Consider the following 72,089-nt stretch of genomic DNA (forward strand, 5'->3'; position numbering starts at 1 on the left):
GAGGTGTCAATTACAAGTCAACTCTCTTCATTTCTTCTTGGGCTTGGGCCTTGGGCCGACAATTTGGAGGGAAAAAGGGAAAATTTGGGCTTTAATGCCCACAAGACCATGTGTATATTAAGTTGGATGAGTTTTAACCCAAAAAAATATAATATGATTTTTACACTTTGTTGGGCTAGTTTAGGTTAATCACGGTTCCAAATTTTGAATTTATTTCATTCTAGGCCCAATATAGCCCAAAATGTTGAAATAAATAGATGTGGGTCCAATTAGCGCCCATTTAAGGGTTCTAAGCCCATGATAGTCAAATTGGAAGCTTATTGGTCCATTTAGGTCCAATAAGGAAGTCCTAGTCCAAAATGGACCTAATCAAGAACTTCTAGGGTTTCCAATTGCTTGATGTAGTGAATTGGGGTTTAGTTTTCCATTGAGTAAGCATCATACATGCTTTTGAGTTTTTGAATTCAACATTTACTTGAGTATAGTGATTACAAGACACAAAATTTCTAGTTGTGACAGTTTTGGCGGTATGGAATCAAGATTTTTGTTCGATCTATTGTTCATGGCGTTTTATGAATTTTGATTCTTTTTCATCATGGTAATTTCGGATCCAATTCTCTTTCAATTCATTATTTTTGTTGGGTTGGTCTGATTCGAGCCCTATTATCAATACCAAATTCATTATGTTACTGTTCATGGTATTATTAAATCATTATTCCTGATTCATTTATCTCTTTCTTTTGATCCAGAGCTTGTTTTTCTTTAATTTCTTGAAATTGATTATCATATCCAGATCGTATTTTCTTTCAAATCTCTTAGGCTCAATCGATTTCAAGATCCCGATTCCATCGAGAATATCAGTTCCAGTTGGAATCTTGTTTTTAGATTCAAATCGAAATCACGTTCTATTTTTTTCAGTCAACTTTGCCATTCAAATTCATATGATCGATTTGATTTTATATTCCATTATTCTTGATTTTTTCTGTTTTTTCTGGATCGATTTATTTTTTCAATTCATTGCATATTGATGTGATGATTCGTGTTATACTTGATTGAATCGTTTTGGAGATACTATGAAAGTCAACGATTGTCGATTTGGAGATCTGTGATTAAATGATTTCAAGATGTTTGTATTGATTTTCGATTGAATGGGATGTTTGATATGGAAATCGATCTATTTTGACCGGAAATTGTGTTGAGAAAATCGAACCTTGTTGATTGGCGTTACCTGGTGTCGACAGTCAAGGCAAAAAGTCAAAATTGTATTGTGAATCCTTTGGTACGAACTGTGTCACATGAGAATGGTTGGGGCTTAACCACCTGCAAATGGAATCGATCTCATATGGACGAACTGTTGGTCAAAATTGTTGTGAACCTCTCTTACCTGGAATGTTCGGCTCGCACCCGTTATTGCTCAAAACGAACCTGTAAATGAGTTTGTGTTATTATGCTTGGAATGAAAGAGGAGAGGACCGAAAGCGAACCTATGATTGGGTTCGTTTGTTTTTCCTGGAACGAAACATCAGAAAAAGCGAACCTGGGCTCGGACCAAACCGAACATGGTTTCGGTTCAATGAACTTGGAACGAACTTGATTCGGTTGCGTGTGGTTGAAACGAAAGTGCACTAAAGTGGTGGTATTCAAAGTTACAAGACGTTCCAGTAGGCACGAACATCAGGAATAGAACGAAAGGGTCGATCGTTGTTATTAGTTGATTGGAATCGGGCTTGAGGTTTCGTATGCGAACAATAATTTGAATCACCGTTCTAGTGGCTCTATTTAATCAGACGTCTTATTGGGGATGAAGATATCAAGTTAAGTTTTTGGTCCCTGAAACCTCAATGATTTGACACTTTGGATCTTTGTTGTTTTCAAAGTTTGGCATTTTTAGACCATTTCAGATTTTGTTACAAATAAAGGGAATATGGTGCAGAAATATTAATTTTGTCCCCTGAATTTCAGCAAAGTGACAGTTTCAGCCCATTTTTCGAATAGTTTACAAATTTGAGGGCCGGTGAACAGTTTTGGATTTTTAACGCACATATTTTTTCATGAACAGCAAAATAGTGATTCCATCAAGTCTTGGCGGTTCGGAAAGTCATCTTTCGTGATAACGCCAAATTTTTCATGACTTTTTCGGGTCTTATACTTCATTGTGTATATCATTTTGTCGCGGGGGAGCTTAGTAAATTTTTTATCCATTTAAGATCATTCTCATGACCATTTGAAGGCTTTATAATCATGTTTTTTATTATAAATCGGGGGAGAATTTGGTATGGTCATTTGAAATTGGATTTTTAACTTTTCAAATTTGAAGATTTTTGATGAAGCTTGTGGTAGAATTATGAAGGTAGCTTTTACAGCGGAATTTCTTCATCGAGCTCTGCTAAAGCTTTTACAGAGAAGTATCCTTTACAGCGGAAGTTCTTTATCGAGCTCTGCTAAGGACTTGTTATATCTCCAACTTCTTGTATTTTCTCGATCAAGTGGCGTTACGAATCATAAAGTTTGGGTTGTTACATGATATTTTTTGATGGCTTATATCATTAGCTTATTTGAAGATCTTTGTGACTTGGAGGGGGAGCTCTTCAAAGACAATAAGTGATTCAGTTTCTTTGTTCTGAAATGGGTTTTTATGGCGGGTTTGGTTTTCATGAAGATTCTTTGGGATTACATTCGAAAATGAAGTTTAAAGACATTACTTCAGTGTTTGATTTATATATCCTAGAGCCCGTGTTTGAAGACTATTGAAGAATCAAGATTCGTGGATTACTTCATATATTCCTCATTGCAGATCTTTTTATTTGCTAGATGCTTGTTTTGGAAGTTAAAGCATTGTCATCCATTCCATACTTTGAGGGGGAGATTGTAGGGTTTCAAAGCACTCCATGGATGATGGCAATGGGCCCCTTTGATGAATTCTAGGTTAAAAGCCCAAGACTTGTCTTTTCCCTATAAATAGTCATGTATTATTCATTATTAGGGTTAAGAGTGAGGCAAAATGTAGCCGCCACGTTGTGAGGTTTCTTGTAGAGTTAGATTCTTATTTTCTTAAGTGTAATTTGTTCCTCACAATTCAATAAATCAAGTGATCATTCGACCTAATCTTCCTATTTGTGTTGTTCTTATTTTCCGCATCTTGTTCATCAAATCACAATTAGGGTTTTAATCCCAACAATTATCTTGATCAATGAAAGTCAGACTCGTTTCTGTTATCGCTTTATTGTACTCAGAGTCAGTTTGAGAGTCTATAAGCCTAGTACACTTAAGAGTTGGATGTTGAGAAGTGTTAGCTTAGGATTAGAGGAATGCAATCAAACCAGAAAACTCTTCAAAGGGTGTTCATGGCCACAAACTTGGTTCACGGCCGTGAACACATGATTGGGTCGTGAACCCCTATATATATATATATATATATATATATATATATATATATATATATATATATATACATGTTTCCTTCATTTTTCCTCATTTCTTCCCTCCTTGGCCGAAAACTCCTTAAGACTCTCCCAAGACTCATCCAACAAAAGCTCTCTTTTCACCCTACAAACGTAAGTAATTCATCCCTTTTCACTTGTTATTCATCTTATTCATGTAAAGAGCTTCCATTGATTCATCATTTTCATCACCATCTTTATGATCATGAAGAGTTCACGACCGTGAACCCTTCATAGGGCCATAAACCCTTCATAGACGGGCTGTAAACCCTTCATGTGTACTGGGCCATGAACACATCTTTGGCCATAAACCCTCATGTGTTAACGGGACTTGAACACATCTTACGCCGTGAACCCATGGTAGTTTGGCCGTGAACTCCTTTTTATCCCTCATTCTTGGTTCTAACACTTCATTGTAAGTGTTTCCTACATCCTAAGGGTGTTTCCTATACTTGTTGGTGATTTTAGACACTATTTTTAGGCCTATACATGTTAATATGTGCTTAATAGGACCGTATTGTGCTCGGGACATTACTTAGCATACCAAGCAATTTATCTTTGTCATTCATACAAGTCATTCACAATCAGGTGAGTTCATACCCCCATATTTTACAAGCTTTTTATGTTTTAAAAGGGGGGGGGGGGAGGGGGGATACAAGTAAAAGCATGAGTAATCTTGTGTTTAAAAATATAATTTGGTTTATTATATTTTCCTATTTTCCTATCATTAGCACGCATTGAACGTAGAAACTCCTAAAGATGATAAACATAGTCACTACTAGATTTGCAGGCAGTTTTGTAAACATGTTAAGATACAAACTTTGCAAACACAATTTTTCAAACAGGGAAACAAACTTATGAATTATGAAATAAAAGTTACTATTTTATAAGAATTCATGTTAATAACAAAAAGGGGTTTTCATAGTATTATTCGTGGATTTGTTGAGAAAACTACAATGTGAGACACGTCTTCTGGGAAGTCTACCCCTTATAACCAGAGTCTCCTAGAGGGTGAGCGTGAGTTTGTGTATAGATCTATACGGGAGTGACAATACCACACCTTGAATATTAGCTACAGTCAACCTAAGGTGACAAACGTCATTCAGTTGACGACATCTGAATTACGTCGTAATGTTTATCGTCCATAGTATGGTTATAAGAATTCACTTGGGGAAACAACGACTCGTTCGCATAATAATGTACTTAACAATCAGTCATCGGGGTTAATAACTAGGGGATTTCTTAGTATATACATCAGGGTGATACAAAATTAACCTCTGATATGCAGTTGGATGTGTAACTTCCGCCTCATTACCTGTTCCTTGTTTGGTTGTGTGTTTAGGGCAGAATCACCCAATCGATTGTCCGTTCGATCTCGATTTCTATAAGTCGTATGTACTAAGTGATCACATGAGGGTATTAACAGCAATTTCAGTATATAAAACAATAAGTTTTCAACTAGTTTTATTTATGTAATAAGACTACTATACATTACTGGTGGTCGCAAGGGTTTTGAAATAGAATGATGCTTAAACAACATAAGTATGGTAGATACTTGTACTCTTTGATTGGGAACAAATAATTCAATAACTTACACTTAAGGAAAATATATGATTTTCTAAGATAAACACTAGTACTTTACAGACAATGGGATTATTATTCAATTAACGAATGTTCATTATTAATTCTACAAATCCTTAGTCTATTCAGCCGAGTTGCGTATGAAGAATATCCGATAGGTTGTGGAATGTGTAGATTCTGCCTCATTCCCTGTTCCTTGTTTAGTTGTGGGTGTAGGGCATATCCAAACAATTAAATGTTTGTTTGATATTGGTTTACACATAACTAGTATGGACTAAGTAGTTATAGAAGGAATGGATTTAATCAAGCTTTTCATAAGAAAATATTAGATTTTCTTGAGGAACAATATCAACAGATATCAAAGGATCGATATAGTTAAATATATAAGTATCTAGTGAATACTTCAAGTTTATATACTTGAAGATCCGACTTGCAGTGGGATGTGTGACTCCGCCTCATTTCCTGTCCCTTGTTTGGTTGTGGGGTTGAGGCATAACCACACAATCGATTGTTTGTCCGATTTGGATTATATATGATTTGTATACACTAAGTAGTCAGAGGAGGAACTAGTAAGAATCATTTGTTTTACTTAACATTCATTACATAAGAAAATATAAGGTTTTCTAGAGAAACACAACACACTTTTCGAAAGAACATAAAACAGTTTTCTAAAACAAAATGCTTATGAACTCACCAGCTTAATGTTGATGCTCTTTCAAAACCTACTTGTATTCTCAGGACATGAGTAGACAGGTACATGCACCGGGTTCAAGAAGATGAAGCATAATAGCTTCGAGTCTTTACTTCTTATTTACTTTTGGAGTCAGTTGTTTATGTTTCGAAAACAATGTAAACATTATACTATTAATACAATGGTTGTTGTTGATTGGATTACTATTATTCAATTGTTGTAATACTATACATGATGTCATCCGCCACCGAACGTTTCTACCTTTCAGGTTTGGGGGTGTGACAAGTTAGGTACTTGATTGCACTTCAGCACAACGTTTCATCCACAGACTAATGGATAGAGTGAGTGGACTATTTAGACTCTCAAGGATATGCTTCAGGCATGTGGGCTCGATTTTGGTGGAAGCCGAGATACGTTTCTCCCATTGCCTGAGTTTTCTTACAACAACATATATTACACCAGTATCGATCGACCTCCTTTTGAGATGCTCTATCATACCCCTATTTGTTGGGGCGATGTTGGTCATCAAGTCATGGGGTAGCACAGGGGTGGTGCTCCGGACTATCGAGTTGATTCAACAGGTGCACGGGAGATTGCAGACTACATAGAGTCGATAGAAGAGCTATGCGGATCGGCGACGATCCAATCCCAAGTTTTAGGTTGGTGACATGTGATGTGCACAAAAGTACCCACTAATTTTAATATTTATAACTTAACAAACTTAGACTAACTATGCACTTATAGGCAGTGTACCTAGTCAGATTACAGTATAGCTTAGGTAAGTCGGGTGTCAATCACAAGGAACGGTGTTCTAATTAATTTACTTACTATTAAATTAACCTAATTTATTAACAAGTTTAATAAGGGTTTTTATCTGGTTTTACAAGATCAAATGAACTTAAGTCAAATTCAATAAATAAAAACACTCTCTTGCTTATTTTGAATCCACTTCTCCCTTATGGCTAGCTAATGATCACAGATTATTAAGTTGGGTTTTTAGTTATATTAGTAATTTAATTCTATCTTACCAATAAGTAACTAATTCATGTCAAACCATGTATGTTCACACATAATTAAACACAGAACTAATTATGAATGTAAGTATGCTATGTAAGATTTGTTGTATAAATGCAGTTATGGTCACAATTCACGTTCTCTAGAACAACTAAGATTTATTTAGTCTAATTACTAACTAAGATTGGTCAATCCTAGATCTAACAATTCAATGTTCACTAAATTATTAGGTAAACAGGTTCATGCAGTTTCATGGTCACTAAGTTACACAGAACATGCAATCAAGCAATTAGATAAACAAATAATAACATGCTAGGTCATACAAATCAAACACAAGCAATTTTTACCAACTCAAATTAATCCATAAACATATAACTATTCATAAGTTCAAAGCTTCATCTAGCTAAGCAAGAGTAGCTAGATTCAGCTGCTCATCATAGTAATTAAACTAACACAGCTAAAACTAATGAAAGACATGTTCATAATTAACTAAAATATAAACCTTTACTTCTTTTGGTGTTGAAATCCCTCTTCCAGAACCTTTCTTTTGCTCTGAAACGTCTCCTGGAACTCTCTTTCTTCTGCCAAAAAAGTCTCGTTTCGTAATAATCAGGAGGACTTTATAATCCTTAAAAACCCGCGCCACGTCGTGGCCAGAGGAGTGCCACATCGTGGGCTTCAAGCAATACGTATCCTCCAAGAAAATCCTCCGCGTCGCGATGTTTATCTACCGGAACACCCATGCCACATCGTGGGCTTCATCGCCACGTTGTGAATTGAGCGCTTATCGTAAATTTATTATTTTCTTGTCTTTCAAGCCTCCCATGTTCCCCATTTTGTCACCTTTGGTCCCTATCTTCGAAAATCCTTTATATTGACTGGAAATAACAATTTAAACTCATAAGTATCATTATTCTAAACATATTATCAATTTATTAATAAAAATGCACTTAAATATCTCCCAAAAATAAGTATAAATATGGCAATATCAAAATACCCCACACTTAGGCTTTGCTTGCCCTCAAGCAAATTCAAACTTAATTCTTAATTACTAATACCACACAGAACAATCCGACTCTAGTTCAGCCATTATACCGAGACCTCAACGCATGCATTTGTGTCTAAAATTTACCTAATACCCCCCATACTTTAAATACTCATAATCTTCATAAACACTCGCCCACTTTTCCGAACAATGCTCATTTTATGCAACCCTTCGAATCCATCCGCATAAAACCTCCTTATCCTCAAGGTATTTTTAGTTGAGCAACCTAAGCATACATAATCTAGAATTACAATCATTGATACCACTATGGAGCTGTCACACCCCAAAACCGGAACGGCGGAAACATTCTGGGGTGGATGACGCCATGTCAAGTATCACAACATATGCATTATAGTAATCAAAGTACAACAAAACATTGCATTAATAGTAATAGTTTTACATGGTTACATTACAACAATTTAAGGTAATACAAGTAATTGAATAAATACAGCGAGGTACTAAGCCATCTTCATCAACAACTCCGGGGGTGTACCTGTCTAATTGCTGACCTGAGAATACAAGTTATTTGAAAAGCGAGTATCAGCATTTTTACAAATGCTGGTGAGTTCATAAGTATTTAGTGTCATTTAGTCAAATAACTTTATAAAGTAGTAGTTTATGTGTTTTCTGTGTATTAGTGTTCTTTCTAGAAAATCCTATATTTTCTTTAATAAAAGCAGCCTTCTACCAAGACTAGTCAGTGTAACGTGGTAAAAAGATGTTTCTCTTGATTTCTATTATTATCAAAAATACTGAATTTGATTATTAAAGAAAGCAAGAGACATCAGGGAATAACATATACCTCAGCAGTGAGGACTGCTGACTAAGGCAAAAGAATCATAGACTCCAGGAGAGTATCGAACTAACGACAAGCCTGGTTCAGTCTAACAAATGGAGACACAGACCCCAGAAGGTACCAAATGAAAGGTACAGCTGGTAAGGTCTAAGACAGTGAACGCAGGTCGAAGATGATACCAAATGAAAGGTACATCTTGCAAGGTCAAAACATTGAAGACAGACCGCAGACGATACCAAATGAAAGGTACATCTCGCAAGGTCAAAACAGTGAAGACAGACCGCAGACGATACCCAATGAAAGGTACATCTCGCAAGGTCAAAACAGTGAAGACAGACCGCAGACGATACCAAATGAAAGGTACATCTCGCAAGGTCAAAACAGTTTGACTCCGAAAAAGGTGACATCAGCATACAGTGTAAATTGCTGACGCAATACCGTTACCTTAAAGCCATGAATTATAAGGCAACTCAGGATACTCGTAACCATATTGACTAGAGTTCCAGACGCCCTACAAGCATCTATATAATGTGACATTTGTCACCCCTTGTCTTGGTAGGCCGTGGACTGTAGCTAGCAGTCAGGGTGCGGGGTTGTCAATCCTGTATAGGCCTATACACACAATGTCCGCTCTCCCTGCAGGAGACTCTGGTTACCAACTAGACGGTGAAGAAGGCCGCGTCCCTAAGATGCATCCCAAATAGAGGATAGTGTGTTACTAGGAGGGAGTGGGTTTCTAATGTAAGTATAGACTAGAGGTAGAGACTCTTAACTGAACTGACTAGAGGATTTCCTGTATGTCCATACTCATATACATAGTATATAACTAATGAACCAAACGACCTTCGGACGGCCACCCGATCCCACCAGACCACATCTCAACGAAGAAAAGGAAATAGGGTGGATGAGCCTTCCTAAGTCTTTCAATCATTATTTATGTGTATCTATATAAGCACAGACGTACATATAACTACGACTGAGTGTGTAATAATTGAAGACATATCATCGTGGTGTAAATTCATACAGTGTGGAACAACAGAATCGGAAAGTATAAGTGTATCATGTATAAGTGATTCTTGTGAAGTAGGAGTGTCTAACGAGTGAAGTAGGAGCGGTCGCAAATGAAGTAGAAGTGTCGAACAAGTATAAGCGTATCACGAAGTAGAGGCGACAATAAGTGAAGTAAAAGCGTATCAAGTATAAGTGAAGTTGAGTCGTTATCAAGTATAAGTGAAGTAGAGTCGTTATCAAGTATAAGTGAAGAAGAAATCGTATCACTACGTAAGAGCGTGAATAAGTATAAGCGTCATCAGGTATACGCGACTACAAATATAAGTGAAAGCGTTACTGATTAGGAGTATAAAATAAGTATAAGCGAAGCAGCAGTATTTAACAAGTAAACGTATACGTCTAAAAAGGAAATCTTTAATGAAAAGCCTTTACGTATAGAGAAAATCCCAAATTGTATTCTTTTGTAAAATATGTTTAAAAACCTTAGAGGATCTTTCATAAACCAATTTAGAAATGAATATGGATAAATCAGTATAAGTAAAAGTTATGAAATAAGTAAAAGTCATTATAGTGTCCCACTCGGTAAAACAGTGTAAAGTGGTAAAATTTTGCGCATGCGGGTTATCAATCACTTGTGATTGATATGATAACTGGCATGTTTAACTTGTATTCCCCCCTATAAAACATTTAAAATCATTTAAAAGGTTCATTCAGGGGTATGAACTCACCTGGTGTAAGTAGGTCCGACGAGAGTGCTGTTTGGGCGTTCGGTGCCACATAAGTACTCGAACACACTCAATGACCTAATTAACATATGATAACATATGTTCACATACAATTAGTATATTTAATGCTAATTACAAAAATATACGTGCTCAAAGGAGCGGGAAACACTTTTGGTTAAGTGTTTGGGGTGCCGGGTAGCGTTTAAGGGTGCTAAGGGTCTCCTATGAGTTGTGGAACTTTGCTAAACTCAAATATCAAGTGTGTGAATGGGTTTAAAGCATTAACATGGACCAATTTGGAGTTTACGGCCTAACTCAAGGGAGTTTACGACCGTAAACTCCCAAGGTCATATTCTTGGGTGTTTTATGCTTCTAGCTTGCTCATTGATTTATTCTAAGCACTTTTCCCAAAAGGCATGAGTGGGTTTGAGGCCTCTAAGGGCATGATCTATGAGTTTACGGCCAAGGGACCACTCCTAAAGGAGTTTACGGCCGTAAACTCTAATCCTTAGAGTTTTGGGAAGTTTAAAGCCCCTAATGCCTTTCTAGCAATTTATAATGAAGTGTGATGCCATTTTGGGGGATTAAAACTACCATTTGAGTGTGTTTTGGGGAGTTTACGGCCTAGACAATTTCTTGGGCCGTAAACTCCTTTTAATCCCTCAATTCCTTGTGTTTAAGCCCTTAAATCCTTCCTAGCATTTTATAGAAATAGTCTAAGGTCATTTGGGGGACAAAAACCAACATTTTGGCTTGGTTTGGGGAGTTTACGGCCTTGGCATAGACTTGGGCCGTAAACTCCTTTTTATCCTTCATTTTGATGTGTTTAGTTGATCCAAACCCCAAATACTAAGTCCCTAAATTATGTATGAAGACCTAGGATGAGTTTGGAGTGCATTTGGGACCATGACTTGGGGAGTTTACGGCCTAAGCATGTGCTTGGGCTGTAAACTCTTCTTTGAGTCCTAAATCCATGCATTTTAGTGTTTAAACACCCCTAGGCTATATCCCCTGATAGTTTCTAAGCTTATGGTCAAGTTTAAAGGCATGATTGGCACCATTTTAGGGGTTTACGGCCCTAGAATGTTCCTAGGCCGTAAACTCCTTATCATATGCCTTCTTGGATGGTTTTTGGGGCTATAACATGAATCCATATGTTTAGAATAAGCTAGGGTAAGCGGACTTACAATTTGGAAGCGTTTGGTTGCAGATTCGGGGCGAAAACGGGTCTAGAGAGAGAGTATAGAGAGAGAGTGTAAAAAGTCTCCATTAGACTCCACTCACCCTTATATAGGGTTTTGAGTCGGGGCTCAGTGGTATTTTACCCGATACTGCCGTCAAACGAGGCTTTTGGTCGCACCCGATTTAGTGGTCGTAACTATAAAACTTGACATTTTCCAATTTAATGGAAATGTGTGTCATGTGTTTTTATTTCCTTTTATCACAACTTAACGGCATATAAACATAAACAATTGAAATATTTATTAACTTTGATGACTTCTCATTAATGGAACTTTTGAACAGTGGAATATTCCGTTGACGGTAACGGGGAAATGTAACGGAACAACTTGGGTTGTCACAGGAGCTCTTTAGGAATTCTTCACTTTCATAACAATTTTGATCTTTGATTTCTTTGAATTCACCACCTTATTCGATTTGATTTCTTGGTATCTTCAACTTTTGAATTTCTTGGAATTTTGATCTTTTGATCTTCACTTTATTTGCTCCAAAATTCTTCATACTTTACTCGTAATTCTCTCTCTTTTTTTATTACATGTACCTCACTTTTTTCACTCAAAACCTACATGCTTAAGTAGAGGTGCTCAACTTCAACCTTTATTGGTTAATGATAATAATTTTCCTGGATACATTTCAGGTTTAGGCTGTTAAACATATTGCATCCCTCAAACCGAGTGGGGTTATGTTTTTGTTCCATGATTTCACTAAAATAAGGGAGGCCACAAATGCACTATAACGTATTTTGGATCAACTAAACATTTGAACTTTCATCGGATCATCCCACATAACACTAGCAATTAACTCAAATTATTATTACTAGATTCCAATTATTAAAAATTTCAATTTCTATGACTATCTAGCAATTTACTTTTTCTACCCCTACCCCACACTTATTTCATACAATGCCCTCATTGTATGCATAAAAATAAATCAAAATTAAAGAAAAGGGAGAAAAAGGAACAGACTCCCTTGGGATAGTGGCGTGAGCATCTCCAAAAGCGTGGAAAAGGTGCAATTGGACGTCCAAAAATAGAAACTTGGTGTAGAACTGGTTGAATACGTAAATAAACCACGAACATGACTCGAAACTTCAATGCTTAAAAGTAGGTATTTGTAAGGGAAAATGTGGGCAATGATAAACTGGGTCACGTCGTGGCATATTACTGTCCACGTCGTGATATGGAATGACAATGCTGAATTTCATCTAACTGCAAGAATGCCACGACGTGGCGCGAAGGAGTCCACGTCGTGGAAACTGTGAAGCAGCAGAAAATGACTTATTTGTTTTATTTACTCTAGCAGCATTGACCAATGGCTAACTGGTTTCCGATGCTCCTATGCAAATATATTTCCCAACTATAACCTCTCTCCTAAAATACCCCACACTTATCTTGACTTGTGGGTTCCGACTCACGACTCTTAGCTTCCTTGACTAGACAAACACGACTCGAAAGTTACTCTTCTATGCTCCTTAGAATTCCAATGCTAGTCTGAAAAATGGAACAACCCAAAAGAAAGAAAAAGTAACATCATAATTTTAATAATGTTTTACACACCAAATTCAAACAAACTAAAAACTACTCAATAAAAAGAAATAAAATCAATCATCATCTAGATCTTGTGCTCCACTTGGCCCTGCCCTGTCATTCTGCGGACGCCATAGCTCCTCCCATGTCGGAAAATAGGGATACTGTAGTGGCATAGAAGGTGGTCGGGTCACACCCAAATGCGAATAAATACCCTCCGTAAGTTGGGTATGGTAAATGGCATGACCCCGTAGATTATCCAAATACGTTCCCACCCGACTCTGAAAAGGGTCAGTGGGCACTCCCTGCACATACTACGAAGCAGCACGCTCTCGCTCGACTTCACCTCTAGCCCGCACATTCCGACGCCTCGGTCTGGCTGGTGGTTGCTGTCCGGGTTGCACCTCCTCTTCCTCGTCATCTATTGGTGGTATCACAAAACGACCCCTGATATTCACCACCGCTCGCATAACACCCAAGACTTGAATGGTCAAGTCTGTATCCGGGAACCGAGTAAGATTCCTCACAAAGTCATGGGTTAAAATATGATATGACCTAGCCAGGCGAGTAACCAAATGTCCCCCAGTAATCGGGCTCCCGGGCCTAGAATTGGCCGCTTTCTTCCCTATAAACCTCGCCAACATATAAGGTAAATCACAGCAAACCCCCGGGGTAATAAGAGTCCATAAATAAAACAGATTCTGAATGGGGACCTTATCACCATGATGCTAGTGATTTACTGAAAAAGTAATAAGGCGGTGTAAAAATCGGAAAACAGGATTCCGAATTTGTGACTCACTCGAGTCACGAGTGTTGTACTCATGATTAGAAATGCCCCGCCAAAACTGCACATCCATAAAACCTGGAGCAAAATCCCGAACGCATCCGAGCAAGACCGATATGAAAAACGGAGATTGCGTCTCCACTTCGGTATAGAGGCCCATACGCCAAGCAAATTCCCGAAGACTACACTCTCTATAAATACCACCCAAATGAAACACAAGTGCCCGGTTGTAGGTGAAATCAAGGGTGCGTTCCTCGAAGCATACGGTAGAGAAAAACTCCACCGACAATTCCCGGTATACGGGTTCTTGAATAGCAAATAAATTCCTCCACCCGTGACAAGTGAAAGAAAATTGATCTCCAACATATGTCTTTGACCAATATCGTTCCAACTCAGCTACCATTCCCACTCCACCAAGCCATCCCCAATCGATAATTGGGGCTATTGCAAATTCCCTATTGTAGAGCCATCCAAGCCGATTCTTGTAGGTAGTTAGCAACGGTCGGGGAATGTTTTGAGGAAACTGGTATAACGGATGTATACTTGCTACATCTATCGGGTTTTCCTCTTGTGGAACAGCTCATCGTGGTCCCATTTCTGCATACAAAAGCAAACCAAAGAAGCAAACAACCAACACATTAAAACATATTAAATGGGTCTGCCAAAAGTCACGACGTGGCCAGGCTATGCCACGTCGTGGGCCGCATCGCGAAAAACTTATGGATCGGTCTTTTTACAAGCGATTTCTACCACAATTAGTGCTTGGGGTTTGTTCCTATGGACATTTAAATGACATTCAATCTAAAATCAACCACTAGATTCAACCAATTTCGTGAATCATACAAACCCTAACCATGAAAACTTGAAATTGGAAGAATTACTACAAAATAATGAGTAAAACACGTACCAAGTAGATTAATTGGCAAGATCTTGCAAGGAAATTGGAACTAGAATAAGAAATTGGCTGTGGGGTTATAATGTTTCCGTTCGTGCAGCAGTCTCCAAGTGGGGAATGAAAATTATCGGTCAAAGGGTTTTAAGGAAATGGTCCCCCCCTTGATTTTTAAAGGCCACGACGTGTCTGGCTATGCCCACGTCGTGGACCTTAAGTCTGCTTTATAATCTTGTGTTTTTATTTTGGTCCACCACGTGGCTTGCTATGCCCACGTCGTGGAAACTGCTAAATGCAAAATTTTAATAAAGTCTAACATATTAACTAATTTCCTTGCATTTCATTCATTATTTAAAAGTCCCTATAGCTAATTACTTACTAATTACCAGTTATTAAATGATGAGTTGAGGTTTTTCCTAATTAAAAAGAAAATAATTAAAAGAAAAGAAAATGCAAACCAAACTCGGGTTGCCTCCCGAGAAGCACTTCTTTTTCTTGGAATCTTGAGCCGGACTCCGTGCCTTCTACGTTGAATCTTCTGAAGAATCACCCGTTAAGATCTTTTGTTCCTTGAACCGCCGCTTGTAAGCTTGAACTTGCCTTTTATATGCTTTCTTTGAATTCTCCTTTTTAACTTTTCCCTCTTCTCCAAGCTTGCGTTTTGTGCCCTTAGTTTGTTCCTTGCACTCTGTAGCATCCTCCTCTTGTTTCACCACTGGCTTTGTTACTCTTGAAGTAATCTCTTCTTCAACACTTGTCATTTCCTCGTCCTCTTTGCTCTCCCAAGAAGGCGGACTCTTGTAAGCTATGACTTCAATCAAATATGGAACAGATGCCCTCGGTTTTGTTCTTTTGACTTGATGAACTGTCTCTATCTCTTCTTCCATAAGCTTTTCCAGTTCTTCTAGTTCATTCTCTCTATTAATTGTGAACACCTCTTCTTTATCTTCTTTATCTTCTTGAAAGTCATCTTTTATCCCAAAAACTTCTTGTTCATTTCCAACCCTCAAAGTGAGCTTAGAATCGCGAATGTCAACAAGAGCTCCGGCAGTGCTAAGCAATGGACGCCCAAGGATTAATGGAACATCTAGGTCTTCTTTCATATCCAAGACTACAAAGTCTATTGGAAAAACAAATTTTCCAATTTTTACCATAATATCCTCCACGATGCCCAGGGGTTGTGTCACCGAACGATTTGCCATGTGAATCTTCATTTTTGTAGCCTTCATCTTCTGAATTTCCAATTTTTTATAAAATGAAAAAGGCATCAAATTAATGCTAGCCCCAGAATCGGCTAAAGCATTAACCTTCATTTTATTCCCGAATTCACATGGAAGCGTGAGGCGTCCAGGATCCCCCATCTTTTCTGGTGTTTCTCCCAACACAGCTTTTGAAGTTTGTTCACTTAGAACCACTGTATATTGCTTCTTTAATTGCCTTCGAGTGTCGATCAAGTCTTGCAGTAATTTCTGGTTCTCGGGAGCTTTGGATAAGGACTCGACAAAGGGAGTATTAATTGGAAGCCCTTTCACATGCTCCACAAACTCTAATTGGTCCTTCTCCAGTTGACTAAGTGCTGCTCGGGTGGGATATGGCAAAGGTGGATGATAAGCTGGAATAGGCTCAAGGGATTTTTGTTCAGACTTGCGCCACGTCGTGGCCAAAGGAGTGCCACATCGTGGCGATCCTGGTTCCACATTTTTTTCATTTTCGATCCTTAATTTCTTGGGCTGCTGCAGTTCTTCTTCCAATGCCTCCAGGAACTCAGAGATTGCTTCTTCTTCAATATCAATGGCCATTACATGAGATTGGGTCGTTACTTCGGGATTCTTTGGGGACAATTGTTCTTGAACTAGAGTAGCTAGTTGACCAAATTGTACTTCAAGGTTATGGATGGAGGCTTGCTGATTCTTTATCAAAGTTTGTTGTTCCAAAATGGCGGAATCAGTGGCATTGTGTCTCTTTTCCGAAGCCTCCATAAACTTCATCAAAATGGTCTCTAGGTCGGGTTTCTTCTCGGCTGGTGGCTGATCCTTTTGATAAAGGCCTCGACCTGTCTGCCTATACTTCTCTTCTTTTTGCTTCTTATACTCTTCATATGGCAGCCACTCCTTCTTCGGTTTCCTCCAGTCCTCATCAAACTTATCCCCACTAGAGTAGCACACTTGAGCTTTTCTGTTCCCAAACTCATCCACATTGCAGTCCTTGGTCAAGTGTGGACCACTGCATCGCTCGCACCCCACTCTTATGGCATGTGTCGACTGGTCCATTTGTGTTATCCTGTGATCTGTGTTATTCAGCATGGCCATTACAGCTGCAATTTCTTCAGTTTGGGCTCCTCCACTGCCTTTGATTCCATCTTGCCTAGGGTTGTGGTATTCGCGAGAATGCTTCGCGAATTCTTCAATCAACTCCTTGACCTCCCTTGGATTTTTCTTTGTTAATGGTCCTTGAGAGTCAAGGAGTTGTCTCGTCATAACGTTGACCCCATCATAGAAAATTGAGATCTCTTGTTGCACATTTAGATCATGTTGAAGGCAATTTCTGAGCAAGCCCTTGTACCGCCCCCATGCTTCGTATAATGACTCCCCCATCTGTTGCTCAAAGTTGGCTATTGCCTTCTTGAGTTTAGATATCTTGGATGGCGGGCAAAACTGGTCCAGGAATTGCTCATGCATTTGAGCCCAAGTGGTGATTGTACCCGGTGGAAGTGATTTTAACCACTCCTTAGCAGCTCCTTTGAAAGTAACGGGAAGCATCCTAAACAAGACTATGTTTCTGTTGACATTTGGGACGTTGAAGTAATCCGCAATGTCGTTGACTTCATCTAGATGCTTAAAAGCATCCTCATGATGTTTCCCAAAAAATGGGATATCCTTCAGTGCGGTCAATATGTGTCCCTTCAACTCGAATGTAGCAGTGGCAGGTATTGCGGGTTGGACTAAACCGGGACCCACATCTTCTCGGATCCGCTTCTTGTAAGCTCCCATGGACATCTGTTCGATTGCTTCCATCTAGTTCATTGGCTCGTTCTCGGGTTCGCTCGTATGTTCTTCAAATTCCGGCTCGGTACCGCTTTCGGACTCGGTTTGGATAGGCGTATGATCCAAATGCTCAAGATTGCTCTTGTGCCTCGTAGATGAACTTGACTCTCCTGTCTTCTTTCCCGCCTTCCTAGAAAAGGCTGACTTCAATTCTTGTAAGGGCGTCTTCTTCTTGCGAAGTGCAGACTCAAGATCTTCAAGTGGTGGCACCAAGTGTGTGTTTGAGCTTCTGGTCATGAACTCCTGCAACTTGCTAAACTTTAAAAACATAAAACTGAACTAAAATAAGAAAAACTAACTACAAACTAAAATTTAAAAAAAAAAATTAACTATCCACGTCTTGGCAAGTATATGGCCACGTCGTGGATTCTGTGACTAACAGAAAATTTTTATTTTGCTGAAAAATTAACTTTTTGTGGTTTTGACCCCACAAGAAGGATCGATTAATTTAATGCAAATAAATAAGCTAAAAACTAAGCCGTTCCCCGGCAGCGGCGCCAAAAACTTGATGTGCACAAAAGTACCCACTAATTTTAATATTTATAACCTAACAAACTTAGACTAACTATGCACTTATAGGCAGTGTACCTAGTCAGATTACAGTATAGCTTAGGTAAGTCGGGTGTCGATCACAGGGAACGGTGTTCTAATTAATTTACTTACTATTAAATTAACCTAATTTATTAACAAGTTTAATAAGGGTTTTTATCTGGTTTTACAAGATCAGATGAACTTAAGTCAAATTCAATAAATAAAAACACTCTCTTGCTTAGTTTGAATCCACTTCTCCCTTATGGCTAGCTAATGATCACAAATTATTAAGTTGGTTTTTTAGTTATATTAGTAATTTAATTCTATCTTACCAATAAGTAACTAATTCATGTCAAACCATGTATGTTCACACATAATTAAACACAGAACTAATTATGAATGTAAATATGCTATGTAAGATTTGTTGTATAAATGCAATTATGGTCACAATTCACGTTCTCTAGCACAGCTAAGATTTATTTAGTCTAATTACTAACTAAGATTGGTCAATCCTAGCTCTAACAATTCAATGTTCACTAAATTATTAGGTAAACAGGTTCATGCAGTTTCATGGTCACTAAGCTACACAGAACATGCAATCAAGCAATTAGATAAACAAATAATAACATGCTAGGTCATACAAATCAAACACAAGCAATTTTTACCAACTCAAATTAATCCATAAACATATAACTATTCGTAAGTTCAAAGCTTCATCTAGCTAAGCAAGAGTAGCTAGATTCAGCTGCTCATCATAGTAATTAAACTAACACAGCTAAAACTAATGAAAGACATGTTCATAATTAACTAAAATATAAACCTTTACTTCTTTTGGTGTTGAAATCCCTCTTCCAGAACCTTTCTTTTGCTCTGAAACGTCTCCTGGAACTCACATTCTTCTGCCAAAAAACTCTCCTTTCGTAATAATCAGGAGGACTTATATAATCCTTAAAAACCCGCGCCACGTCATGGCCAGAGGAGTGCCATGTCGTGGGCTTCAAGCAGTACGTATCCTCCAAGAAAATCCTCCGTGTCGCGATGTTTATCTACTGGAACACCCGTGCCACATTGTGGGTTTCATCGCCACGTCGTGAATTGAGCGCTTATCGTAAATTTATTATTTTCTTGTCTTTCAAGCCTCCCATGTTCCCCATTTTGTCACCTTTGGTCCCTATCTTCGAAAATCCTTTATATTGACTGAAAATAACAACTTAAACTCATAAGTATCATTATTCTAAACATATTATCAATTTATTAATAAAAATGTACTTAAATATCGCCCAAAAATAAGTATAAATATGGCAATATCAACATGGTACTTTAGAAGGTGTCACCTTGGAAAGGTATCATTTGGTTTAGGAAGTCGGCAAAGTGGGGACCCATATATATTCATCAATTTAGGGTTATTGCCTGGGTGGGCAAGGTTTCATATCATTTGCATCTACCCAAGAAGCTTAGTTAGAATCACAATGTAACATCCCGAGATATTGCAGGTATTTCTGAACCCTCTTCTATCATTACTTTGTTGATTATAGCCGTTGGGATTTAGAATGTAGATCCAAGACAAGTTTAAGGGCCAAGTTTGCAATTTGGACCAAAAGGTAGGGTACGCTGCACGTGCATAGGAGTACACTAAGCGTATAAGGGTCCGCCTTAGTACACTTGGTGTACTAGCGTCAAGGATGAAAACCCTAATATTTAGGGTTTGGGGCCTATAAAAGAAACATGATGTGCACCCACACCTCTTTTACATCATCCTCCACAGATCAACTTGTCTCTCTCAAACCCTAGCCTCCCCTTTGTGTGTTAAGCTCATTTTGGTGTGTTCTTGAGTGCCTTAGGAGGAAACCATTGCATCAAAGAGTTGAAGAAAGAGACTAAGCTTGTAGATTTGAAATTAGCTTGTGCTCAAGAAGCTCTAGAAGCTATAAAATTCGAAACTTTATGCTTATATGATTAAATCTCTCCATTTTGCTTTAAAAGATCCATTTCTTGTCCCAAAAACCATAAAGTGGTGCATGTTGTGTTTTGAATGACAATGACTGTCCGTTTGGACTCTTAAAGGGATCTTGAGTGAAAAATGAGGTCCCATTAGCTGATTGAGTCCCATGCATGGAGGAATAAGGTCTTAATGGATTAAGACCAAGCATTTAGAACTTTATGGACGTCCAAAGTGATAAAGTTCATGACTTTATGGATCCTAGACATGTTAGGTCTCTGGATCTGAAGTTTGGGCTTAAGTGCTTAAGCCATTAATAACTTAACGAGATTTTGGCAAATCGTCCAGTACGTCCTGCGTAAATCCAATACACCCAGCGTACTGGGTCAACCACCCCAATAGTGGTCAATGTTGGATGAGTACGCCCTGCACACTAGAGGAGTACGCCCCGCGTACGTCCTCTATTTGGGTGTTGTCAACTGGGTTTTGGGTTTTGGGATTGGTAAATTAAGTAATTTGGGTTAGGTAGTGATAGTGTATCATGGGGTTGGGCCCAATTAGGAGGTTGGGCCTAATTTGGTAAATTGGGCTGATAATGGGCTTTTATATGGACTTTCAAGTCAAGGATTGGGTATTTGGGCCTTGGCGCAGTAACGTAAATGGACTTAATGAATGGTGTGGACTCTTAGTCAAGAAGATTATTTTGGGTAATAATTTTGGGTGTTTATTGTTTAATAGTTTGGGATTCCCGATGATACGGTAGTCGGAGATTTGCAGTATTTCAGCACTACTAGAAAGGTGTGTTATCCTCACTATATCAATAGGGTCTAAAGCACCAAGGCCAGCCCTTTATGGATTTGTATTCGGATTATGGCATGATATGTTTGTTGATTACACCTTGGTAGTTAGGATGGTGATGTGCTTTTGCTTAGTGACCTGGTTAGGTTAGTGACCGGTTAGGTCTGTATCCCGGTTATTAGGATGTTGCAATGATTAGTGATTTGTTAGATCGGTTTGACTATTACATGAAATGAGTTAGCATTTGATATTTATGTGTACATGTTTGTTTGATTGGGGGTTGTGTTGAGGCGGTCCTGATTCGTGCTGTAGGCCAACATGCCTAATGAGCGGTCTGGATAGGTTGTAGGCCCTGCGAGGTGCTCCAGTCATGCCGAAGGCTCAAGAGCGATCCAGATAGGCTGTTGTCCCTGTGAGGCGGTCCAGTCAAGCTGAAGGCTAATTATGCATGTTGTTCTGTATTGGTTATATGTTATGATTATATTGGTATGGCGTTGGTAGTTTGCGGTAGCTCACTAAGCTTTCGGGTTTAAAGTTTCAGTTTGTTGTTTCAGGTACTTCTGGTGATTGAGGGAAGGCATAGGCTTGATTGTACCGCTCCTCCTGCTATTATGATTTTTATGATTTCATATTGGGATACTCTGATAATTGTTATTCTGAAAACAAACTATGTAATCTTAAATGGTATTTAGTGTTTTGAAAAAGTTGAAATTTTTCTTAAATTTTATGGGTGTTACAAGTTGGTATCAGAGCCTTGGTTTGAGTGAATTGGAGGAGCATTCGTGTGAATCCAGTCTCAAATCGAGGAAGGTTTTCAAAGCAATTTAAAAAAATGGTTTTCAAAATAAGTAAAAGAGGATGCAGAAAGTACAATTAGCCAGAGCCAATAAGTAAACCCAAAAATACGATACAGTTATTTGACTATGCGATATGTTAGAACAACATGCTAGTACTAGGATAGGGATTCTCAGGAATTGCATGATAAGAATTGCCTGATTATATGATGCCTGATAGCCTAGGGTTTCCTTATATGAGATTGCCATCATTACTATAGTTGCTTGTGTATGCGTTATGGCTGTTCATAATTAAGATCTTATAGCCTGAGAATATTTGATTTGGCCTTATGTTCAATTCTTATTGATTAGGGATTAGGGTAGGATTTGATATTCAAAAGTCTATAGGCTCCAACATTATGTATGGTTAGCATACACTAGTGCTATGGGGGTTGGTGGAAGTCTCATGGATGAGTGAGGTCGAGCGACCACCATATGCATGTATAGTGTTAGGGTGTTGTGATGATACTTGAGACAAATATAGGTAGGTGTGGAAGGTAGTATGGGCCCGTACTACTAGAAGCACAGGACCCATACGCGTAGCAAGGAAGTCACAACCCCTAGGGTTTAATCGGGAGTTAGGTCCCAGTTATTTTGCGGATTGTCTGATATCTTCCTGTTAAATTTTCTGTATGGTGGTTACGAGGCGCTTTGTAACTGGATCCGGATCAGGATCAGGTCAGGGCGATCAGGAGGCCCCGATGGTGCCTGAGGTTATTGGCCAGGAGGGGACAGTGTTGTCAGAGGAATCGCATCAAGGAGATCATCAACGAGGAGGTGGTCGAGATTATCCGGGGTCAGATTCTGGAGTTGTTTAGGTCTATCAAGACCGCTATGATAGAGTACTTCGATGAGAGATACGCAGCCCTTGCGTAGATGGCTGCCACTGCAGCTACATCGGCTGTATCAACGGCAGGGGGAGGAGTAGAAGCCACTTGGGGCTTCTAGTACAGGGACTTCGATAACACGAAGCCCCCTACTTTTGATGAGACCCAGGACCCCATCAAGGCTATGAGGTGGATTTCGGATGTGGAGGGATGTTTCTTTACTTGCTCGTGTCCTACTGACCATAAGGTCAGGTGTGCTCTAAACCTGCTTATGTCCGGGGCCAAGGACTGGTGGAGATTGACGATCGGGTCGTACACTGATGATCAGAGAGCTGATGTTACTTGGGAGTAGTTCAAGGATATGTTCCGTGCCCGATACATCCCACAGGTTGAGCGAGAACGATTGTCATAAGGGTTTTTGAGTTTGAGATAGGATGGGGAGTTGGTGTCGACCGAGAGGGCGATGTTCTGCCCAGAGTTTTCTTTTGAGCAGGCTCAGATGAATCATTATCTGAGCATGCTCAATACGGACATCTGTTAGTTTGTTGCCACGTAGCGATTTGATACTCTTCTGGATCTATAGGAGGCTACTAGGCGGCGTGAGTTGGAGATTGAGCTGCAATTGAAGGAGCAACATCAGGCCCCGACACAGCCTCAGCCGACATCGAAGTGGTATAAGACCACTGATTCTAGGACAGGGGGTCAGCAGATCCGGGAAAGTGCGGTAAGAGTCATTATAGAGCTTGTCGAGCGGGTAGTGGGTGCCACAAGTTTGGCAAGGTGGGGCACTATGATAGGGACTGTCGCCAGTGCGACCCTGTATCGGATATGAGGATATGTTATCATTGTCATTAGGTTGGTCATGTAAAGACCAACTGTCTATAGCTCGCAGCTAGACTAGCGCATGCTCCAGCGCAGACTACATTGAGGATTGCAGATGGGAGGCTAGTTAAGGTCGAGCCTCCGAAGGCTCAGGGGCATGCCTTCCAGCTTACGGTAGAGGAGGCCAAGGCATCACCGAATGTGGTTGTTGGTATGTTTCTGTCTTTTATCTCATTTATTATATATGTTATGCTTATCTGTTGTACATGTGTTTAGGTATGTTTTTAGTGAACTTATTGCCTGCATTGGTTTTATTTGAATCGGGGGCGAGTCGGTCTTACGTATCTTAGACTTTTAGTAGGGAGTTTGGTGTGCCAATGGGCGAGCTAGAGTGTCCGTTGTGAGTCTCTATCACCAACGAACATGGAGTTTCTGTTTCTTCGGTCTACCGAGGATGCGAGTTGGAGATCTTTAGAGTTTCCTTTCTGATAGATTTGATCCTAATTCCCATGGGAGAAGTATGCGTGATTGTGGGAATGGACTCGCTTAGTTGATTTGGTGCCATGATAGTTTGTGAGGGCTAGCGAGTGCTAATTCGAACCCCAAGTAGGGGAGAACTGATTGTATATGGCGAGGGCACTAGAGTGGGATCCGGGTTTTGTTTAGCTGCCAGGGTTTGACAGTATATTCAGCACGGGTGTGCGGGTTTTCTAGCGTATGTGGTGGACACATGAGTTAGGGATCAAATTTTAGTTTCAGAGGTTCCATTAGTTAGGGAGTTTGTAGATGTGATTCTGGAGGAGTTGCCAGGGATACCTCTAGAGAGGCAGGTCGAGTTTCGAATCGACCGGGTGCCTGGTGTGGCCCCTATCGCCAAGGCACCGTACCGGTTGGTGCCACCCAAGATGCAGTAGTTGTCATCACAGCTGTTGGAACTACTGGGCAAGCAGTTCATTAGACCTAGAAGTTCCCCATGGGGAGCACCGGTCCTCTTCGTCGGGAAGAAGGTGTAATGACCAAAAATTTCAACATAATTTAAACTTTTCAAAACAATTCATTTTAATAACATTATTACAAAAAGGTTTTCAATACATTATTTATCAGAATATTCCCAGGTCCATTTCATAAAACATAAACGCGAGGAACGGTACGATCACGCCTTTGCCTTGCCACAGTCTCCTGAAGAACCTGAAAAACATTAAACCACAACTGTAAGCCCGAAAGCTTAGTGAGATACCCCCAAAATACCAACCACGTATACGCCCTTCCAGGCCACGACCTTCCGGTCCAAAACATATTGCCTTCCGGCCCATAACATATTGCCTTCCGGCCCATAACATATTGCCTTCTGGCCCATAACATAAAAAGCATACATAACATAACAGAACATAGAATAGCCACGCATATCGGATCAAACTCCAGTCTAAACAACCCTGTGCACATAACATTCAATCATATGACAGTTCGCAGTCAACAAATCGATCAAGCAGATCACATAACATATCATTACCCTAACCAGGATACCGACCTAGCCGATCACGAGCATATATCACCCTACGTCTCAGTCTAAATACTACTTACACACATACGCCTTTCCAGGCCATGACCTTCGGTCCACACAACGTAGAATGCCTTCCGGCCCAAATCATAATGCCTTCCGGCCCACATCATAATGCCTTCCGACCCACATCATAATGCCTTCCGGCACATATCAAGCAATACCATAACAGACAACTATCCGGATTTCCATCTGGTAAAGGGTCGGCCTTGGTGCCGTAGACCGTGTCGATATAGTGAGGATAACTCACCTCGAAATTGTCGACTGAAGGATAAGATCCCACTGCTCCGAACTCCAACACGAACTCCTCCACTGAACACCAAAACACTCAACTCAATATATACCCTTAATTACCAAAATACCCCCGGAAAACAACTGGTCAACCTTGGACAAGGTCAAAGTCAAGCCCTGACTGACTCTACTCGCCGAGTCAACCCGATGACTCGCCGAGTCCCCAAGCTCAGAACTTCCCTCAACCCGTGACCTAACTCGCCGATTCACCCCGAGACTCGCCGAGTCCAACAACTCTAAGTCCACTCGAACCCAACTCACCGAGTCATCCCTTGACTCACCGATTCTCGACTCAACCAACAAATATTGGGATTCTTCGACAAGACTCGCCGAGTCCAAGAACAGACTCACCGAGTCTAAGGCTATCTTCAACCTACTCGCCAAGTTGTTCATCTAACTCTTCGAGTTCCAGCTTATCTTCAAGCAACTCGTCGAGTCCACCCTTGTAACTCGCCGAGTACAACCGGGCTGAATCCAAACAAAAGTATTCCAGGCCATGCAATTGATCCAAAACATAGATCTAGCCTCCTACAACCCATCCATCACGTAAAGTGGCAAACTTTACATGAATCCAAAGAGATCTAGCCCTTTTTACTCTAGAGTTTGGATTTGGGACAAGATAGCTCCATCAACAACACAAGAATAGGGACTCTAATGCTCTTCAGACCTTCTCCACTCTAGATCTGAGGTAGCAACCTTAGATCTATCCTTCAAACTCAATATGCCACAAATCTAAGCTTCCCACACAACCCAACAATGAAGAATCTAGAAGAACACAACCCAAGAACGAGATATTACCTCAAAAGAATGCCCCAACTGCAATAAAACTCGAATCCAAGCAAAGCCCTATGATCCAAGCCTCGTCTCCTTCAAGATTTCTTCAACAAACACCTCCCCAAGCTCCAAATGCACTCCAATCTGTCACACACACGATTTCTAGGGTTTCTGGACTTCAAGGGGGATCAAAGAGGCTGGGGAGGGGACATAATGTTCTTTAAATAGGGCTCATTCCCCGGATTTAGGGTTTTCTCCAATCAGCACCTACTCGCCGAGTCCATCTTTGGACTTGCCGAGTAGGCCACTTGACTCGCTACCAAAGTCGCGACCCTACTCGCCGAGTCCATCCATGGACTCGCCGAGTTACCCTTCAAACTTTACACTTTTAGTCCTTAAACTCTACTCTTGTTATTCCGGGATGTTACAATTCTCCCCCACTTAAATTAGGCTTCGTCCTCGAAGCCTACGACAATTCATCTCCAAAAATACTCCCACAACACGCCACCTGGCCTTAACCGAACCAGGTCCTTCAAGGTATACCCATCGAAACTCGAACTCACCTTCTCCTACCTTGCGGTGTCCTGACCACCATCTCAAACCGGGCACCGGCTTTACCCTATGATAATCACACACAACAACTGGGCACCACTCATGATGCAACACTGCTCCAAATCACAACTATTACTTGACCCATAAGAGCTATAAATAACTATGCACCACCCGATTCCCGATCCGAGTCCAACTCTATCCATTCCATGCTGACAGAAAGACACACTTTTTAGAGCAACTCCCATGAGTTCTCTTCTTGCAATCGAATGCACATGTTGAACTAGCTCTAGCACCCCCGGGTTAGGAAACCCATCACTCTGACGATCCTCAAAACATCCCTCAGGATGAACCACTGATACCCAAATCCTTTACCGAAATCAAACTGGGAACCCAAAACTCCACATCTGCATCCCTTACGAGCCTCTTGACTCTACACCCGCGGAATCCCTTCCACGTCCTCAGCAGACACCCCATCATGATGTCATTCCATACCACCACCGCAATCATGCTGCTCAGTGACCACCGTCGAACCACTCCGATCATAACTCTACACTGCCGCTTTCACCTCCGTGAATTTGCACTCCCCTTCGGAATTACATTCCTCCCTCTTTCCTTACCAAGGAAAACCACTTGACTGCCTCGTCACCATGACAAGAGCCACGGTGCTCACTTAACGCTACACCACCTCTTTATAGCATAACTGCTATCCATGCAACACATATGCCCTGAATCTACTCGCAAGGACTCTCGAGTCTGTGCACCATCTCCACTAATCATGGTCAAAACCCTGGGGCTAGACCTTCTGATTCCCACACATCGCAACATACTCAATTCATTACCTCGCACCAATCTAACGACACCCACAGAGTCTTCAGCATGACTGGACCGCCTTACCAGGCCTTCAGTCAAACTGGACCACACTCATGACCTTCAGCAGACCTGGACCTCCCTCCAGGGTCTTCAGTCTAGCTGGACCGTTCACCGAGCCTTCGGCCTGACCGGTACGCCCATTGGCCTTCAGTCTATCCGGACCGATCAACTAGCAATCAACATTCTGAGTTACCTCTCCGGGAAAACCTCACATGCATACTGTTCTAGCCCCTTAGGGGTTCCGAACTCTATCTCCATCATACATACTCGAACTCGGCCTGATCCCAGGCCCTGCACAATCAAGCTCTTGGTCTGTATCCCGCCTCGCACGCCTGCCAATTACTCAAACCAACCAATGCCCTTGACTGACCGAGACACTACTGAATTCCATGCAGGTAAACAACCTTTGATACTGGTCGATCCTCCGGAGAACTTTCCAATCCCCCCTCCCCCCCACTTAAGACACTGACTACCAACCCCCGGTCGCTACACCGACCTCCCAAGATAACCTTGCACAAAACCCACCATTACACTCGAACCGATTCCCACTAGCACTAGCAACCTTCGCCAAAAACACATTTCCACACCGATCGTCCCGCTCGAAAGGAACCCAATCTTCAAGTATCCATATCCTCAGACTGCAGATGCTACTCGACATTTAAACCAAAGCCGCATCCACCAATAACCTTCACAAAAGATAACCAGTGAAAATCCGAAATACGAACCCATACCCATGCCAAACCCTCAAGGAACAACAGATACCAAAACAAAACCCGAATCACAAATCCATAATCATGCCAAACCCTCAAGGAGCAACGGATACCAAAACGAAAACCATCCAACGAGACTAGCGAATAAACGATACTCCACAATAATCATAATAACAAGACAACAAGAAAGAAACATACCCGCAGCTGCATCCGGCACTGCTCGACCCTCCTCCGGTACAAGCTAAAAAGCACGACCCTAAGCCCTTGGGGGCTCCGCTCCACCCCGTCCTCCACCTGTGATCCTCAACATGGCCGGTGCTGGAGCTTGCACCGGTCCTGCAGCAAGTTGTGGACAGCTGACCCTCAAGTGTCCAATCTGATGATAATGATAACATATCCTCAAATCCCGAACCGGCACTGACTGCCAACAATCCCTCGCATAGTGTCCCTCCTTTCCGCACTTGCGACATGCACCACTGGACCAACAAACTCCGGCGTGACCCTTCCCACACTTTCCACAAACGTGGCTGCCCTGATCTCCCATCCTGGAATCAACGGTCTTAGACCGTTTCGTCGCTGGCTGCGACTGAACCGGAGCTTGCCTTAGCTCATGCAACTGCAACTCAATCTCTATCTCACGCCGCCTGGCAGCTTCCTGCAATTCCATCAAGATCTCGCACCTCTGCGCGGACACAAACTGCCTGATGTCCCTCTTTAGCATACTCAGGTATCGGGACATCTGAGCCTGCTCCGAAGCGAACTCAGGGCAAAACATCTCCCTCTCAGTACACATCCTGGTGATTTCCGTCACCGACTCCGTATCCTGCTTCAGCTCAAGGAACTCCTGAGCCAACCTCTCCCTCTCGACCTGCGGAACATAGCGAGTGCTGAACATCTCTCTGAAGTGATCCCATGAAATTGCAGCCCTCTGCGCATCCGAGTATGACCCCGTGGTCAATCTCCACCAATCCTTTGCCCCGAGCCTTAACAGGTTCAGAGCACACCTCACCCTCTGATCAGCAGGGCATGAACACGTGAAGAAACACCCCTCCACGTCTGATAACCATCTTATAGCAACGACCGGATCCCGAACTCCATTAAAGGTGGGAGGCTCCATATTATCGAAGTCCCGATACTGAAAAACCCTACTAGTTCCTCCCCGTGCCGCTGCTACAGCCGTTGTAGCCGCCGCAGCAGCCGTCTCCGTGAGAGCTGCATAACGCTCATCAAAGTACTCCACCATAGCGGTCTTGATCGACCCAAACTGTTCCGGCAGCTCGGCCAGGAACAATGCAACAACCTCATCATGCAGGATCTCATGAATCCTCGCATCCAACTTGTGCGTACTCATCTGACCGATAACCTCGGGCGGTACTGACCCGTCCGCAACTCCTTCTCCTGCACCCGATCTTGACTCGGATCTACTCACAGCATGCCTCGAAATCTCCACACTGAAAATAAACCACAAAACCTCAGACACTTCCCACTATCCCGGGAACCAACTCTCCACCCAACCCTAGAGGTCATGGTTTCCCTGATACGCATATGGGTCCTCTACTTTCAGTAGTACGGGCCCATACTACCTTCCACACCTACCCATATTTGTATGAAGTACTACCACAACACCCTAGTGACAAATATACATAGCAAGCGCTCGATCCTCACACCTAGAGGAACACTGGAAATCTCAACAGAGGAAGACCCTAGGCCAGCAGGCATCACAAAACAGGCAACATTATCATGAAATCCTGAAGATCCCTAACCTAACACTAGCTCAATAAAACAAATGTCATGAATGGTAATTTGGGGTTACTTACTGGCTCTGGCTGATCGTACCTCCGCGTCCTCCTTTTACTTCATTTGAAAACCATTTTAATTTCTCTCTTTTTAAAACCCTCCTCGATTTGAGACTGGAGTCACACAAGTGTTCCTCCAATTTACTCAAACCAAGGCTCTGATACCAACTTGTAACGACCAAAAATTTCAACATAATTTAAACTTTTCAAACAATTCATTTTAATAACATTATTACAAAAAGGTTTTCAATACATTATTTATCAGAATATTCCCAGGTCCATTTCATAAAACATAAAATGCGAGGAACGGTACAATCACGCCTTTGCCTTGCCACAGTCTCCTGAAGAACCTGAAAAACATTAAACCACAACTGTAAGCCCGAAAGCTTAGTGAGATACCCCCAAAATACCAACCACGTATACGCCCTTCCATGCCACGACCTTCCGGTCCAAAACATATTGCCTTCCGGCCCATAACATATTTCCTTCCGGCCCATAACATAAAAAACATACATAACATAACAAAACATAGAACAGCCATGCATATCAGATCAAACTCCAGTCTAAACAACCCTGTGCACATAACATTCAATCATATGACAGTTCGCAGTCAACAAATCGATCCAGCAGATCACATAACATATCATTACCCTAACCAGGATACCGACCTAGCCGATCACGAGCATATATCACCCTACGTCTCAGTCTAAATACTACTTACACACATACGCCTTTCCAGGCCATGACCTTCCGGTCCACATAACGTAGAATGCCTTCCGGCCCATATCATAATGCCTTCCGGCCCACATCATAATGCCTTCCGGCCCATATCAAGCAATACCATAACAGACAACTATTCGGATTTCCATCCGGTAAAGGGTCGGCCTTGGTGCCGTAGACCGTGTCGATATAGTGAGGATAACTCACCTCGAAACTGCCGGCTAAAAGGATAAGATCCCGCTACTCCGAACTCCAACACGAACTCCTCCACTGAACATCAAAACACTCAACTCAATATATACCCTTAATTACCAAAATACCCCCAGAAAACAACTGGTCAACCTTGGACAAGGTCAAAGTCAACCCCTGACTGACTTTACTCGCCGAGTCAACCCGATGACTCGCCGAGTCCCCAAGCTCAGAACTTCCCTCAACCCGCGACCTAACTCGCCGAGTCACCCCGAGACTCGCCGAGTCCAACAACTCTGAGTCCACTCGCACCCAACTCACCGAGTCATCCCTTGACTCACCGATTCTCGACTCAACCAGAAAATATTGGGACTCTTCGACAAGACTCGCCGAGTCCAAGAACAGACTCGCCGAGTCTAAGGCTATCTTCAACCTACTCGCTGAGTTGTTCATCCAAATCGTCGAGTTCCAGCTTATCTTCAAGCAACTCGTCGAGTCCACCCTTGCGACTCGCCGAGTACAACCGGTTTGAATCCAAACAGAAGTATTCCAGGCCATGCAATTGATCCAAAACATAGATCTAGCCTCCTACAACCCATCCATCACGTAAAGTGGCAAACTTTACGTGAATCCAAAGAGATCTAGCCCTTTTTACTCTAGAGTTTGGGGTTTGGGACAACATAGCTCCATCAACAACACAAGAATAGGGACTTTAATGCTCTTAAGACCTTCTCCACTCCAGATCTAAGGTAGCAACCTCAGATCTATCCTTCAAACTCAAGATGCCACAAATCTAAGCTTCCCACACAACCCAACAATGAAGAATCTAGAAGAACACAGCCCAAGAACGAGATATTACCTCAAAAGAATGCCCCAACTACAATAAAACTCGAATCCAAGCAAACCCCTATGATCCAAGCCTCTTTTCCTTCAAGATTTATTCAACAAACACCTCCCCAAGCTCCAAATGCACTCCAATCTTTCACACACACAATTTCTGGGGTTTCTGGACTTCAAGGGGGATCAAAGAGGCTGGGGAGGGGACATAATGTTCTTTAAATAGGGCTCATTCCCCGGATTTAGGGTTTTCTCCACTCAGCACCTACTCGCCGAGTAGGCCACTTGACTCGCGACCAAAGTCGCGACCCTACTCACCGAGTCCATCCATGGACTCGCTGAGTTGCCCTTCAAACTTTACACTTTTAGTCCTTCAACTCTACTCTTGTTATTCCGGGATGTTACAGAAGGATGGATTGCATCGGATGTGCATTGATTATAGGGAGCTGAACAAGTTCACGGTGAAGAACCGTTATCCACTCTTGAGGATATATGATATCTTTGATTAGTTGCAGGGTGTATCTTGGTTTTCCAAGATAAACTTGAGGTTGGGATATCATCAGGTACGAGTCAGAGAAGAGGACGTTGAGAAGATCGCATTTTGGACTCATTATGGTCATTACAAGTTCGTGGTGATGCCATTTGGGCTTACCAACGCGCCAACAGTATTTATGGACCTGATGAATCGAGTCTGTAGACCGATGTTTGATCGCTCGGTTATAGTGTTTATTGATGATATCTTGGTATATTCCAAGACCCGAGAACCGCACGAGGAGCACTTTAGGAAGTTGTTGGGAGTTACGAGACGAGAGCAGTTGTATGCTAAGTTCTCAAAGTGTGAGCTTTGGTTGCGAGAGGTCCAGTTCCTAGGACACCTCGTTAATCAGGAAGGGATTTTGGTCGACCCGGCCAAGATCGAGGCAGTCATGCAGTGGGAGGTGCCGAGATCTCCTTTGGATATCAAGAGTTTTCTGGGATTAGCAGGGTACTACCAGAGATTTATTCAGAATTTCTCCAAGATTGCAGTACCCCTCACTATTCTGACGAGGAAGGTGGTGGATTTCCAGTGGGGCCCTGAGCAGCAAAGGGCGTTTGGGACCCTCTGGCAATGATTATGTGAGGCCCCAGTTTTGATTCTTCCGGACGGAGTTGAGGATTTTTTGGTGTTCTGTGATGCTTCCATCACAGGCTTGGGGGCGGTCCTCATGCAGAAAGTACGGGTGATAGCCTATGCATCGCGGCAGCTGAAGTCGGATGAGACGAGATATCCTACTCATGATTTAGAGCTGGGAGCGGTGGTGTTCGCTGTCAAGATATGGAGAAATTACCTATACGGGGCCCGTTGTACCATATACATGGATCACAAGAGCTTGAGACACATCATGGATCAGCCAAACCTGAATATGAGGCAGCGTAGGTAGCTGGATGTAGTCAAGGACTATGATTGTGAGATCCTTTACAATCCTGGTAAATCGAATGTGGTGGCAGACACCTTGAGTTGCAAGACAGCTGGGTCATTCGCTCTAGCGATATGTATGAGGGTAGTGGTGGATTCTCTGCTTGTGAGTTTGATTAGAGATGCTCATGTTGAGGGCATGCAACTTGAGAACTTGAAGCTGGAGAGGATCAGGGGTGAGAATACCGAGTTTGTGCAGGATAGTCAGAGATTACTGACCCGATGTGGTCGGGTGTGGGTTCCAATGTCTGGTGAGGTCAGCCAGACAGTCATGGAGGAGGCTCATAAATCTCATTTCTCTATTCAGCCGGGGCCCACCAAGATGTACACACACCTGAGTTTGAGTTACTGGTGGCCATGTATGAAGCGAGAAATCGTTTGGTACGTTGAGAGGTGCTTGATCTGTAGGGTGGTTAAGTTTGAGAATTAGAGGCCGCATGGTATGCTGTAGCCCCTTGAGATTCCCATGTAGAAATGGGAACAAATCACGATGCATTTCACTACCAAACTGTCGAAGAAGGCGAAGGGGTTTGATGTTATTTGGGACATCGTAGATCGATTTACCACCCATTTATGGGTTATACGGGAGAGTTCTTCGGCCGAGAAGTTGGCCGACATGTATGTTCGCGAGATCGTTGCTCACCATGGGGTTTCGGTCTCCATTGTTTCCAACCGGGATCTTAGGTTTACCTCCCACTTCTGGCAGAAGCTCCATGAGGAACTAGGCATGCGACTGCACTTTAGCACAAGTTTTCATCCGCAGACCGATGATCAAAGTGAGCGGACCATTCAGACCCTCAAGGATATGTTGAGGGCGTGTGTCATTGACTTTGGTGGGAGCCAGGATTCCCACCTACCCCTCTTAGAGTTTGCTTACAACAACAACTATCATTCTAGCAGTGGCGCCCCGCCTTTCGAGCTATTGTATGGGCAGAGATGTCGCACCCCAGTTTGCTGGGGTGAGGTCAGACACAGGGTGATGGGACGGACGCAAGTGGTTTCGTAGGCCACCAAGAAGATTCAGTAGATTAGGCAGCGACTGCAGACTGCTCAGAGTCAGCAGAAGAGTTACGCCGACAGACGTCGATCAGAGTTAGAGTTCCAGGTGGGTGATATGGTACTCCTAAAGGTCTCACCCTGGAAAGGTGTGATCCGCTTCAGGAAGAGGGGGAAATTGGATCCCCGTTTCATTGGACCGTTCAGGATTAGTTCCAGGGTTGGCAAGGTGGCATACAGTCTAGAGCTACCTGAGGAGCTTAACCGGATCCACAACACTTTCCACGTTTCGCAAATGTAAAAGTGCATTATGGATCACGAGGAAGTGGTGTCATTGGATGATCTTCAAGTCAATGAGCACCTGAATTACGTGGAGAGGCCTGTAGCCATTCTAGAAAGGAAGAAGAAGGTTTTACGGAACAAGGAGATACCTTTGGTGAAGGTACAATGGGAGCATCAGAAGGGATCCAAATGGACATGGGAACCCGAGTCTGAGTTGCAGGAGCATTACCCGGATCTATTTACCGCATTAGACTTTGGGGGCGAAATCTAGGTCAAGTGGGGGAGGATTGTAACATCCCGAGAGATTGCAGGTATTTCTGAACCCTATTCTATCATTACTTTGTTGATTATAGCCCTTGGGATTTAGAATGTAGATCCAAGACAAGTTTAAGGGCCAAGTTTGCAATTTGGACCAAAAGGGAGGGTACGCTACGCATACATAGGAGCACGCTAAGTGTATAAGGGTTCTCCTTAGTATGCTTGGCATATACTTGCGTACGCAGGGCATACTAGCATCAGGGATGTAAACCCTAATATTTAGGGTTTGGGGCCTATAAAAGCAACATGATATGCACTAATGCGACATCGACCTCCGACGAGTCTTATGGTCTTCTGCTATGGCGGAGATCTGGACATCATAGTGCAAAGTCGTTAGATCCACCACAGGAACTGTTCCCCAGGAGCGGGCTCCGACAGTCAAGTTAGATCACTTGATAGATCTGAGATAGTCCTCCATAGCTGGAGAGAACCATCTTGGTGTTGGTAGTGGTGTATGGTGGCTGACAGCGGTAGGTGGCGGCTGAGCCACCCGGCCGGAGTTTGGTGTGGCGGCTGAGCCATGGGGCAGAGTCTAGGGGAAAAGTCCTCCTTCATGGAGGAGGCACTATTCTATTTATAGGGGACAACTAGGTCAATGGAAATTAGGTCACGCCTTGGGCTAGGCCAATTCAGGCCCAGCTAGCAAGGAGCTGGGCAAGGCCGCTTGGAGGCGCCGGGCGGGGCTGGCGGACACGCCGCAGGCAAAGCTGGCGGGTGCGCACCAGGAAAGGCTGTCAAGGGAGCGCCAGACTGGGATGGCAAGAGAGTCCCCAGCAAGGCTGGCAAGAGCACGTCAGGCAGGGCTGGCAGGAGTGCGCCAGGCCAGGCTGGCGTGCTAGAGTAGGCTAGGTCATGCTAATGGACCATATATCATCAAGTCCCCCAGTATGATGTTATTGGTATGCGGCCAATGACATCAGACTAGACTTATTCATATAAACTAGTCGTCGTCAAGTCCCCTAGTCTGATGCGATTGGGTTGCTGACAATCAGATCAGACTAGATAAAGCACCAATAAATTAAATAATAAAGAGAACGATCGAACCTTGCCCACGAGAGCCGTGGGGTTGTGCGTCAGCCAAACACTTCTTATGCAACTTGAGCTGACTTGATACTCCTTCATTGAGGGGAGTGTGAGCCGGTCGGTGAGATGCATTATAATTGTTGTCGCGATCATGCAGACCGAGGCTGCAAAAGAGTGTTACACGACATTAATGTCAATAAAATGTCAGGCCAAAGTAGCTAGTAAGTATAACCTCGCTATACAGTCTCTAAGACCATTTTCGAGCTTTAAAGTCTGTAAATAGATACAATGTACTTAGTCCATGATTCTCGCATTCCAGCCACAGCTGAAATTTGTTAATAGAAATAGACGCTCTGAGAGTCGTGCGCGCACCTCAGTGAGGGGGATGAGACTCGCAGACAAAACTGGGTGGGGAGTTATATTTCTATGCACGCTGGATGGGAACTTTGAGTGACTGGTTAGCGGTGCACACTTCACAAGTCCCCTGTAAATGCTTTACAGGCCGAGCTTCACTTCACGTGTTTGCTGTTGACGTGCTCTGAGTGTCATGGCGCTGGAACGATTATCTGAAAAGACAAGATAATCAAATCTAATCGTTAGTATGTTTTTCTTGAAACCATAAATCAATTTTGATTTTCTTTCACGGTCATCTCGAAACGCTTTGCAAGTAGTAGTAGCATACTACTCTTTCCCCTCCCCCGCCCTTTTTTAAAAAAAAATCTTGAGTTGGACGGACCGTATCTTTAGAATTGGATCTAGGTTGATTGAATTAGGACACACGAAGATTAAGTTGTTGATTTTTCCTTGCAAAAATACCCCATATAAGTTACTGAGATAGCCCATAAATAACAGGAAAGGCTAGTTTGAGAGGAGCCCAAGATAGCAACCCATTTTTCATGGAAGCACAAAATAGAATAATGGCAGCCCACATGTAGAAGTCCAATTACTAATTATTTTTTTCACCTGATTGCAAACCAAGGGTAATCAGATACACGAGTGGGGCGCGTTGTTATCTTTCTCACTAGTTTTGAATAAGTCACCAGCTTCATTTTGACAATCTGGATATTGGTACCAGGATGCACCAAAGGGAAAAAGTCCACAGCTGGTGATTTGACGATGTTGTCTGGTGGTTGTTGTCGAAGGCCACCAGTGTAGAGGGGATCTGAACAACGGCTTTTGCTATTGGTATGATGAAGTGCATCACCTATTTTGCAGATGGGCCCACGACAGTGATGATTCTCGACGTTGACTGTCGTTGTCGAAGGTCGACGAGTGGTCTGATGGTCGTGATGGCTCTATGAAGGAAGATCTGAGGGAAGGGGTGGTCGATTGTCAATCATTGTAGCATCGGCTGGCAGCAATATCGAGAAATAGTGAGATGTGATCGATGTTGGTGAAAACAGGGGTTGCAGTTGAGGCTCTTTCGTCGACACTGGAGGCAACTACCGATGGTTGGCTGGTGATTTGAGCTTTCTGGTGGGCGGTCTTGGGACTGCTGTGCGATTGGAGGTCGGTGGTTGTGTTGGTTGACCTCTGTTGGTGACGATGGCACCCACAATTGGATCTATTTCATCGAAGTCATTGTTGGTCGCACTATATCAGAATTGGAAGTTATTGGTGGTATCGATTCAACAAGACGGTGGTGAAGCTGTAACGGGAGATGCGTGTAGGTTTGCAGGTTCTTGGTTCGTTGGGTCGTGTTTGGATGAGAATGGATTACCGGAGCTTCCATCGCTAGGGTTGCTATTGGTGGTTCATCGGGAAACAAATAGGTCATTACTCCCTTGGAAAGAGAGAAAGCCAAGTGGGGCCTGATTTTTCTTTTGACTTTTGTGCATCTTTTGTGTATGCGATTGGACCAGGTGGGTCCTGACGCTGTTGCTTTTTGCTATTGACAATTCTGTCATTTGTTTGGTGCACTATGCACCCTTTCCCCTTCTTTTCTTTTCTTTTTATATTATATTTCGAGATGGTGAGAAAAGTAGTGTAAATGAGAGCTGTAAAAATTTTATATTGTGCATATGCATTTACTTTTTACATGCATATATTTCTTTAAAACCATTAACTAAAAGGGTATACTGATGCGAAATGCAATTTTATCAATGTTAACTTGGACTTTTTGAATGTACAGCATAAACAAACTTGTACACATAAACTCATTACTGAAGAATACATAGACTAAAAGTGGGTTAAGACCCATCAAAGCTTCTCCTCCCTTTTTTTATTGAAGGTTCTGTAAGATGTACAAGTCATATGTCTGTGTGTACAAATAGTTGTTGCAGTGGGAGTGAAGATGTTCACAGAAAATCTTTACTAAAAATGATTTTGTAATAATATAAGGACTGAAATGGGATAAAAATTCATAAAATTTCTTTTCTACTCAACCTTCTGGAAAGACATCAAAACATCAACAAAAACGAATCTGAAAGAGTTTTTTTTTTTCTTATAAACTCTCTTTTCTTCTAAATTGCTGAAAAACCCCATATCATAAATAGATAAAAGATCTTATGTGGAGGGTTATTCATGAAACTTCATTTTCTTTTCAGCTTGCTTAACAAGCTATGAAGATATGAACAAGGAACAGATCTGAAAAAAATTACATTTTCTATCTCTAAGCTTTTAGAGAAAACACTAATTAGACAACTCCATAAGAGCTTTACAAAGAAAATCATAAACTGAAGGTGATTTCTTTGTAACATAAACTGAAAATAAGGAAAAAAATCACGAAAAATTTCTTATCCTCTCAAGTTGCCTGATGAAACCACCAAAATAAAAACCAAAATGGGTTAAGAACTCATAAGAGTTTCTTTCTTCATAACATGCTGAAGAACACATCAAAAATATACAAAAATGAGATTTGATAAAGTCTTTTAAGACTTGAGAGTTACTCAGAAGAACTAAAAGAAAACATATCGAGACATCTGAGCAAAAACAAGGCAGATCTGAAGATCTAAGCTAGAAAACTCAAATAGATCAAAAGATCTGAGCGAAAAAACAAGCAAATCAAAAGATCTGTGCATAAAACTAAGCAGATCAAGAGATCTGAACGATGGTTAGACAGATCCGAATAGATCTTGTCAAGAACCAAATCGATCTGAACAGATCTTGGCCAAATCCAAACAGATCTTAACAAAATGGCGTTGGGCGGGGCTAACGGGCCCACCCCAGGCAAGGTTGGTGGGCACGCACCAGGAAAGGCTATCAAGGGAGCGCCAGGTCGGGCTGGTGGGAGAGTCCTCAACAAGGTTGGCAAGAGCACGTCAGGCAGGGCTGGCAGGAGCGCGCCAGACCAGGCTGGCGCACTAGAGCAGTCTAGGCCATGCAAATGGACCGTATATCATCATGCACCCAAACCTCTTTTACCTCAGCGTCCACAGATCAACTCGTCTCTCTCAAACCCTAGCCTCCCCTTTGTTTGTTAAGCTCATTTTAGTGTGTTCTTGAGGGCCATAGGAGGAAACCATTGCATCAGAGAGTTGAAGGAAGAGACCAGGCTTGTAGATCTGAAGTTAGCTTATGCTCAAGAAGCTCTAGAAGGTATAAATTTCTAAACTTTATGCTTATATGATTAGATCTCTCCATTTTTCTTTAAAAGAGCCATTTGTTGTCCCAAAAACCACAAGGTGGTGCATGTTATGTTTTGAATGACAAAGACTGTCCTTTTGGACTCTTGAAGGGGAATTGAGTGATAAAAATGAGGTCCCATTAGCTGATGGAGTCCCATGCATGGAGGAATAAGGTCTTAATGGATTAAGACCAAGAATTTAGAAATTTATGGACATCCAAAGTTATAAAGTTCACGACTTAATGGATCCTAGACATGTTAGGTCTTTGGATCTGAAGTTTAGGCTTAAGTGCTTAACCCATTAAGAACTTAATGAGATTTTGGCAAATCGTCCAGTACACCCAACGTAAATCTAGTACGCCGAGCATACTGGGTTAACCGCCCGATTGTGGTCAATGTTGGATAAGTGCACCCCACGTACCAGAGGAGTACCCCCCACGTACGTCCTCTGTTTGGGTTTTGTCAACTGGGCTTCAGGTTTTGGGCTGTTTCTGGACTAAATGGAATTGGTCCTTTTCTAGGCTTGGTAAATTAAGTAATTTGGGCCATGTAGTGATAGTGGATCATGGGGTTGGGCCCAATTAGGAGGTTGGGCCCAATTTGGTAAATTGGGCTGATAATGGGCTTTTATATGGACTTTCAAGTCAAGGATTAGGTATTTGGGCCTTAGCCCAGTAACATAAGTGGACTTTTAGTCAAGAAGATTATTTTGGGTAATAATTTTGGGTGTTTATTGTGTAATAGTTTGGGTTTCCCGGTGAAACAGTAGTCAGAGATTTGCAGTATTTCAGCACTACTAGCAAGGTGAGTTATCCTCACTATATCAATAGGGTCTAAGGCACCAAGGCTGGCCCTTTATGGATTTTTATTCGGATTATTGCATAATATGTTTTTTGATTACACCCTAGTAGTTAGGATGGTGATATACTTATGCTTAGTGACCTGGTTTGGTTAGTGACCGATTAGGTTTGTATCCCGGTTATTGGGATGTTGCTATTATTAGTGATCCGTTAGATCAGTTTGACTGTTACATGATATGAGTTAGTGTATGATATTTATGTGTACATGTTTGTTTGATTGGGGGTTGTATTGAGGCGGTCCTGCTTTGTGCTGTAGGCCAACATACCCGGTGAGCGGTTCGGATAAGCTGTAGGTCCTGCGAGGCGGTCCAGTCATGCCGAAGGCTCAGGAGCGGTCCAGATAGGTTGTAGGCCCTATGAGGCGGTCCAGTCAAGTTGAAAGCTCATTATGCATGTTATTTTGTATTGGTTATATGTTATGATTATATTGATATGGCGTTGGTATTTTGGGGTAGCTCACTGTGATAACCCGAAATTTCTATCTGGGACAATCAATCAATTCAATCAAATTCAAACTTGTTTATGCTATCATTTAGCACTGTTTAGAGTCTGTTTGAGTGTTCTCATCCTAGCACCTTCAAAAGGTGATGTTAGGAAGTTTATTCTAGAGTTCAGTGTGTAGTACACAAGCCGAAAAACTCCAAGAATTGGAGTTTACGTCCGTAAACTAGAGTTTACGGCTGCAAACTCTATGGTATATATATATATATATATATATATATATATATATATATATATGTGTGTGTGTGTGTGTGTGTGTGTGTGTCAATCTACAAACTAGAGTTTGCACCCCTTATATACAACCCTATGTGGTGTAACACTTCGTTACAAGTGTTTCGTAGTCCCTAAGGTTGTTCCATTTCATGATTAGATTTTGTAAAAACTAATTAGATACATATATGTGTCATTATATGCTATTTAGGATCCATTGTGCTCAAGTCTTTACTTGGCACTTAGCATCCTGCAAACCGATCTTTCATTCCTGTCACTCATTACAGGTGAGTTTATACCCCTTAATCTACCTTTTAAATGATTTTAAATGCTTTTATGGGGGGAATACAAGTTGAAACATTATAGTTATTATATCAATCACATGTGATTAATAACTATCAAACAAATGGATTTACTATACTTTTAACTAGTTTATCAAACAAACTACTTCCACATGTTTATCAAACTCTTTTACATATTAAACTCTTTATCAAACTTGTTCTTATAAAACCTTTTCTTTTAACTCTTTCAAACTTATATATTGTCAAAACCATGTCTAATGTACATAAAGTTATATAAGTAAGGTTTTAAGGACTTAGGACTAGTAATTCACTTTATTTCCTATTCCTTGTTTGGTTGTGGACTTAGAGTAATGTGTTGTTTGTTTGAGTATCATTTGATACTTAGTTATATATTATGTATATATGTATCGACATAAAAGCTTTTATCTCATTTCAATACCTTTGGGTAGCAAAGGTGTACAGACATGTTCATTTATACAAACAACTCTACTAGTAAACTATAATAGGTATAGTTTAGGAAGTCACTACTCACTATTTCTAGTACAATGAAACATACAAAGAGTCAGTTCATACATGAGTCAATACATACTATTATGAGAAACATAACGAATATACTATGATGAGAAACTAAGAGAATATACTATTATGAGAAACATAACGAGTATACTATGTTGAGAAACTAAGAGAATATACTAATATGAGAAACATAAAGAATATACTATTATGAGAAACATAACGAACATACTATGATGAGAAACAAAGATAACATAATACATACTAGACAGAGAGAACATACATTACACTAGTACATACAATACATATACAAGAATACTATAACATAAATCTGAGTCACTACTTCGGAGCACGGCATCACTGCTATGGCTTGTTTTGTAGCCAGAGTCTCCTGGAGGGAGAGTGTGAATTTGTGTATAGATCTATACGGGACTGACCGTCCTACACCTTGCTGCTAGCTACAGTGGAACCTGCAGGTCTATAGATGATGAATGTCATACCATTTCGACATCTTCGAGCAGCATGTTTTACTAAGTCGATCAAGTATGGTTACAATTGTATCACATTATACCTTAATTAACAATTGGCTTAAGGTAGTTAGTACAACAGTAGTTACTATAATACAACACTACAATACTTTATTATTTTCCCATTGCATTCACATTGTGATCTTCTCATATAAACGGTAATGTAAAAACTATATTTTGTTAATGATAGTCATACTTGGGAAAATACACACTTTTACAAGAAACAAACATACAGAACATTTGATGCCTTGGTAGAAAGCTACTTCTAGTAGAAAATATAGGAGTTTCTAGGAGATACAAACATTTACTACAAACTTTTACAAACTTATACTTCAAACAGCTACAAACATTTTCAAACAAATAATGACACTAAAATGCTTATGAACTCACCAGCTTTAAAGCTGATAAACTCTTTCAAAATAACTTGTATTCTCAGGTCATCAGTAGACAGGTACCGATGCTAGGTTTTGAGAAGATGGAGCACGTTCAAGACTCATCTCTTATTTTGATTATATTTTTGGTGTCTTATTACTATACGGAACACACTTGTATTGAATTATATTGTTAATGCAATGGATGATGTTGTTGCTTGTTTACTATTATGCTTTGGTGTGATACTGTACATGATGTCCTCCGCCACAGAACGTTTCCACCGTTCAAGTTTTGGGGTGTGACACTCACTAAGCTTTTGGGCTTACAGTTTCTGTTTGTTGTTTCAGGTACTTCTGGTGATCGAGGGAAGGCGAAGGCCTGATCGTACTGCTCCTTCTCTTGTTATGATTTTTATGATTTGATACTAGGATACTCTGATAATTATTATTTTGAAAACAAACTATGTAATGTTAAATAGTATTAAGTGTTTTGAAAAAGTTTAAATTTTGCTTAAATTTTATGGGTGTTACACACAACACTTGTCAAGTCTCTCAGCTACGAAAATTTTTGTTTGATGATTCACAGTGGTACCTTTGGAGGATATTGAGGTGGACGAGTGCCTAAACTACACAGATAGATTGGTCACGATCCTCGATAGGAAGAGGAAGACTCTAGGAAACAAGGTGGTGTGTTTGGTGAAGGTGCAATGGCGGCACCATAAATGCTCATAGTGGACGTGGGGGCCTGAGGAGGATATGAAGGAGCATTACCCAATGGTATTTGCAGCAATGGACTTCAAGGACGAGTTTTGATTCAAGTGGGGGAGGGTTGTAACACATGTTTTCCAAGTATTCTCATTTTCAGCTTAAAGTATTAAATTATTTGTAAATATGTTCCTTATGTGGGGCGTAATTTGGCTATATACATGGCGTAGTTGGTGGGTTTTGAACACTACATCATTCTTATGGTGAACATGCAACCCTAATGCTTTGGATCTAGGTTTTTCTCAAGTTATACATGCAAATAAAGATCATGCAAAGCATGAACCCTAACTAGCATATAGTTTTCGATATTTTCAACTTGAAACAAGATTAGAAGAATACATTTTCCCTGTAGCTTGTATATCTTGACCTTCAAGAGTTTAGTGCCTCAATTGGTGCACCTCTAGTGAGTCACAAACACCAAATAGAAATGAAGGATTATGAGAGAGAGGTGAGAGGCTTCTAAAATTGGCTAGGGTATTCTCTTGAATGCAAGTGGACGATATCAGGATGCCATGGGGTCTTTATATAGTTGTGAAATTAGGGCATTTGATTGAAACCCTAATACTCTGTTTAGGCTTTAAGCAATCCAGTGGATCCTTCCAGAAGGCCTCTTATAGACGAAATCTATGTGGGCTACACATAGGATTTCGTCCATCCCTTCTTAGGGACCCACAAGCCCAACTTTGCAAGTATCATATAATTGCAATATCAGTCCCCATAATTTAATTAGTCTCTTTTGATCACCAAATTAATTTTTGATAAATACTAATTAAATAATATGATTTCTCAATTAATATAGTATTCTTATAATATATTAATAGATCATAATTAACCTCTTTGTCCATAATTCATCCTATCAAATTTGATATGTTGAAGGCAACTCCAAAAGGACCATGCTCCTATCGGGTCAAGTACATATCAATTCTAGTTATGGGCTTAGACATCTAATCCAACAGTCTCAAACTTAGATAAGTCTAATAAGTATTACTACAAGTGCGACTTCAAAATCCAATTAGCAATCATAGCTCTTAAAAGCCATTGTCAAACTCTGACCTAGTCAATAACGTGTCCTTTAGATAAGGAATCATGTAGTCCTCCGTTCTCAAGATATCGTGTGGACAAAGACATTGAATAAATTCATACTCACTGTCCAATAGTTTTTTTTCCTGATTTCTGATTTGTTTGACATAGAACTTAATTGAACACATCAATTCAGTCATGACTGGGCTGATCACATAAGTCAACACAAAAAGATCGAGGGGCCCAAGATATCGCTTTTAATCATCTTAGGATAAAAGGAACAGATAAACTTTGAATTATATGCTTGTACTATTTACTTATTAAAGTTTACACAACAATATGTTTTATAACATCAAGTTACTGATGCGTTTATGTATTATCAATGGAAAACCAACTTGTAAACAACAACTCATATATCTTGGTTTAAAGACTATACAATATTATCGTCTCACAATCACTCGTGATGAATTCCATGAAATGATTCATATGAGCGTGGGTTTAATCCAATACTCAAATCTTATTTTATGAGCACATATGAATGTTGCAATAAACTTTTGCTATGTCTAAATGCTTAGACAATCTACAAACCAATTCATGACAGTATAACTTCATTGCCTACATCCAAAGTAAGATCGAATGTGGATAATTCGAATAATCCTATTATTCTGGAAGTCAAAACGTGCAAAAGTGAAACAATAGTAAACAATTGACACAAGATAGTAACTTTAATCATAAATAAAACTCCTTTATTCAATCATCAAATGTTAATTAAATTTTATCTATTACAAGTTTCTAAATAACTATCTAATCACTAAAACTAATATCGTCCTTCAGACCAATCCACCACACATGTTGTAAATGTTTAACCAGGCTTAAAACCTTCGTGAGGGGATCTGTTGGGTTCTCATCTGATGATACCCTCTTTACCATAAGGAGTCCTTCTTCTACCCGATGTCTGATGAAGTGGTATTTTCTGTCGATATGCTTGGATCTCCTTTGATCCTTCGGTTCCTTGGTCAAGGCAACTGCTCCTTCTTATCACAGAAAATCTCCTTAGGCTCCTTTATGGCTTGTACAACTCCAAGGTCTTCGATGAAGTTCTTCAACCATATCGCCTCCTTCAATGATTCTCCCTCTGCCATGTACTTTGATTCACACGTTAAATCAGCTACAGTCTCCTGCTTGGAACTTTTCCAAGTCACTACTCCTCCATTCAGTGTAAATACCCAGCTCGACTGAGAGCAGAAGTTATCTATGACGATCTGAAAACTAGCATCACTATACCCTGTCACTCTCAAGTCTTCACTTCCACCAAGTACAAGGACCCAGTCCTTCGTCCTTCATAGATACTTTAGAATGTTCTTTACTGCTATCCAGTGAGCTTTACCAGTTTTCCTTTGATATCGGCTGACCATCGTCAAATCAAAAGCCACGTCACGGCGAGCATACGTCATAACATACATGATCGAGCCTACAACGGAAGCACATGGTACTCAACTTATTTCTACTATCTCAGTATCGGTACTCAGGCTTTGAGTCTTACTCAAATTTAGTATTGCTCTAGATTGGTAACTCCCCTTTCTTGGAATTCTCCATGCTAAAACATTTCAGCACTTTATCCAAGTAAGTACTTTGACTAAGTCCTATTAGTCGCTTACTCCTATTTTTCAATATCTTTATCCCTAGAATATAAATAGCCTCTCCGAGGTCCTTCATAGCGAAACACTTCCCAAGTCAGGACTTAACCTCTTGTAAGGTTGGGACGTCCTTTCCTATGAGTAGTATGTCATCCACATACAATACCTAGAATCTAGCTATACTCCCACTAGCTTTTACATATACACATGACTCATCCTCGCTTCTCGAAAAACCAAACTCTTTGACTTTCTCATAGAAACAAAGATTCCATCTGCGAGATGCTTGTTTCAATCCATAGATGGATTTCTCAAGCTTACACACTCTATTCGGGTACTTTGCATCCACAAAACCCTGTGGCTAATTCATATAAACATCCTCAACCAACTTCCCATTAACGAAAGCGGTTTTGACGTCCATCGGCCATACTTCATAATCATGAAACACAACTATGGCTAGCATAACCCTTATAGACTTGATCTTGGCCACTGGTGAGAAGGCCTCATTGTAGTCAACTCCCGGAGTTTGAGTGAAACCCTTCGCAACCAGTCTTGCCTTGAATGTGTGAGCTTTCCCATCCATGTCAGTCTTCTTCTTGAAGATCCACTTGCACCAGACCATCTTACGACTTGGTAAATTGTCAACCAAGTTCCGAACTTGATTGTCATACATGGACTGAATCTCGCTGTCCATCGCCTCTTTCCATTTTGCAGAGTCTGGGCCTGCCATGGCTTCCTTGTAGTTGTTAGGTTCATCCATATCTATTAGTGTACTATCACTAGTAAACGTATCACATTCGGTAGTTATATGGAAGTCATATAACATGGGTGGAACACTAACTCTACTGGAACGTCTAAGAGGTAAGGACTCATCAATCGGTTCAATAGGAGTTTCCTCCTCGGGTTGAGCGCTAGTTTTAAGGTTCCTTCGTCACTTGATTCTTGAAGCTCTTCAAGGTCTATTTTCCTCCCACTTTCCTCTTGGTATATGAGTTCTCTCTCTGTGAAAACCCCTCTCCTCGCAATAAAGACAATATTATCACTTGGTATGTAGAAAAGATATCCAAATGACTTCTATGGATAGCCGATGAAAATACACCGCTCACTACGAGGTTCAGGTTTGTCGTGAGTCTCTCATATTACAAAATCCTCGCAACCTCAAACCTTGATATGTGCCAACGAGGGAACCTTCCCTATCCACATCTCGTGAGTGTTTTGATACCTTCTTAGTTGGGACTAGATTAAGGATATAGGCGGCAGTCTCTAAGGTATACCCCCCAAAAGAGATAGGTAACGAAGCTCAACTCATCATGGAATGAACCATGTCCAACAAGGTTCGATTGTGCCTCTCTGACATACCATTCAGCTATCGTGTCCTAGGCGGTGTCAATTGTGAAACAATTCCACATTCCTTAAGACAGTCTTGGAACTCGATACTAAGATACTCACCACCTCGATCGGATCGGAGCATCTTTATCTTCCTGCCCATTTGATTCTCCATTTCTTTCTTAAACTCTTTGAACCTTTCAAAAGTTTCTGACTTATGCTTGATTAAGTAGATATACCGATATCTACTATAATCATTAGTCAAAGTCATGTAGAAGCGATTTGCATCCCTTGTGATGGATCTAAAGGGCCCAAACACATTGGAGTGTATGAGATCCAAGAATCCCTCACCTCTAAGTATTAGTGAAAGTTGATTTAGTCATCTTTCCAAGTAGACAAGATTCACGCGTGTCATTCGACTTTAGGTCAAATGACTCCAACACTCTATCTTTTTGGAGTTGGGCTATGCGCTTCTTGTTGACATGTTTAAGACGTTAATGCCACAAGTATGCCTTGTCAAAACTATTGGTGTAAAATCTGGACTTCTAGGTATATTTTTATTTATGTTTTGGGAATGACTATTAAGCGACTCGACGAGTTGGTGCTACAACTCATCGAGTAGGGCCTTGATATGTCACGTGGATTAATGATCTACTCGACGGTCTGAAGAGCCAACTCGCCAAGTAGACACTATGAAGACAAACCCTAAATCCCCGGGTTTAGGGCCTATTTAAGGGCACCTATAGCCGCATTTGCAGCTCACCTTCACTGAGAGTAAACCCTAATCGACCATTTAGCTTAGAGAGAGAGAGATAGAGAGAGAGAGAGAGAGAGAGAAAGAGAGAGAGAGAGAGAGAGAGAGAGAGAGTTTTGAGCTAACTTTGAGTGTTTAGTGCATCTTTTGAAGAGGAAGGAAGGTTTCCAAGCCAAGGGAAGAGAAGGAGCTGTTAGATCCATGGTTATTTCACCTTAGAGCTTCTGGGAAAGGTATAAAGCTTGCACCTTTCTTATTTTGTTGAATAGATCTCATGATTTTGGGAGTTTAGGGCTTTTTATCCACCTAATATGAGGACCTTCAGTGTTTTGAGTTCATATAGAGGTTTGGACTTCAGATCTGGAACATGTGAGGTCCCTATAGTCCAAAAGTCCCTGATTTATTCAACCATAATAATGCTCTTGAGTGAAAACCCTTTGTAAAGTATGTCTTTGGCATTTCAAGCCCAAAGTGCCACCAATAGACATAAAGCTGGTGGCTTTACGTGATAAACGAGCCTCAAGAGTGTAGATCTAGAGTTTGGGAAGGTTTTCTGCCTTGGAAACGTATGAATGAGAAAAAAAGTCTGAATGGACTCGGCGAGTCGAGGAGCCGACTTGATGAGTCGGTAGGGTTTGTCCCGATGAGCTGACCATGCTATAACTCGGCGAGTTTGGGGTTAACTCGACGAGCTGGACCTTCACAAAGTTTCTGAGTTTCGACTGGACTCGACGAGCTACACGAGTACACTTGGCCAGTCAGATCAAACTTGGACTATTGGCTAGAGTTTGACTTTTGCTGAATTTAGGGTTGGACAACATGAGTAATGGGGACCATGGAGGGGTAAAATGGTCTTTTACCCATTCCAAGAATTGGATAGAAATAGAGAATAACCTTAGTGAAATTGAGTACAAATAGAGTATTAATTAGAAATGGTTATCCTATGTATTAGGCGAAGGCTAGTTCGAGATTTCTGAGCATGATACTTTTACTTACTAGCTTGCAAGGTGAGTCTTCTTACTATCCTTACCATCAGTGGTATCATTGTGTGACTGAGATGCCTTATGTGCTTATTTGTGTTATTGTGATACTTTACATGTTGTGCTTGTGATTTATGCTTATTTTTGTGAACATATTGAGTTAGGGCCGGTGGGTCCTCCCGTCTAGTGGGACCGGAGGGTCTCCACTAGAACACATTGACCAAAGGGTCATATTGAGTTACCTCGAGTGGCTAATATGATATATGTGGTATTTTGGGGAACTCACTAATCTTTGTACTTATCGTGTTATGTGTTATGTGTTTCAGGTACTTCTACGGATCAAGGGACGGCGCTAGCCTGATTATACACACATTAGCGATTGAGTTATGATTTAGAGGATCCTGGAGTTTTGAAATATAAATAGTCTTTTATATGGGATATGATGATTTGACATTGTGAGATTTTGTATTTATTGAGACAAATGTGTTTTTAAATTGAAAAAAAAATGGGTTTGAATTTCACGTTTTTACAAGTTGGTATCAAAGCCTTGGTTTGAGGAATTCGGATGCACCTCTGTGTGCGTTTGGACTCAAACTCAGGATTTGAGAGAATTTTTTTTAAAGGAAATGATTTTTCTAAAATAAGAAATGGTTTTAAGAGAACACAAGCTGGAGCAGTGTGTACAATCAGCCAGAGCCTGAACGGTGATTTCCCAAAATACCATACTTTGTATTATGCAGTACTTATGAGATAGTTTACTAGAATTGCATGCTATAGGGTAGGCTAGGTATTTCATATTCTAGGGCTAGAGCTTCCTGATTTATGATTCCTTAGTCTAGGGAATGCTTTTGATTGGTGTTATATGTTGTTTGCTTGAGTATGTGTTGAGTTCTAAGTTAGGAGATCATCTAGGAAGATATGCTTAGATGAGTTTAATAGGGGTCTTCTGAGAGAGTAATCTGTGATCTGTGAGATTTAGAGTATTTGTGAATTAGAATCATAGGAGGAGGATTTGGGGTGACTATAGATGGGGTGTGGAAGATAGTATTGGGCACGTACTATTGAAAGCACCCGGTTTGCAGGAAATCCAAGTAAGAATCATTAGGATGCTAAGGAGCAAGTAGGGATGAGTAGTCGATTGTGTATATGATCGAGCGAGTCTCTGATGATTTTTGTGTTGTGTTTCAGAGACATCATGGTAGGTACGCACCACACCCCTAGGGAGCACCAGCGTTAGCGATGATGAGATTTGTAGGATGATTCATGATGAGGTGGTTGCATCCATACGAGAGGCTATTTTGGAGATGTTTGGCTCTATCAAGACCACTTTGATCGAGGCATTTAACGATCGATATGCTGCATTTTCTGAGGCAGCAGCTGCTGCAGCCACCGTAATTGTCGCTGCTGTCAGGCCACATGGGGGTGATTCACTGCTGTACCGGGAGTTCAGCAACACGAAGCCACCAGAGTTTGATAGGACGTAGGATCTGATTGCTGTGATGAGATGGATTTCTTATATCGAGGTGTGTTTCTACACTTGTTCATTCCTTGAGAATTTGAGGGCACAGATCGCGCTGAACCAGCTTTGCTTGGGAGCGAAGGACTGGTGGAAGTTTGTGACGGCCAATTTTACTCCTGCAAAGCATGCTGCAGTGACTTGGGAGAGGTTCACTATGATGTTTCGAGATGAGTATGTTCCCCCGGTGGAAAGGGAACAATTAGACCAGGAGTTTCTATCTCTCAAGAAGAAGACATATTCGGTGACTGAGATTACACAGATTTTTCATGAGAGGGCACTGTTTTGCCCCGAGCATTTGGTGATAGAGCAGGCGTGTATGAGCCGGTATTTGAGCATTTTGAGGAGGGATATTCGAGAGTTCATGGAGAAATCATCTTATCAGACATTTGATCAGATTTAGGTAAATACCAGGAGGAGGGAGATCGAGTTGGAGACTCAGGCTAGAGAGGATGCGGAGTCTCAGGGGAGAGATAAGAGGCGTACATAGTCGTAGTCGATAGCTAAATGGGCTAAGCATGCTAATTCGAGGACTGGGGGCCAGAAGGGCCGCACTTAATTGGTTTAAGCACGCTGATTCGAGGAATGGGGGCCAGAAGGGTCGTACTTGTGGAAAGTGCATCAAGAGTCACGAGGGTTCGTGTCGGGCGGGGATTTGATACAAGCGTGGCAAGGAGGTGCATATGGAAAAGGATTTCCCTAAGGGGTTTGAAGTTTGCTTTCACTGTAACCAGACCGACCACTGGAAGGTTGAGTGCCCCCAGCTTCGTCAGGGTTCAGCACATGAATCTACACCTGCTGCTTTGCGTGCTACTAGTAGTCGGCCAGTAAAAGCCGAGGTTCCGAGGGCTAGTGGTAGAGCTTTTCAGCTGACAGTGGAGGAGGTCCGCGCAACACCTGATATCATGGTTGGTACATATTTTTCCCCTTTATCTAATTATTTTAAAATTTATTGTGCTTATTCTGTGTTCTATTTAGGTACATGTCTTGTGGGTTTTGTACTTGCTTTAGTGTTATTCGACTCGAGTGCGAGTTGATCATTCGTGTCCTTAGCTTTTAGTCGTCACATCAGTATCCAGCATGAGGCTTTGAGTGGGCCTTTGAGGGTTTATATAGCTGACGAGCATGTTGTTATCGCTATCGATATGTACAAAGCGTGTGTATTGGAGATTTTTGGTGTCAAGTTTCCGATTGATCTGGTACTGATTGCGATGCGAGATGTCTGTGTCATCATGGCATGGATTAGTTGAGTCATTTTGGAGCCGTAATCGACTGCCAACATTAGTTGGTAACTACACGAGACCCTAGTGGGGGAGTGCTGACAATGTATGGCGAGGGTACCAGATCTGGGTCTGCCTTCTGCTCCGTTGCCAGGGAGAGGCAGAGTCTTCAGGAAAGTTTTATGCATTTTCTAGCATATGTTTCGAATATGCAGGTTGCTATCAAAAGACCAAGTTCTTCTGTTGAGGTTCCGATAGTGAGAGAGTTTTCAGATGTTTTTCCTAAGGAGTTATCGGGCATGCCTCCTGAGAGGAAAGTGGAGTTCTGGATTGATTTGGTTCTGGGAGCGGCGCCTATCGCCAGGGTACCTTATCGCCTTGCGCCTCTAGAGATATAGGAGTTATCCTTGCAGCTCCAGGAGTTGTTGGGGAAGGGGTTTATCAAACCAAGTAGCTCGTCGTGGGTGCACCGATCCTTTTTGTAAAGAAAAGGATGGTTCACACTAGATATGCATTGATTACCGTGAGTTGAACAAATTGACGATCAAGAACCGTTATCCTTTTCTGAGGATCGACGATTTGTTCAATCAGTTGTAGGGGGCATCTTGGTTCTCCAAGATCAATTTGAGGTCAGGATATCATCAGATGAGAGTCCGTGAGGAGGATATCCAGAATACGGCCTTTAGGACTCATTAAGGGCACTATGATTTTGTGGTGATGCCTTTTGGACTCACCAACGCATCGACAACATTCATGGATCTTATGAACCTGGTGTGCAGGCCCATGTTGGATCGATCGGTGATCATGTTCATCGATGATATTTTGGTGTATTCAAGATTCAGAGAGGAGCATGAGGAGCACTTGAGAGAGATTCTTGGGATTTTGAGATCGGAGAGGCCATATTCTAAATTCTTCAAGTGTGAATTTTAGTTACGAGAGGTCCAGTTCCTGGGACACCTTATTAATCAGAATGGGATATTGGTCGACTCGGCTAAGATTGAGGCAGTTATGCGATGGGAAGTGTCGCGATCCCCATTCGAGATCAGGAGTTTTCTGGGATTGGCTGGCTACTATTGGAGATTTATCAAAGATTTCTCCAAGATTGTCTTCCCCTTCACTAGGTTGACACGGAAGGGTGTTACTTTTATTTGGGGTCCCGGGCAGCAGACCTCGTTTGATGGATCCTCTTCTAGTGGGACCAAAGCTGGTTCTGCTAACCCCTCCACAAATCTAAAAGAAGCATAGTGCTTCTATTGTCATGATAAAGCGCACTGAAAGTGAAGCTGCCCCAAATACTTGCTGAATGTCAAAGATGGGAAGATAAATCCCACCCATGCAGGTATTTACACTATTCTATCTAATAACTCATCACATTCCAGTTCTTGGGTCCTTGATACGGGTTGTAGTTGTTTAGTTTTGTGTACTATAACACTCCTATGGTGCACATACAACCCTAATAGTTTTGGATCTAAGTTTTCTCTAGTTATACATGCAACAAAATTTTCCAAAGATAGAAACCTACAACTATCATACAAGTTGACATATGAATCATAAAAGTAAGTTAGAAGATTACCTCTTTGTTGTAGCTTGTAGGAATTGGTCTTTCAAGAGCTTAGCACCCTAAGTGTTTTGCCTCAAACAAGTCACAAACATCATGAACAACTGGAGAATAAAGAGAGAGACGTTATGAAGCTCAAAATCATCCATCTCTTGCAATGTCACTTTTAGGTACAATTTGGTTAAAGGGGTTACACATATATAGTGTTGAATTTCAAGAATTATATGTAATCCTAATTGTTACACTTAGGCTTATGATCCATAACTTATATGGACTAAGAATTTATGGACTTTCACATAAGCTTAGCCCATTACAAATTAATCATGGATCATTAGCCCAAACCATATGTCTCACTGATTAACATAATCAGTCCTCATTAATTTAATTAGTCTCTTTTGATCACTAAATTAATTCCAAATCAATTCTTGATCAATACTAATTAAATAATATGATTTCTCAATTAATATATTATACTTATGATATATTAATAAATCACAAATAACCTCTTACTCAAATATCCATCCTATCAAATTGTCCTGATGAAGGCAACCTGAAATGGACCATGCTACTCTCGGGTCAAGTACATACCAATTATAGTTATGGGATTAGACACCTAATCCAGCAGTCTCTCACTTGGATAATTCTAATAACTATAATTGTAAGTACAACTTCAAAACTTGACTAGCAATCGTAGCTCTCAAAATTCGATGTCGAACTCTGATCAATTACGCGTCCATTAAATAAAGAATCGTATATTCCTCCATTCTAGATTACGTATGAACTGAGACATGGATTATAATCATTCTCTTTGTTTATGTATTGTTTCCCAATTTCTGATTTATGACGACCGACTAATTGAACAAATCAAATCAGTCTAGGCTTGGCCTAGCGCTTAGATTTGTCATCACTAAATCATCGAGGGGGCCACATATATAGCTTTTATCCCACATTGGGTAAAAGGAATGGATAATCTTCGACTCAAATGCTTGCTTGTACTTACTTATCAAATCACACACAACAATATGTTTTATAACACCAAGTTATTAGTGCGTTTACATACGTCAATGTGCAACCGACTTGTAAACTATAACTCACATGTCTTCGTTTCAAGAATATAAGATATTATCGTCTCATGATCACTCGTGATAAAATCCATGAAGTGATTCAAATGAGTGTGGGTTTAGTCCAATACTCAAATCTTATTACAGGAGTACTCTTGAATACTGCAGCAAACTTGTGCTATGTCTAAACACCTTTAGACAATCTACATACTCATTCATGACAGTCTAGATTCAATACCTACTTCCAAAGTATGATCAATTGTGGATAGTATGAATAATCTAGTTATTCGGGAACTCAAAACATGAAAAGTGAAACACAAGAATAATTAAATCCAATATGGTCTCAAAACGTTTGAATATAAATAAAACATCTTTTATTTAATCATCATATTGATTACACATTATTCATTGTATAAAGTTTCAATTTATCAAATAATACTTGAATTAAAACAATAGTAATCCCATGCTCCAAGCATGCACACTATATTTATCTATGGTCCTTACTATGTGAAATAGATCAATTAAAAACATTTCAATGATGCTCATTTCACAATTCCAAATCCTTATTGCAAGTGTAAGATTACTAAATTCTTGTCACTGCTAGAATGTGTGAGATTCTGAACTATCATGCAACAAAACCTTTTGTAATGTCATGGTACCAAAGTCACAGAGACTTTGCCAATGATATTACAAAGTATTCCTTTGGATATTATTACAAAACAATTCCATGGAAGCGAAGTCTCAATTTCAAAGTACAATCCTTTGAACATCCTCCTTGCATAAAAGTTTCTAACTTCCACATAGGTTCCTATTATCCAAATCCCAATATGGAAACATTTCCATATTTTCCATACGACAATTCATTATTAATAGAATCCTATCTATTCATAATAATGTCAGTATGGTCCGTCCATTACTATACCTCCAACTACAAGCGATCAATCCTTAGGGAACCTTAGATCGTCCTTGATAGTTGTTTAATAACTTTAGTCATATCCGGTTCTAGTCCTTTTTCCGTCTAAATTCCCTAGATATTTGGAAAATTAGGATACGTGAATATTATAGCATATGCAATTGATCCTATATCCGAAGCATATGGGACACGATTCGAAATAAAGTACGAGTTCCGCTCCCTTAATTATATCCATGACTAAGTTTGATTAATACTTCAATCTAAACTTATAGATTCGAAATAAAGTATGAGTTTCACTCCCTTAATTATAGCAATACAATTTTTCAAGCTCTGCAATTTTGCGAATTGAACCTTTTGTTTTCTATAATTAATATTGCTAACTCGCAACACTTACCATAATGATTATGCTCCCACTAGCATAACAATCATTTCTTTAATAGCATAACACTTATGCTCCCACTAGCTTTGACATGTACCGAGAAATCCACTGGACTTCTAGAAATCAATAGTTGTTGACTTTCTTTCCAAAGTTTAGATTTCTGATTCAAGATGTTTCAATAAGCCTTTATCTAAGCTCATACACCTTTTATAAGAAAGCTCATATGTGTGTTTAAACTATTTCATAATTTACAACAATAAGTTCCGAATGTTTGGACTATTTTCCATTTCTCACAATTTGAACTACGAAGAAGGATGTCGTAATCATAATTGAATTTTAGAATGCAATTAACACAACTTCTATCTCCTCAAAATATTCTTAGTGAAAATGTTTCCTCACAATCATTTTCATGAATTTGAGAGAAACCTTATGCCACTTAGATTTTATTGTGTATGTGTTCCTATCCATGTGAATTTGTTATTTCTAACCATTATCATAGGACAAGGTCTATGAAAAATTCAAACTCATATGTAGGGAGGAGATTTAGAACCGGAAAACTGGACCGGAACAGGAATTGGAACCGTTATAACCGAAATATGAAAACCGGTCCAGGTCCCGGGTTTAAAGAATGGCTCTATCCAGGTACTCGGTAATCTGGGTTTCGGGTCCTTCGGGTCCGGGTAAACTGGGTTTAAGAACTGGAACCGTGTTAGGAACCGTAACCGGTTTTAGGAGCCGAAACCGGTTTCTATGAAACATTTAAAACATACATAACTCATTCGTTTGAAGTAGGATTGACATGAGGTTTTTTCCAGATTGTAGTTTATATTTTGAACATGATTTTAGACTATAAATTTGTCATTTTTGAGTTTATATTCATTGACTTATAGTCTCTCAAAGTCGGGATATCAAAGCTGGAAGTTTTATGTTTTTCAGCTTTTTTGTATTTTGTGATACTTTTATAACATGCATATCTCATTCGTTTCAAGTCGGATTGACATGAGGTTTTTTCTAGAGTATAGTTAACATTTTTTACATGATTTTAGACTATAATTCTGTCATTGTTTTGTTTATATTCATTGACTTATAGTCTCTCAAATTCGGGAAATCAAAGTTGGGAATTTTATGTTTTTCAGCTTTCTTTGTATTTTGTGATAGTTTTAAAACACGCATATCTAATTCGTTTGAATTCAGAATAGAATGCGGTTTTTTCCAAAGTGTAGTACAGAGTTTGTACATGATTTTAGACTATGATTTTGTAACTTTTGGTTTCATATTCTATGATTTATAATCTCCCTAAGTCGGGATATCAAAGCTGCGATTTTTTTTAGCTTTATTTTTGTATTTTGTGAAGTTCTAAAACATGCATATCTAATTCGTTTGAAGTCGAATTACCATGGGGTTTTTTTGCATCATGTATTTTAGAGTTTGTAAATGATTTTAGACTATAATTTTTTCATGTTTGGTTTAATATTCAATGACTTAGAATCCCCCGAAGTTGGGTTTTCTGGTTCTAAACCCACTTTACCCGGTTCCATCCGACCCACTTTGATATTTCCGTGTTTTCCGGTTCTAGAACCACTTTACCCGGTACCTTACCCGGAACTGAACCGGAACCGGTTCCTATATACCGATCCGGTTTCCGGTCGTACAAAATCTTGTTAACAGGTTCCCGGGTTTTCGGGGTCCGGGTGTACTGGTCTGGGTTTGGACCCACTCTCATCCCTACTCATATGGACTGAACTTGTTCAACCTTAATTTCTTGCCACTTAGTAGCACAAGGGCCTACCATGTCATCCAAGTTGTTGAGTAGCTCACCCTTAAGGGTTAATTCCTTATGAAATCAATTGAGAACTCATAGAACTCACATGTATAGTCAACTTTAACGGGAATGGACACAAAAACAAGAATATGTCAACACGATAGGTTATAAAACTTAATTCATGTGCTGGCGATAAACAATAGGTTTTATTATTGATTAATTCTTGAAAATTTTCAAGATCTATAAGACTCCCACTACCCTCTTAACATATTAGATTCTCTTTGTCAAGAAACCTTACTTGACAAACAAATATTCAACAGTTAGTGCGGTTTCTTATCAAGACAAACAATTCTGACAATTGGTCTTAGTTGGTCTTTGTTTTATCCAAAACATCACAACTTACCACAACCAATTTGAATGTATAATAAACCTACTTAATATATGTCACTCATGTTACAATCTTGGAGTACGACTCTAAGACTCGATTTTGGAACGAAGTATGATTCACCTTTTGATTTAACCATTTCAACAATTCACGATTCCTCTTCTTAGCCATATAAATTCACTAAGATGTCCTTAGAGGATCAATTGTGATATGGTTTTCATAATCATTAAGATGATCATGAAAAAAGATCCTAAAGTACTATCCGTACTTTTTAGTTTGGAGAAACTTTTATCTTTCTTCCTAATTGATTCTTCTTATTCGTTTTGCCACACATTCAAACGTTTCCAATGATTCAAAATTACACTTAATCTTGTAAGTATAAACATGTTTACTAAACCTTTAGTAAATCATAAAGAATAGTCTTATAATTCTTTGTGGTGGACTTGACCAACGCACAACCAAGTGTACCCAATCCCATAGTCCATCACTTGACTCACATATATATATGTGAACAAGGAATCAGTCTTGATTTCCCAAAAATGAAGGTTCTTATTCATCAAAATTTTCCTTTTATTTATAAAATGCGGAAAACCTTTCATTACAAAGCAAGTAGATATGAAAACTATGTTTCTAAATATTCCTAAGCAATCTATCATAACTCCTAAGCAGCAACTCAAAATTCTGATCTTCGATTCATGCGATCGAAATCCATCTCTTCGCGATCAGACTCAACCTGCTCTTTCTTTAAGCTTCCTTTCACTTCTTCTGTCCTTCAAAACATCAAGATATAATCTTATCACATCATGTATTAAGAATCTAGAAATAGGAACTTAATAGAGTTAGATAGTGGACTTACCTGAAGTAGAGTCATACATTCTGACTTTACCATCCTTGTGACCCTTCAGGTAGATACGACAGCTTCGCAACCAATGCCCCTTCTCTTGGTAGTAGAAGCAAACAGACTCTTTTGGAATGGCACATGGGACAATCTCAGACTTAGCCCTTCTCTTTACCATTTGGTCAACTGAGTAGATTGTGGCTGATCCCTTTCCAATGGGAAGAGAAGACTTTTCTGGACTTACAATGTTTCCATTGTCAATGTCCATGGAAGTTTGGGAAGTAGATCTTCCAATCAAATTTTCTTTACCAGTGCGCCAAATCAATGTTGATTTAGCAGCAACAAGCAAATATGTTAGATCAATAAGGGTCATGTCGTGATCTCCCATATAGTACTCCTTAAAGAACCTGCTATATGACTTAGGAAGTGATTGAAGGACAAAGTCAACAACCAACTTCCTTGAAACAACGACACCCAACATTCCCAGCTTGTCAATGTGTGATTTCATCTCCAATACATGTGCATACACAGACCTTCCATCTTGGTTTTTTCTAGCCAATTGTGCTTGAGTGACCTTGAACTTTTCAAGTCCTTTGAAGATGTGGGTTAGGGAGAATTATTGGAGGAGGTGGAGGAAGTGAAACATGATATCCATTTCCACGATCCAATCTTGGGACATCATCCTCATAAGGAAAAAAAAAATTCAAAAGATTCGGGAAGACCATAGTTGTCAGAACTAGACATCTATAAGGGAGAAATTCAAGTTAGTTGGTTTAAGTCCTTAATATAACACCCAAAATGAAATATTAAGGCTAGGACACAACACAATATTTTACAATTCAAAAGAGGGTTGCTGCAATCCAATTGCAAAATATTTGAAGGTAAGTAAATGACAATTTACCAATTTCCACCATGAAAAACGAAAATGAACTTTAGGTTTTAAATGAAATGAAATTCCTAGATCCTTTGAGATTCATTGAACTTTTCAATGGCATGTTTAATCTCGATTATGCTCTTCAAGTTTGTGACTGGGATGCCGAGGATCACAAATAAGGTGTGAATAACCATGAAAATTAGTTTGGTACTCTCGATGTTACATATCACCTAATCAATGAGCCGGTTAACCACACACGCTCCATTGATCCATGATTAACATCAAGCTACCCTTTGCCAAACACTGTTAGTCCAAATTAGTGTGTCGATTAACCACACATGCTCCACTAACGACTTAACAAGGTGCAAAGTGCAATTTCATGGAATAGCACAAAATTCACATTTTTCCTAAGTAACTAAGATTGGGAATTTATTAAGCATTTAGTTAATTGGTATTTCAATATACTTATAGTGGGGGTTGTGTCGTACTCTACCCGTTTGGCTAACGACCCTCCACCAATCAAGAAAGCGGTGGGTGAGAGTGGGCACCCATTCAACTATCATTTTATATGCAGTTTCCTTATACCCCCTTCCAGATTGGCTTCTTGAATGAGACATACTAACGATAAGACTGACCTTTTAATTATACATATACAATATATTAGAAGTTTAATTTTATATAGTATAAGGGTGTATTTTAACCTTTAAAATACTTGATGGTTTAATCTATTAATAAATTATACTCTTAATTTAATTAAACTTCAACCATATGATTATGGATTTAATAATACTCTTTTAATTAAACATTTAGTTAACTATTAATAAACTCCATAAGAATTAATTGAACTATTCAAAACACATGAAGATGCTAAATCAAATTAATACTATTTAATTAATTTTAAGTTATGAACTCATGAGTTACATTTTTGAAAACTTTTCAAATTACTAGGGTTTCTATGAATTCAATGTTTCTTAATTGAGACTTTTCAACTTTGAAAACTTGAGGGCAAGTTTTGTGATTCTTGAAAACTTTAAGAACTCCATAACTTAAGGAGTTAATTTGTTTTATGAATATGAGACTTTTCAAGTTCCATAACTTATGGAACTCTTCAAAAACATTAAGATCAATTTATTTGTAACTCCTTTAAAACCTTTTGAGTTCCAAATTTGATGACATAATTTGTAACTCTTGAAAAACCTTTCAGTTCCAAACTTGATGACAAGTTTTGTAACTCAAAAAATCATTCAGATCAAATTATAAACATATAAAATAACCATTTTAATCTTTTACCAATTTGATCATAATACAATTCTTGTAGTAATATAATTTCAAATCAAAAATTACAAATAACTAGTGTTATCATATAACCTAGTATTTATCTTAAAATTTGACAATTTATCTTTTAATTGGATGAGAATAATCACTACCAAATCATAAAATTAGATTTTAAGATACAAAACAGTTTATGGTAATTATTATAATTCAATTGAAGCCAAAAAAAACCTAAAAAACTGCAAGCAGGCTGCTGAACTCGTCGATTCAGCTTATGGACTCATCGAGTTCATCATGAACTCATCGAGTTCATGAATGGACTTGTCGAGTCCCCCTCTCAGAAAGCAGTTTTTCCACCTTTGAACAATAAACCAAGCAACAATATAACAAAAAAATACCCATGGCTCTGATACCACTATTAGGTTTTGTGTACTAGAACACTGCTATGGTGCACATACAACCCTAATAGCTTTGGATCTAAGTTTTCTCTAGTTATACATGCAAAATCATTCCAAAGCTAGAAAACCTCCAACTAGCATACAATTTGACTTGAATCATAAAAGTAACTTAGAAGATTACATCTTTGTTGTAGCTTGTAGGAATTGGTCTTTTAAGAGCTTAGCACCCCAAGTGTTGTTCCTCAAACAAGTCACAAACATCATGAACAATTAGAGAATAAAGAGAGAAAAGTTATGAAGCTCAAAATCATCACTCTTGCAATGTCACTCTTAGGTATGATTTTGGCTAAATGGGTTACACATATATAGTGTAGAATTCCAAGAGTTATATGTAACCCTAATTCTTCCACTTAGGCTTATGATCCATAACTTATATGGACTAAAAATTTATGGACTTTCACATAAGCTTAGCCCACTACAAATTAATCATGGATCATTAGCCCAAACCATATGTCTCAATGATTTACATAATTAGTCCTCGTTAATTTAATTAGTCTCTTTTGATCACTAAATTAATTCCAAATCAATTCCTGATAAATACTAATTAAATAATATGATTTCTTAATTAATTAATATATATATATATATATATATATATATATATATATATATATATATACACACACACACTTATGATATATTAATAAATCACAAATAACCTCTTACTCAAATATCCATCCTATCAAATTGTCCCGATGAAGGCAAGTTATCGGCTTAGACACCTAATCCAATAATGGTTTCCACATTTGTTTTGATTTGAAGGGTCTAAGAAAAAGTAGGAATGTGGAGCATGGGAAAATGAACTTGATCATGGGTAATAGGAAAATGTCGCCTATCACCAAGATTTGAGTTTATTCTTTATTTCTTAGTAGTGGGTTAGAATTAGATTTGAATAATTGTTGCTACTCGTCTTATATGGCGGGAAACATTATTTCCTTTCATGGTTTGTACAAACAATGTTTTAGATTTTCATTTTATAATGAAATTGGTTCTATTAATGCTTGTTATAATGGTGTATTTATTTTAAAGAATTGCCTTGTAATGATGTATATGAAACTGTTATGGTTGTACAAAAATCAGGAAATAATGTGTTGCACATTGATTCTTCGAATGGTTTGGATAAGGTATCCTTGTGGCATAGTCATCTTGGACATGTCAACAAGAAGCGCATATCCCAAATCCAATAGGATGGAGTCTTGGAGTCATTTGACTTAAAGTCGGATGACACTTGCGAATCTTGTTTCCTTGGAAAGATTGGCAAGTCACCATTCACTGGTACTTGTGAAAGGGGTGAGGGTTTGTTGGATCTCATACACGCCGATGTGTGTGGACCCTTCAGAATCGCCACAAGGCATGATATCCGCTTCTATGTGACATTTACCAATGATTATAGCATATATGGCTATATCTACTTAATCAATCATAAGTCAGAAACCATTGAAAAGTTCAAAGAGTTTAAACAAGAAGTAGAGAATTAGCTGTGCAGGAAGATAAAGATTCTCCAATCCGATCGAGGTGGTGAGTACAATAGTATCGAGTTCCTAGACTATCTTAAGGAATGTGGAATTGTTTCACAATTGATGCCACCTAAGACACCATAGCTTAATGGTGTGGCTAAGAGGCACAATCAAACCTTGTTAGACATGGTTCGTTCCATGATGAGTCAAGATTCGTTACCTATCTCATTCTGGGGGTATGCCTTAGAGAGTGCCGCCCATATCCTTAATCTAGTCCTAACAAAAAAGGTTTCCAAAACATCTCACGAGATGTAGACATGGAAGGTTCCGTTGTTAGCACACAACAAGGTTTGGGGTTGCGAGGCTTTTGTGAGGTGTGAGACTCATGACAATCTCGAACCTTGTAGTAAGCGTTGTATTTTGACCGACTACCCATAGAATTCTTTTGGATATATCTTCTATAGACCGAGTGACAATGTTGTCTTCGCTGTGACGAGAGGGGTTTCTCAAGAGAGAGGACTTATATGTCAAGAGGAGAGTGGGAGGAAAATTGACCTTGAAGAACTTCAAGAGTTAAGTGATGAAGGAACCTCAAACACTAGCGCTCAACCTAAGGAGGAAACTCCTGTTGAACCAGTTGACGAGTCCTTACCACTGAGGCGTTCCAGTACAGTTAGTCTTCCACATGTGTTATATGGTTTCCATATTACTATAGATGGTGATAGATTTATCAATAATAGAATACTGGTAAATTTGGATGAACCTAACAACTACAAGGAAGCCATGACAGTCCCCGAGTCTGCTATATGGAAAGAGGCGACAGAAAGCGAGATTCAGGCCACGTAAGATAATCAAGTTTGGAACTTATTTGAAAATGTACCATGTGGTAAGACAATTCGGTGCAAATGGATCTTCAAGAAGAAGACCGAGATGGATGGGAAAGTACCCACATATAAGGCACGATTGGCTGTGAAGGGCTTTACTCAAACTCCTAGAGTTGACTATGACGAGAACTTTTCACTAGTAGCGAAGATTAAATCTATAAGGGTTATGTCTGCCATAGCTACATTTCATGATTATGAAATATGGAAAATGGATGTCAAAACCTCTTTCCTTAATGGGAAGTTGGCTGAATATGTTTACATGAGTCAGCCAGAGGGTTTTGTCAGTGCAAAGTACCCTTATAGAGTGTGTAAGCTTGAGAAATCCATTTATAGATTGAAACAAGCATCTCGCAAATGGAATCTTTATTTCGATGAGAAGTCAAAGAGTTTGGATTTTCAAAAAGCGAGGATGAGTAATGTGTATATGTCAAAGCCAGTGGGAGTATAGTTAGCTTTCTGGTGTTATATGTGTCTGACATACTTCTCATAGGAAATGATGTCACAACCTTGTAGGAGTTTAAGTCCTGGCTTGGGAAGTGTATCACTATGAAGGACCTTGGGGAAGCTGTGTATATTCTAGGTATAAGGATATATGAGTTTTTGACAATGATTTGGTTATACATTGATAGTGCGAAAAAGCATCAGTAACTTGATGTTTTAAAATGTGCTATTATGTATGATTTAATGAGTAATTAGTACAAGCATATAAATCGAAGTTTATATGTTCATTTTATCCTTGGAGGATTAAAAGAGATATATTGGGCCCCTCGATGATTTTGTTTTGACTTATGTGCCGGGCCTGATCAGGTCTAAATTGATGTGTTCAATTATGTTCTATGTCAAACAAATCGGAATTAATTTTGAATTAAGTTGGTGATCAAAAGAGACTAATTAAATCTACAGGGCCTGATTGTGTAAATCAATTTTATATATATATATATATATATATATATATATATATATATATATATATATATATATATATTGGGCTAATAATCCATGATTGATTAGTGATGGGATAAGCTTATGTAAGTATCCATATAGTGTTAGTCCATTACAAGCCCAAGTGTAAGACTTAAGGTTTACACATAACCCTTGGAATTCTACACTATATATATATATATATATATATATATATATATATATATATATATATATATAACCCCTTGGATTAAAATGGGACACACTAGTGATCTTAGAGACACTATAGCTGATTTTGAGTGCTTAACCTCTCTCTCAAGCTCTCCAATTGTTGTGGTATTTTATGAACCATTTGAGGCATCACAGTTGAGGTGCTAAGTTCTTAAAGGCCAGTTGCAACAAGCTACAACAAAAGGTAATCTTCTAACTAGTGTTTATGATTCATATATCAAGTTGTATGCTAGTTTAGGCTTCATGCTTTGGAAAATTGTTTATTGCATGTATAACTAGAGAGAACTTAGATCCAAAGCATTAGGGTTGTATGTGCACCATAGGGATGTTATAGTGCTCAAAACCCATCAAAAACCACACACTGCGTCAAGGACCCAAGAAATAGCATGCGATGAGTTATTAGATTGACTAGTGTAAATACCCTCGAAGGTGGTCTTTATCTTCCCATCCTTGATATCTTGCAGATACTTTGGGCAGCTTCGTTTCCAATGCCATTTATCATGACAGTAGAAGCACTCAGCATCTTTCGGATTAGATGAAGGAGCAGCAGACCCACCTTTGGTTCTACTTGAAGAAGAACCATCATGAGACTTTCCATTGTGTCTCTTAAAAGGAGCTTTCCTCTTCCTCCCCTTCCCTTATCAAATTGCCAATACAGGGGCAGCAACAGTAAGAGTTGATGCGACTGCTTTGCCTTTCAAGCTGGTTTCAGCAGTTTTTAAAAACCCTTGTAATTTCCTCAAGGTCACCTCATCCTTCTTAATATGATAAGTCATCTTGAACTATTCATAACAAGGAGGTAAAGAGTGGAGGATAATATCAATGACCAGCTCTTCATAAAATTTGACATTCAACTTGAGCAAACGATCCACATATCTTTGCATCCTTTGCAAGTGGGTCGTGATGGACTCTCCATCCTTCATTTTGATTGTTATTAACAAGGCAACTATCTCGTACCTCTCCTGACACGCACTTTGATGGTACTTTTCCATCAAATCCGGGTGCATGTCATAAGGCCAATAATCCTCGTAGAAATTTTGAAGCTCGGGAGTCATAGTGGCTACCATGATGCACGACACCTTTTTCACCTCTTTGCATCGAGCCCTATACACGGTGATTTTTTCGGGAGTAGCAATAGATTTGTTGATCTCGATGAGTTCTTTGTCGAGAATCTCTTCCTTATCCTCGTACAATAGGGCCATGCAAATGTTGTGAATCCAATCGTTAAATTTGGATCCATCAAATGTGACCCTCCCACAAATGCTCAAGAGAGAAAGTGGGTTCGAGGAGTTTGCGTTTGAGGAGTTCGAGCCTGAAATCTAAAAAATAAAAGAGACAAAGTTTAGACTAGATAAGAATCCTTAATATAACACCCAAATGAAATACAAAGGCTAGGACCCAACACAATATTCCACAATTCGGAACAGTGATGCCATAATCCAATTGCAAAATATTTGAAGGTAGGTAAATGACGATTTACCATATTCAACCATGAAAAACGAAAATGAATATTAGGTTTTAAATGAATTGAAATTCCTATATTATTTGATATGAAGGGTTTTGAGCATTCTAACACTCCTAAGGTCTACATGCAACCCTAGAAACCTTGGATATATGTTTTACTAAAATACATGCGAATTTGATTTCCAAGGTTATTATCCTAACTAGCATGGCATGGGGAACGTTTAAACATAATAGCTAGTTGAAATACATACCTTTTGTTGTTTAAATTCCTTAAGAACCTTGTGATCCTAGCACCTCAAGTGTGATGCATCAAATGTCACACACAACACCACAATACTTGGAATAACCTTGAGACAAGTACACTTACACTCTAAAATCAGTTTGCCCTATATCTTGTACAAGTGTACCGATTTTGCTTGCATAGGGGCCTTTATATAGTTGTGGCACAAGTAGGGTTACACCATGTAAACCCTAATTGTCATGGCTTTGCATATTCCATGATCCATGGGTTTGTAACCTCCATGGACTATCCATGGAGCACTTTATGGGTTTTAACCCAATCCATACAAACCATGGATCAGTAGCCCAACTATACAAGAATAGACGGTTTACAAAATCAACTCCATATATTTAATTAGTCTCTTTTTGATCACTTAATTAATTCTAAATTCATTCTTGATCAATACTAATTAAATAATATTATTAATATATTAACACTTATTATATATTAATAAACCTTAAGTGTTATTTCTCTCATTTGGTCTATCCAAGTGATGCAATGTCATGCAACCCAAATGGACCATGCTAACCGGGTCAAGTACATTCCAGGAATAGTTATGAACTTAGACACCTAATCCAACAGTCTCCTACTTGGATAAGTCTATTAACTATAACTGCAAGAATGACTTCAGGAACCGATCAACAATCGTAGCTCTTTCAAGGCCTCTCGGAACTGAGATGATGATGATACACCATTTAAGATAAGTGATCATATAATCCTCTGTTCTAGATATCAGCCAGACAAATACATGGAACAATGTGTTGCTTATTGTCCAGCAGTTTGTTTCCCGATTTCAGATTTGTTTGACATAGAACGTAATCGAACACATCAATTTAGTTTTGACCTGGCCCAATACATAGGTCAAAACAAAATCATCGAGGGGACCAGATATTACTTCTAGTCCAAGAAGGAAAATATAAACTTCGACTCATATGCTCGTTCTACTACTTGTTGAATTATACACAAAGGCACATTTTACAACATCGAGTTAGCATTGCATTTTCGTACAATCAATGCATAACCAATTCATAGGCAGCAAGTCATATCTCTAGGTTTGTAGACTTATATGATATTACCGTCTCACGATCACTCGAGATAAATTCCATGAAGTGGTACAAGTGAGCATGGGTTGAATCCAATACTCATAACTTATGAGCACTCATGAGTGTTGTAGCACCTCTTGCTATGTCCAACAGCTTACACATCTACAAGCCAACTCATGAAAATCTTAATTCATATCTACTTCCAACATATGAATGACTGTGGAGAATTTGAATAATATGATATACCATAACATAATTCTTATGGAAGTCAAAACATGCAAAATGAAATGATAGTAAACGATTGACAAAAGATAGCAACACTTATACTTATAAATAAACAAAAACTTTTATTTATCATCAACTGTCAATTACACTTTACAAATTTCAAAGCTATCTAACTACTAAAACTAATATCATCCTCCAGCCTTAGGCACCTCGCATGTTGGAGATGCTTAACCCTACCCGGTCCCTTCGTGAGGGGATCTGCTGGGTTCTCATCCGATGATACCCTCTTTGCCACGAGGAGTCCTTCTTCTATACGATGTCTGATGAAATAATATTTTCTGTTGATGTCTCTGGATCTCCCGAGATCCCTTAGTTCCTTGGCTAAGGCCGCTGCACATTCACTATCATAGAAAATTTCCATAGGCTACTTTATAGCTGGTACAACTCCAAGGTCTCCAATGAAATTCTCTAGCCATATAGCCTCCTTTGCTGCCTCGCTTGCCGCAATATACTCTGATTCGTGAGTTGAATCAGCCACTGTCTCCTACTTGGAATTTTTCCAAGTAATTGCTCCTCCATTTAAGGTAAAGACCCAGACTGAATGAGAGTGGAAATTATCCCTATCAGTCTGGAAGCTAGCATCACTATACCTTACTACTCTCAAGTCATCACTCCCACTGAGGGTAAGGACCCAGTCCTTAGTCCTCCGAAAGTACTTGAGAATGTTCTTTACTGTAGTCCAGTGAGCATTGCCAGGGTTCCCCTGATATCTTCTGACCATGCTCAATGCAAAGGCCACATCAGGACAAGTACAAGTTATAGCATACATGATCGAGCCTACAACGGAAGCATACGGTACTCGACTCATCTCATCTATCTCATACTCTGTACTCGAGCTCTGAGTCTTACTCAGTCTGGCGTTACTCTGGATCGGTAACTCTCCTTTCTTGGAATTCTGCATGCTGAACCTATTTAGCACCTTATCCAAGTAGGTACTTTGACTAAGTCTAATTATTCTTTTACTCCCGTCTCTCAAAATTCTTATCCCTAGAATACAGGCAGCTTCTCCAAGTTCCTTCATAGTGAAACACCTCCCAAGCTAGGATTTGACCTCCTACAAAGTTGGAATTGTATTTCCCATGAGTAGTATGTCATCCACATAAAGTACCAAAAATCTAACTATACTCCCACTAGCCTTGATATATACATAAGATTCATCTTCACTTCTCGAAAAGCCAAACCCTTTGACTTTCTCATCGAAACAAATATTCCATCTGCGAGGTGCTTGTATCAATCCATAAATAGATTTCTCAAGCATACACACTATATTAGGTTACTCTGTGCTGACAAAACCCTCTGGCTGATTCATGTAAACATCCTCAGCCAACTTTCCATTAAGGAAAGCGGTTTGACATCCATTTTCCATATTTCATAATCTTGAAATGCAGCAATGGCTAACATAACCCTAATAGACTTAATCTTATTTACTGGTGAAAAGGTCTCATCATAATCAACTCCCAGAGTTTGAAAAAAGCCCTTTGCAACCAGTCGTGACTTATAAGTGTGTACATTACCATCCATGTCAGTCTTCTTCTTGAAGATTCATTTGCACCCAACTGTCTTACGACCTGGTAGATTGTCAACCATGTTCCAAACTTGGTTGTCATACATGGACTGTATCTCGCTGTCGATAGCCTCTTTCCATTTAGCAGCCTCAGCGCCTGCCATGGCTTCCGTGTAGCTGTTAGGTTCATCCAAACCAATCAGTGTGTTATCATTGATAAGTGTATCACCTTGCGCAGTAATATGGAAACCATAGTAATTCTCAGGTACATTCCTAACTCTTGTGGAATGCCTCAGAGGTACAGGCTCGTCAGTCGGATCAATAGGAGTTTCCTTCTCAGGTTGATTTCTAGGGTTTGAGGTTCCTTCACCACTTGACTCTCAAATTTCTTCAAGGTCAACTTGCCTCCCACTGTTTCCTTGGCTTATGAACTCTCTCTCTCTCTCTCTCTCTCTCTCTCTCTCAAGACTCCCATCCTTGCTATAAATACCACATTATCACTAGGTTCATAGAAGAGGTAACCGAAGGATTTCTACGGGTAGCCGATGAAAATACACCTCTCACTTCGAGGTTCGAGCTTATTGTGAGTCTCGCGCCTCACGAAATCCTCACAACCCCAAATATTGATGCGGTCCAGATTAGGAACTTTTCTGCTCCACATCTCATGAGGTGTTTTGGCAACCTTTTTGGTAGGGACTAGATTAGGAATATGGGCGGCAGTCTCTAACACATACCCCCAAAATGACATTGGTAGCGAAGCTCGACTCATGATGGAACGAACCAAGTCCAACAAGGTTCGATTATGCCTCTCAGCTACACCATTAAGTTGTGGTGTCCTGGGAGGTGTCAACTGTGAGACAATCCCACATTCCTTAAAATAGTCAAGGAACTCTGTACTAAGATACTCACCATCTCGATCGGATCGAAGCATCTTAATGTTCCTGCCCAATTGATTCTCCACTTCCTACTTAAACTCTTTGAACATTTCAAAGGTTTATAACTTATTCATGATTAAGTAGACATATCCATATCTACAAAAATCATCAGTAAAAGTCACATAGTAGCTGTTAGCATCCCTTGTGGCAGTTCTGAAGGGTCCACACAATCAATGTGTACCAGATCCAACAAACCTTCACCCCTAGGACAAGTACCGGTGAAGGGTGATTTTGTCATTTTCCCAAGTAGACAAGATTCACAACTATCATCTGAATTTATGTCAAATGACTCCAAGACTCCATCCTTTTAGAGTTGGCCTATGCGTTTCTTGCTTGCATGTCCAAGACGACAATGTCAAAATGATACTTTATCCAAGTTAGTTGAAGAATCAATACACAACACATTATTTCCTAGGTTATCTACAACAGACACAACTTCATACACACCATCACAAGGTAATGCTTTAAAATAAAGAAGATTATTAAAGAAACCATTAATACTACCATATTCATTATCAAAAGAAAAGGTAAACCCTTGTTTGTACAAAGCATGAAAAGAAATTTTAGACGAGTAACAACATTTCAAAGGTTTCCTATTCCCCATGATTAATATTATCTTTCAAAAGAAAAGATAAACTCCAATCATGGTGACAAGTGACGCTTTCCTATTCCGCATGATTAAGCTTATCTTTCCATGCTCCACATCCTCACTTCTTCTTAGTGTGTGCAAATCAGAACAAATATGAATACCACAACTGGTATTAAGGACCCAAGAATTAGAATGGGATGAGTTATTAGACAATATAGTGTAAATACCTGCATGGTTGGGTTTCACTTTCCTATCCTTCACATCTTGCAGATACTTTGGGCAGTTTCGCTTCCAGTGCGACTTTTCATGGCAATAGAGGCATTCAACCTCTTTAGGGTTAGCAGAAGGAGTGACAAAACGTTTCTTGGTTCCACTAGAATAGGAGCCTTCAAGGGACTTTCCCTTGGTACCCTTCGAGGGCCTCTTCCTCTTCTTCCCTTTGCCTTTCCCGATTGCCAAGACCAGGGTCGCAGTAGGAGTAGGAGTGGTAACAACCGACTTACTCTTAAGACCACTTTCTGCAGTCTTCAATAGTCCTTGAGGTTTGTTGAGTGTAACTTCCTCCTTGTTTATGTGGTATGTCATTTAGAATTGATTAAAACAAGAAGGTAAGGAGTGCAAACTGATATCAATTGCCAACTCCTCGGGGAAGTTCACATTTAGCTTCAGCAACCGGTCCACATACCTTTGCATTCTCTACAAGTGGTCGATGATGGGTTCACCATCCTTCATTCGGGTTGTTATCATGGAGCATATAATGTCATACCTCTCTTGTCAAGCACTTTGATGGTAGCGGTCCATCAAGTCTTGGTGCATCTCAAAAGGGTAATAGTCCTCATAGGACTTTTGGAGCTCGGCTATCATCGTGGCCAACATGATACAAGCCACTTTAGTGACATCTCTCTCATAATTCCGGAATTCAACGATCTCCTCAGGAGTAGCAGACAACGCATCAAGTTCCTTCAGCTCCTTGTTGAGGACATATTCCTTATCCTTGTAACGAGTAACCATCCTGATGTTCT

At 40.0% G+C, this 72,089-nt stretch overlaps 2 protein-coding genes and 1 non-coding gene across 6 annotated transcripts; 1 reads left to right on the top strand and 2 right to left on the bottom strand.

Annotated features, from left to right (window-relative positions):
- Nucleotides 1-15,855: 15,855 nt before the first annotated feature.
- On the bottom strand, nt 15,856-17,758 carry LOC145045724 (uncharacterized). Its single transcript, XM_078994046.1, has 3 exons — nt 16,887-17,758; nt 16,052-16,805; nt 15,856-15,864 (listed from the first exon to the last, which is right to left on the bottom strand). The coding sequence occupies exons 1-3, from the start codon at nt 17,756-17,758 to the stop codon at nt 15,856-15,858; spliced, it is 1,635 nt and encodes a 544-aa protein (XP_078850172.1).
- Nucleotides 17,268-17,374, top strand: LOC144999075 (small nucleolar RNA R71). The gene has a single exon (XR_013660600.1). It is a non-coding gene; the product is annotated as a small nucleolar RNA R71 (small nucleolar RNA).
- A 1,341-nt stretch (nt 17,759-19,099) lies between the features above and the next one.
- Nucleotides 19,100-37,684, bottom strand: LOC145048901 (uncharacterized). Of its 4 annotated transcripts, none has more exons than XR_013683104.1 (4): nt 36,874-37,684; nt 36,283-36,476; nt 35,932-36,074; nt 19,100-19,516 (listed from the first exon to the last, which is right to left on the bottom strand). XR_013683104.1 is itself a non-coding variant. In XM_078997546.1 (4 exons), the coding sequence occupies exon 4, from the start codon at nt 29,642-29,644 to the stop codon at nt 28,550-28,552; it is 1,095 nt and encodes a 364-aa protein (XP_078853672.1). In that variant the 5' UTR covers nt 29,645-30,439; nt 35,932-36,074; nt 36,283-36,476; nt 36,874-37,684; the 3' UTR covers nt 24,562-28,549. The 4 variants fall into 4 exon arrangements, 2 of the variants coding, with proteins under 2 accessions (XP_078853672.1, XP_078853673.1); XR_013683105.1 differs by lacking the exon at nt 19,100-19,516 and adding an exon at nt 24,562-24,726; XM_078997546.1 differs by lacking the exon at nt 19,100-19,516 and adding an exon at nt 24,562-30,439.
- Nucleotides 37,685-72,089: the final 34,405 nt, after the last annotated feature.

This window comes from Lactuca saligna, chromosome 5, assembly GCF_052625555.1.
Source record: "Lactuca saligna cultivar CGN05327 chromosome 5, ASM5262555v1, whole genome shotgun sequence".
Taxonomy (NCBI): Eukaryota; Viridiplantae; Streptophyta; class Magnoliopsida; order Asterales; family Asteraceae; genus Lactuca; species Lactuca saligna.

What these genes read in the sequence shown, in the direction of transcription:
- LOC145048901 (XM_078997546.1), bottom strand. Translation starts at nt 29,644, where the DNA reads ATGAGTACGCACAAGTTGGATGCGAGGATTCATGAGATCCTGCATGAT.
- LOC145045724 (XM_078994046.1), bottom strand. Translation starts at nt 17,758, where the DNA reads ATGGAAGCAATCGAACAGATGTCCATGGGAGCTTACAAGAAGCGGATC. An exon ending in TGCTACTCTAGTGGGGATAA is followed by an intron (nt 16,806 to 16,886) that starts GTTTGATGAGGA and finishes AGAGAAGTATAG; the next exon opens with GCAGACAGGTCGAGGCCTTT.